At 38.2% G+C, this 61,290-nt stretch overlaps 1 protein-coding gene across 1 annotated transcript; it reads right to left on the minus strand.

Annotated features, from left to right (window-relative positions):
* Positions 1-28,329: 28,329 nt before the first annotated feature.
* Positions 28,330-42,433, minus strand: LOC121384145. Its single transcript, XM_041514394.1, has 8 exons — positions 41,017-42,433; positions 40,604-40,644; positions 38,083-38,145; positions 37,312-37,444; positions 35,427-35,533; positions 32,889-33,034; positions 30,414-30,630; positions 28,330-29,068 (listed from the first exon to the last, which is right to left on the minus strand). The coding sequence occupies exons 1-8, from the start codon at positions 41,156-41,158 to the stop codon at positions 28,925-28,927; spliced, it is 993 nt and encodes a 330-aa protein (XP_041370328.1). The 5' UTR covers positions 41,159-42,433; the 3' UTR covers positions 28,330-28,924.
* Between the last annotated feature and the right edge of the window lie 18,857 nt (positions 42,434-61,290).

The following is a 61,290-nucleotide window of genomic DNA, read 5'->3' on the forward strand; positions in this document are numbered from 1 at the left end:
TGCGTGTGCATGCGTGTAGTGTGTGTGTGTGTGTGTGTGTGCGTTTGTGTGTGTGTGTGTGTGATTATTTATATATTGAATATATATCGGGTTTGACAAGTATATACATATATATTAATGCACTGGCACTTGACTTAAAGATCTCTTCTTTTTTCTTTTTCTTCTATCTGTTTTGTTTTGTTTTGTTTTATTTTTTATCTCATGCTGCTGCTTGGACTCGGCCGTAGTTTCCAAATTACTGCAGTAACCATTCGGCCACATTTAAAGTTTGTTTTGTTTAACGACACTACTAGTGCACATTGATTTATTAATCATCGGCTATTGGATGTCAAACATTTGAGAGGTAAGCCGCTTCATTTTTCCACTAGTAGCAGGGATTTGCACTAGCCCACAGACAGGATAGACCAGTCGTGGTGCCCTGGCTGGGACGAGAAATACCTCAGTGGTTCCACCAACGCCCCGCCCCCTTGGAAACAGTTGACTTAATCGCTAATCGCAGCGTGTATGGTCGATTTACTCCGCGTGAAACAAAGCGTGAAAACTCGACATAAAACGACTAGGTGCAATCAAAAATGTTTTGAGTGCGTCGATAAATAAATCGTGATTCTTTCCTTCTTTTTCTTCTTTGTACAACTCTTTACTGATCCACGTCGGTGAGCCCATTGGGCTATTTCTCGTTCCAGCCAGTGCACCACGACTGGTATATCAAAGGTCCTGTTATGTGCTATCCTGTCTTGTGGGATGGTGCATATAAAAGATATCTTGCTACTAATGAAAAATGTAGCGGGATCCCTCTCTATGGCTGTCATAATTACTATATGTTTGACATCCATTAGCCGATGATTAATGAATCAATGTGCTCTAGTGGTGTCGTTAAACAAAACAAACTTTATTGATTGATAACTTGGACAGTATTTACGCCAGGATGATATTTTGCATCTGAGTTTGATATGAGTATTGACCATTTGAGGTAAGATGGAGATATTTATTCTGTAAGCTACCTTATTAACAAGATAAGATCCTAGTCATCATATTTTCCAAGCCGTGTTAGCGCAACGATATCGAAAAGCTATCGTAAGCTGATATAGCTTCGAAAATGTCTAGCCTGGACCAACGAAAGACTGACATTACATTTTTGACATCCAATTTGTTTCTGTCACTATTCGACCTGTGACCGGCCTCGGTGGCGTCGTGGCAGACCATCGGTCTACAGGCTGGTAGGTACTGGGTTCGGATCCCAGTCGAGGCATGGGATTTTTAATCCAGATACCGACTCCAAACCCTGAGTGAGTGCTCTGAAAGGCTCAATGGGTAGGTGTAAACCACTTGCACCGACCAGTGATCCATAACTGGTTCAATAAAGGCCATGGTTTGTGCTATCCTGCCTGTGGGAAGCGCAAATAAAAGATCCCTTGATGCTAATCGGAAGAGTAGCCCATGTAGTGGCTACAGCGGGTTTCCTCTCAAATCTGTGTGGTTCTTAACCATATGTCTGACGCCATATAACCGTAAATAAAATGTGTTGAGTGCGTCGTTAACCAAAACCATTTCTTTCTTTTTCTTTCTATTCGACCTACATGCATGAACTTTTAACACAAATAAGTAATACACATATAATATCAAGTGGAAAATAATATTATCCCGGAATAAATACTTTCTAAATTATTAATCCGCAAAGAGGGTTTTAGGGTTCTCACTATATTAATTGAAACGTTTTGCAGATTAGCAATCTAAATAAATTGATTTAACATAATATAAAGAAGTGGGTTATTAAAGGTCCTATGTCAAAGTTGAGACTACAATATTTCATTATTTTCACGTTTATTTGTATTAAATAACTACAAATTAATTAATCCCATGCATAATTGTTCCATAATTAACTCTTGAATAATAATCTTTAAAAAGTCTTGCACTGGACAACAAGAGGTGTTTCCCGAATAATTTGTGTCTAAATATAGCATGGCCACCTTCTTTGTTTCTTTTGCTAGTTGACCGCAAACACTTCTGGGTAAACTTAGTGTGTTGAACATGTACGCATAAAACAGTGACGTCACTAGTTAATGCGTGTGATACACTCTCAAGATTCACCCCTAAAATATTTTTGTTCTACTAGTAAATGGAATCATTTGGTTGTAATTTGTATAGGCATATAGCTGAAGATATGAACTTTATGTTTCAAAGCAAACGCTAATAAATATTTTTGGCGGGAATCGCCATTATTGCAACTTTGACATAGGACCTTTAAGACAGAGTGTGACTACTGTAATAACAAATCAACGAGCTTAACTAAGTTCAAGTTCAAGTTCTTTATTGCCTTAAGATTTACATCTTATCAGCTTAGGTGAACGCGTGTCCTATAGCCATGAAACGGACGCACGCCATACACTTAATCAGCGCCTTATCTTAGTGCTTCTGTCTGTGAATAGATCCAAAAACCCGATAGCCTATTATCAGGGAAACCCAGTGAGTATTGTTTTTATTCACAATGCTATTAAAGAATAAAGACCGGACGGTGGTCAAATTAGTCTATATGTATATGAATTGTTTTTCGATTTTCTTTGTGTCGATCTAGTCCTGAAAGCTGGTGCTTTGCTGTTCGTTTGCAATGGAATAGATGGCATTCTATCGATGTGGCTTTGGTTGTGGATTCGTGGTTAATTTTAAACAGTGGTCCCCGTCGGTTGGCCCATTGGGCTATTTCGCATTATAGCCAGTGCATCACAACTGGTATATCAGAGGCCGTGCTATGTGCTAATCTGTCTGTGAGATGGTGCGTATAAAAGAGCCCATGTGTCACGGGGATTCTATAATTCCCGTAACTGAATAAAACACGATTATCAAAATGTCTCTCCTACTTGTATATCTATTAGATCTCTCTGTAACAGGCTGTTAACCCTAGTATGGCTCGTCTCTAGGTATGATCAGAGATACGATCTTATATAAAGTATATATTATTATAGCACGTTAGTTCTCTAGAAAACACAACAAAAACACAATACACTTTGGAATCTGTATTATCCTACGCTGACAAATGTACAGCCGTAGTAGTAAATTAATAACAGCAATAATAACAACCCAGAACTGATCACTTAATATTTAGTTAATCTCTAGGTGTCTAGTTACACAATATGCGAATCACTTCACCGTTACACCACACCCACACGTGTGATAATTGAGAAACGCTTACAGGAGAAGTTAATTAATAAAGGAATTACAACACCATTCCTAACTGGTTAATTTTTAATTAACCCTTACTACTCGTTCAGTAACGTGTGATAATTGAGAAACGCTTCTTGGGGAACTTAATTAATAAAGGAATTACAGCTCTATTCCTAACGGGTTAATTTTTAATTAACCCTAACTACTCATTCAGTAACCTTGTAACACAGAATTAATACTTATCACAATAAAGACAATAACCTACAGTGTACCTAGGTCGGCTAGGATGACTGGCTAAGCTTTATATTACCAAATACTCATATAATGTTAGAACAATAAGTCTACGATTTACTTCGTCAGATGACCGAAGACACTGTCTAAAGAATATTGGTATAATACAGTATTAAAATAATTAAAGTCACATCAATCACATCAAGGTTATACACAGAGCAGAAATGATATTTACCAAGTCCTAACGGACTACGTTCCCAGGAAGCTTCCTAATTCGTTCTCCTAGATATCTCTAAATTCTAGCTATTTATTATAAATTCAGAATTGGCCTGGGAGTACAAGGCGGTACCTCACGTATGATCTCATAGTCTGACTCTACTAGAGTCGGTATTATTTCTCTCTGATCGTCAGACTTACTGACGCCATCGTCGCCAAAATCACGGTTGTAAACCCCGCACTCGCAGAGGTATTACGTAACTACTCGCCACATGGCCTCCGCAGCTGGACTAAGTGCATATTGGAATGTCCGATCGAGGACGGTCGCGCAGAAGTCTTACGTAACAAGTTGCCCATCTGGGCTACGGGCAATAAACTGCACATGGCCCTCTAACACAATTAAAATCGCCACAGGCGAAACAAATTTAAGAGCATGTACCGTGACACCATGCTACTAATGAATTTTTTTTTACCGGGTTTCCTCTCTAAAACTATATGTCAAATTACCAAATGTTGGACATCCAATAGCCAATGATTAATAAAGCAGTGTGCTCTTGTCAGGTTGTTAAACTAAAGAAACAAAATTTTAAAGAGTGGTAACACTTGTAAACAGCTCTCTCTCTCTCTCTCTCTCTCTCTCTCTCTCTCTCTCTCTCTCTCTCTCTCTCTCTCTCTCTCTCTCTCTCTCTCTCTCTCTCTCTGTCTCTGTGTGTGTCTCTATCGGTTTCTCTTTCCGTCTCTCTCTGTCTCTCTGTGCCTCTGTCTTTCTCCATCTCTGTCTGTCTCTGTTTATCTCTCTGTCCCTGTCTCTGTCTGTCTCTCTCTGTTTCTCTCTCCATCTCTCTCTGTCTCTATATGCCTCTCTCTGTCTTTCTCTATCTCTGTCTTTCTCTATCTCTGTCTGACTCTCTCTCTCTCTCTCTCTCTCTCTCTCTCTCTCTCTCTCTCTCTCTCTCTCTCTCTCTCTCTCCGTCTCTCTCTGTTTCTCTCTCCGTCTCTCTCTGTCTCTCTGTGCCTCTCTGTCTTTCTCTATCTCTGTCTCTCTCTCTCTGTCTCTATGTATCTTCCTCTCTCTCTCTCTCTCTCTCTCTCTCTCTCTCTCTCTCTCTCTCTCTCTCTCTCTCTCTCTCTCTATGTCTGTCTCTCTCTGTTTCTCTCTGTCTCTATGTGCCTCTCTCTGTCTTTCTCTATCTCTGTCTCTGTCTGCCTCTGTCTCTGTCTGCCTCTGTCTCTGTCTCTGTCTGTGTGTCTCTCTCTCTCTCTGTCTGTCTCTCTCTCTCTCTCTCTCTCTCTCTCTCTCTCTCTCTCTCTCTCTCTCTCTCTCTCTCTCTCTCTCTGTCTCTGTCTGTCTCTATTTATCTCTCTGTCTCTGTCTCTGTCTCTGTCTGTCTCTATTTATCTCTCTCTCTCTCTCTGTTTCTCTCTCCATCTCTCTCTGTCTCTCTGTGCCTGTCTGTCTTTCTCTGTCTCTGTCTGTCTCTCTCTCTCTCTCTCTCTCTCTCTCTCTCTCTCTCTCTCTCTCTCTCTCTCTCTCTCTCTCTCTCTCTCTCTCTCTCTCTCTCTCTGCGCGTGTGTATATACATTGTATATCATAAAATCCATGTTGATAATTAAAGGTACTCTGCCCTCAAAAGGGAAGGTATTTTTCGAGAAAATTAAAGATAATACCTAATCACCAATAACATATCAAAACAATGTTTTACAAATTTAATAAACAATTTTTAGTCTGCCATAATTAGACTATTTAATACCGTATCTCTGCACAAGACTGATTTCAAAAGAAGTTATAATAGTTATTCAACTCTGACTCACTGACCGGTACTTTGTCTACAGTAGAGGGGCGAGCTGGTCTTGACCACGATATATGGTTCCACCGTCGTCTGTAGGAGGACTGCCACATTCCTAGCGCACTAGCATACTATAGGCGCCATAAACCGTTCTACTGATTCCTTAAAGGGACTATCATCAGTTTGCAACCATTGTAACATATTTCCAAATAATAAATAAATCCTAAATAATAAATAAATATCGAATGTATTTCTGTTCGTCCTAATGTTAGTAGTAGATCGAATTTCATTTTACTTCCTAATATTTTTTTTCCTACGAAATTATTTGGAGGCAAAATTTAGCTTGAGCTACCACAAACATTAGGATAACAAGCAGTACATTGTATATACAGGAAGGAAGGAAATGTTTTATTTAACGACGCACTCAACACATTTTATTTACGGCTGTATGGCATCAGACATATGGTTAAGGACCACACAGATATTGAGAGAGGAAACCCGCTGTCGCCACTTCATGGGCTACTCTTTTCGATTAGCAGCAAGGGATCTTTTATATGCACCATCCCACAGACAGGATAGTACATACCACGGCCTTTGTTACACCAGTTGTGGAGCACTGGATGGGACGAGAAATAGCCCAATGGGTCCACCGACGGGGATCGATTCTAGACCGACCGCGCATCAAGCGAACACTTTATCACTGGGCTACAACCCGCCCCCTGTATATACAGATGCTGACAGTATAAACAAGAAAATGTATTCACTATGTAATTTTAGTTGTTAAAATGTTCTCTTTTTGTTGAAAACGTGTTATAATGGTTACAAACATTCATTATTTCATTCATTTCAACTTATTTTCGTGCTTATATCCAATTAAGGTTCAAGCACGCTGTCCTGGCACACATCTCAGCTATTTGAAATGTCCTTCCAGGACAGTGGGTTAGTTGTTAGCGGTTAGTGAGACAGAAGTCGGTGTAGTGATCTTAGACAGACCCATTGAGTCGTTAAACCTTGCTCAGGTTGGGAGCCGGTAACAGGCAGCGAACCCTGTATCTACCAGCCTTATGTCAAATTGCGGAACCACGACACCACCGAGGCCGGTACGGCTGCAAACAAAGGAGAGTCCGTTCAAAGAAAAGGACGTCTAAATGCGCACTCGCGTTTGCATAGATTAATATTTCAAACAACGAATTGTAAGTATGTCACAAAATATTGCTAAAATTATTTTGAGGAAGAATCCTCATTAAAATTCTAATTTAATCCGTATTAACCAGCCTTTGTAAGATTTAAAACATGCAACACTTTAAATGTCCTATATCCTATGTCAAAGTTGAAAGTACGATATTTCGATATTTTCTCATTTATTTGTAATAAATAATTACAAATGAATCGATCCTACGCATACTCTTTTTATAATTACCTCTATAATAATAATTTTTAAAAGACTAGCACTGGACGACAAGAGGACATTTCCGAATAATTTGTGGCTATATATAGCATGGTCACCATCTTTGTTTCGGCAACAATATGTATACAGATGATCTGCACTACGTGTATGATGAGGATTTATTTCAGCAGTAGAACGCGGTAGTTGTAATGTCAAGAATGTGGGAGGCAGTTTATTTTTTAGTTTGTACATCATGCACAGTTTGTGACGTTTTCTCCTGTCTGATATCGGTAAGAAGCCAGTTTCCTTATATAGTAGCTGATGGATTGTTCCCCGGACAGCACCACAAAGTGTACGGAGGGCATCTCATTGGATATTTTCAAGAGAAAATGCTTGTTGAATGGTACAATTATCATAAATAATATCTGCGTAATCGAATATAAGGAGAATAAATGATATGTACATTTGTTCTAATGACCTTCTGGATAATCTAGTTTTGAAGGAACGGAGACAGTTTATCATTTTACTGGCTTTGGCAACAATACTTTTGATATGGAAATCCCATTTAGCAGATTTCTGGAATGTAAGGCTTAAGTGTTTGTGTACTTCAACCTCTGATACTTGCACATTATCTAAAAATAAATTTGGTTTATTTGTGAACTTAGATTTACGGCTAAACATCATGGTTTCGGTTTTATCGGGACTAAACTTAACAAGCCACTTTTTAGCCCACGTATTAATACGCTGTAAATCAGAATTTAAAACATTACCACGTACGTCAAGATTTTCAACAGTTATATATAACGACGTATCATCGGCAAACAATTGTACATTTGATATAATTCCACTAACAATGTCATTTATATATAATAAAAACAAGACAGGGCCTAAAACAGAACCTTGTGGGGGGGGGGGGGGGGGGGGGGGGGGACACCAGCTGGAACAGTTTTTGTATGAGAAGATTGTTTTTGTTGTGCTACACGTTGTTTTTGATCAGATAAATAATTTTTAAACCACATTAACAATTTGCCTTTTATTTCAACAGTTTCCATTTCATGGACCAGACCCTTGTGCAAGACCCGATGAAATGCTTTACTTATATCACAGAATACTGACCTAACTTCTTTTCCTTCATCAATAAACTGACAAATAAAATTATATAAAACAAGATGCTAGTTAACGGTTGAATCTGCTGGAATAAAACCAGATTGGAATTTTGTTATAATATTGTTAACTTTAAATAAAATTAGTACAAATATGTTTAAAGATGCATTTTTCAAAAAGCTTTGAAAGATTACTTGTTATCAAAATTGGTCTGTAAATTGATAGTTCATGAAATGGGATTTACATTAGCAAGCTTCCAGGCGGACGGGATAAAAATTAGTGTAATGACAGGTTCAACAAGCGAGTTAGGGGATAGGAAAGTTCTTTGGCTAATATTTTAAGTAATCCATAACTAATATAATTTAACCAATCCTCGACTTCAGTTTGTAACAAGTTGATTTCTTTAAGTGAATCGTTAACTCTATTGACTTCTGCCGGAAGCTCTGCTGGTGGACAGTCTAAGATAGACTGTATTATTTTTAAAAAATAATTAAAAGCATTGGCTTCGGGTCTTCGATGACGGTGCCATCAACAAGCAATGGAGTTGTTGTTGAACTAACAGAACGACCATTTTTTAGATAAGTACTGACAAGTTTATACCAGTATTTGGATCCAACATCTTTTGAATTATTAAAATTATTATCAATATTGTCAAAATAATCTGATTTTGGCCTTTCGTACTTCCGATATTACTCAATTTCGTATGTTCCTGAAATTGGCCCAATCGATAGTTGTGTTGTTGGTTTTAGCTTTATGATGTTACTGTGTCTGATTAATCTTCGAATAGTCCCATTCATAAAGGGTTTATCGTTTGGCCGAACTGTGATAACTTTACTAGGAATAAATGTTCTCGCGGAGTTTAATAATAAGTTAGTTATGTTGAGTGTTATTGTATCAATAGACTGTGACTGAAACATGTTATCTCAAATAAAATCGGAAACAAATATTCCTTTGAACCACAAATATTGGCAGAAAGATAATCCCAAATAGTTCTCTGAGATACATGCCGTTTGTTGCCTTTAAGCCTAGGGCAAATGTGTAATACAACTGGGGAATTGTCACTACAAAAAGGAGTAAGAACATTAGAAGTTATAAGGTATAATGGACAAGAAACAAATATCAGATCGAGAGTACTTCTACTATTAAGTGTAATACGTGTGGGTTCTTTAATTAGCTGGGGTAACTGGAAGCAAATGGTCAGTTTTAGGATGGTTACATTAAAATCTCCAATCATAACAACTTTATTAATTTGATCATCTATACCGCAACTAAACGATTCTTCGATTAAATTCCACGATTCTGCAGTACTGGATGGGGCGCGATAAAAAGTACCAAGTAAGAGTTTGCATTTATTGTGATTCAGTACCACCCAGAGAGTTTCGAGACAGACAACATCTTTATTTTCTCTGTGTTTTAGAAATAGTATTGTTTTTAACATAAACAGCCACCGCTCCCCAATTATTACAACTCATGTCCTTACGATATGGTGTCTTGTATATTTGACTAATAATATCTTGATCAGAAACATTGGGATTCAGGTGAGTTTCCGTTATCGCAATTATATCATAATCGCACAATTCCGTTTTGATAAGATCAAACATTTGTTCAGAGACCATTAACGTTCAAATGAGCAACAGATAGGCTAGACGCGATAAATTTTGGTAATTTTCAAATAAGCTGATTTTGTGAAATTTTTTATAATTTATTCCAATTACGGGTTTTGATTAGCAAAGTTTCCATTAAAGGGGGGGGGGGCGTGACGTAGACCAGTGGTAAAGCGCTCGGTTTGGGATCGATCCCCGTCGGTGTGCCCATTGGGCTATTTCTCGCTCCAGCCAGTGCACCACGACTGGTGCATCAAAGGTCGTGGTATGTGCTATCCTGTCTATGGGATGGTGCATATAAAAGATCCCTTGCTGCTAATCGAAAAGAGTAGCCCAAGAAGTGGCGACAGCGGGTTTCCTCCCTCAATATCTGTGTGGTCCTTAACCATATGTCCGACGCCATATAACCGTAAATAAAATGCGTTGAGTGCGTCGTTAAATAAAACATTTCCTTTCCTTTCCTTTCCATTAAAGGGACTTTCCTGAGTTTGCTGCAATTTTTAAGATGATATCTACTAACAGAGACTTTTTAACGACTGTAATTACATATCAAATATATGTTTTCTGCATAAAATATTAGTGGCTGTATATTAAACGTGTTTCTGATTGTTCTAATATTTGTACTAGGTTAAATTTCATTCTATTTCCTCAAATATATTTTTTCGTACGTAACGAAATTATTTGAAGACAAAATCCAGTTTGGTCTACTTACAAATATTATGACGACCAGAAACATAATGAATATACACACAGTGGTATTCTAAACAAGAAAATATATTTAATATGTAAGTTTAATCGTAGAAATATTTTATTAGTCGGAAGCATCTTACAATGCAGCAAACTCAAGAATGTCCCTTTAATATATGTGTGATATCCGCCAACTCCCGCTTGGGTGTAGTTTGTATGGGTGTGAACATTGTCAAAAAGTACAAGAAATCATGCAGTTTGGACACTTTATGATGAAAGTAACACAAACATTTAACTAAAAATATTTAACATGAGACCTTTTTATAATTATGACCCTTTTTGTAATTTCCTTGAGATTACAAATATCTTATTTTCTTTGTTTGTAAACCACAGGTGGGCATTTAGGATGCCAGGGGCTGGCATGCATAAATCTCAATTGAAGATTTACCAATAACTGTGGTCTTCTATCTTTGTCAGTTAACCGCAAAGAATTTTGGGTAAACTTAGTGTTGTATGTATACGCATAAAACAGTGACGTCACTAGTTAATGCGTGTGACACACTCTCAAGATCCCCCCGCCTAAAATAATTATAGTAAATGGAATTATTGGTTGTACTTTTTATAGGCATATAGTTGAAGGTATAAACTTTATGTTTCAAAGCAAAATATTTATAAATATTTTTGGCGGGAATCGCCATTATTGCATCTTTCACATTGCACTTTTAAGCCAAGACATTTCTACCTCATTAAATGATTGACATGAAGGTAAAACGCTTCAGTTATTTCTTCATTACGACTTCTTCGTGTATCAAACCTTTTTTGATAAAACATAATGCGATTCACCATGTTCAAACAAAAACACTGGTTTGAAGTGTCTGGGGAAAAGTAATATCCTGCTACTCTGTTTACATTTGTTGAACTGAAGCTTTAAATAAGACCTTCTGCATTACAACTTTAAATTTGGTTTTTAAAACTATTGTATCGACAGTAAACTGTGACATACCAGGCCTGGGCTCGTAAAAACCGCGGGATGGCGAGAGATAGCTGTGCCCCCCCCCCCCTCCTTACACACACACACACACACACACACACACACACACACACACTCACATACATACACATATACATGCACACACACAACTACTCAAGGGCGAAAATGTAAGTTTTTTGTCTAATTAAATACAGGTAAAATAAATATGGCTTGTGCTCCTCCACTATAGTAGAGATGCTGTGATCTCTCTCTCTCTCTCTCTCTCTCTCTCTCTCTCTCTCTCTCTCTCTCTCTCTCTCTCTCTCTCTCTCTCTCTCTCTCTCTCTCACCACCCACACACACACACACACACACCACATACACACCACACACACCATACACACAAACACACAAGACACACACCATGCACACCAATCTAATTAAAATTAGCTCCACTATTACACATGTAATAGTGGAGCTAATTTTAATTATATTGCACACACACACACACACACACACACACACACACACACACACACACACACACGAGATTGTGCCCTCCACCAGATATCATTCCTACGAGCCTGCATATTCCTCTTCACTCCACCCCCAACTTCTTCCAGCACACACTTATTCCACTTGTGTCGTTCTAGTCATAAGGTGACTACTTAATTGTCTGAGTCGTTAAATAGCAGAATTACATTCTGTACCTAAATTCGACTCTGCCTTTCCGCAGGACAGAAAAACTATTGCTGAACCGGTGTGAGTTATTGTGCTATTAAGTAGAACAATCTATCGCAAAGTGTTATTATCGATTATTGTTAATAACGTGCTACATTTGGCGTGGGACACGCTTAGAATGTAAATACAATAATAGTCTGTCGAGAGATACACTGGTTTCATTGTGAATTTAGGCAGACTGTACAATTTTACAGACATAGGTCGAAAGGAAATGATTGTTTGTTTAACGATACTTCTATTATATTTTGAACTTCAGTTATATTAGGAGCCCCCTCTCCCTCCCCCCCCCCCCCAAAAAAAAAACCCCAAAAACAAACAACAACAACAACAACAACAAACAAACAAAAAACCCACAAAACAACAACAACAACAAACAAACAAACAAAACAAAACAAAACAAAACAACCAACCAACCAAAAAACACCCATCCACCCCTCCCCAAAAAACAAACAAACAAACAAAAACAAAAACAAACTGTAGCTCTCTTTACTGGTTAGTAACTTGGTAAGTATTCATACCAGGGTACTGATATTTTTCACGTGACGTCATTTATGTATTGCCTATATGTTGTGGACAGTTCAAGTATATGGTATAAGTATTTTATTTTATTTTTAATTTATTTTTGTTTAACGACACCACTGGAGCACATTGATTAATTAATCATCGGCTATTGGATGTCAAACATTTGGTGATTCTGACTCGTAGTCATCAGAGGAAACCTGCTACACTTTTCCCAATGCAGCAAGGGATCTTTTACATGCACCATCCCACAGACAGGATAGTACATACCACGGCCCTTGATATACCAGTCGTGGTGCATTGGCTGGAACGAGAAATAGCCCAATTGACCCGCCGACGGGGATCGATCCCAAACAGACCGCACATCCAGCGAGCGCTGTACCACAGAGAAACGTCTCGTCCTATCATCTGTCAAATGCAGGCAGATAATTTTTACTGGAAAGTCTTTAATATTACTGATTATTCTAAGATTTTTTTTAATGATATTCAGTGACGGTGACAAAAGCTATCAGTGAAGATTGTTTTGCTGGAAAAAAAGATGGGGAGTAAATCGAAGATCGAAGCAGTTTTCTAAAAAAGATAGAAAGGTTAGTTTAAAAAAGTTTGTTTTTGTTTAACGCCACCACTAGGGCACATTGATTTGGTAATCATCGGCTATTGGATGTCAAACATATGGTCATTTTTTGACACAGTCATAGAGAGGAAACCCGCTACATGTTTTCATTAGTAGCAAGGGATCTTTTATATGCACCATCCCACAGACAGGATAGCACATACCACGGCCTCTGATATACCAGTCGTGGTGCACTGACTGGAACGAGAAATAGTCCAATGGGCCCACCGACGGGGATCGATCCCAAACCGACCGCGCATCGAGCGAGCGCTTTACCACTGGGCTATGACCCGCCCCGGTTAAAGACAATGGACCAACTGGAGTAGGTGTGTGGATAGATTGGGGGTGGGGGTGGGGGGTGGGGTGTTACACATTCATCATCTCTTTATGTTTGTTTGTTTTGTTTACCAACCACTAGAGCACATTGATTAATTAATCATCGGCTGTTGGATGTTAAACATGTGGTAATTATGACTCTAATGCAGCAAGGGATCTTTTATATGCACATTTCCACAGACAGGAAAGCACATACCACTACCTTTGATTAGTTGTGGTGCACTGATTGGAACGAGAAAAAACCAATCAGTTGAATGTATCCACTGAGGTGGTTCGATCCTGCGACGCAAACACCTCAGGCGATCACTCAACCGACTGAGCTAAATCCTCATCTCTTTATGTAAACTAAGGTACGTCTAACTTGAATCAGCCTACTGGTATTACATTTGGGGGGTTTTAGCATGCAGTTTTAATTATATCACTATTTAAAAGGCATTGGACCTACACACTGGGAATTTTTGGCTCAGATGGCTAATACCCATGTGATATCACGTGCAAAATATTTTATCTCCCCTTCATGTAAAATTCTTTAATCTCATTGGTTGTTTGCCGTTGGACAAATCCCTTATACCCCTGTGGGCGGAGCCAAATTCTCTTATACCCCGTCTGTAATTTCCAAGTTTCCAGCCACCCCAGTTAATGCTAAATCAATAATCAGATTATAAATAGCATTGATAATCAATCAAGTATACATAATTAATTTAATTTTTTACTATAAAATACACTATTTCAATACTTTTAAAAGCTGCAATGTTGAACTCGGCCACCTAATTACGGTCGTGGTGTTATTGTATTAGTGCGCGATTAGCAAACAGTTCGTTTTTTTGTTGTTTTTTTGTTTTTTGTTTTTTTTACTACATACATTTCTGATAAAAAAAAGTTTTATTTATTTTTTATTATTAATATCTGTTTCAGACAATTTCGTATTACAAACATTTGAAGTTAAAAACTCGTTTATCGATGGAACTATTTTTCGTCACTGGCAAGAGGTTTCGTTCGCGTTCGCGTGGTACGGCTCCGTTAATAAATTGTTAACAATTATTGTCTGGCGTTATTTTGATTATTTGGCTATATGGTTTAACATGTCGGCAAGATAAATTCGTTGTAGAAGCGTCTCTCGGGGTATATGGCTTTTGATGTACCCTCTGTGTGCTCTTTTACCCCCTCGCCTTCGGCTCGGGGTAAAAGAACATACAGAGGGTACATAAAAAACCATATACTCCTCGTGATGCTTCTACAACTTATAATAATCCTAGTTGAACTATTTTCCATGTTATTAATCAGTAAAGAGGGATACAGTTTGGGGACGAAAGGGCCATCACAATGTTTATCAGAGCACCGCCAGTTAAGAGAAAAGTTGCCACCCTAATAGTTACTGATCAGAAACACAAACTTAGAAAGTGAAACACAACTTTACTTGAGAAATACAAAAGGAGAAAGAAGAGTGAAAAACAAGGGCGATTACTTTCACCCAATACATCAAGGGAGATAACTCCAACTAAGGTTGCTAACATAATATCTGGCGTAACCACTTTTTTCTTCTTTTTGTTTTTGTACTGTTAATGTTAAGGTTAGAACTTACTGTCTGTGAGTATATAATAAATGTATGGTTACTATTAAACCAACACAAAATCATCAAAATCGACGCTGTAGATGTTCTTGTCATTGGGGTCTGGAATAAAACATGGTAAACGATAGTTAAATGCAAATTCATGACACTGACACAGTATATTTCTATGTCGTGGTTAGAACAAAAACATGGTGAATGTTAGTTCAACACAAAATCCTTAAATCGACCTGGTAGATTTATCCGTCGTCGTGGTCTGGAGGGGAGTAGCGAGTCCTCCGTTGTTGTGTCCAGGATGTTGTCCAGTGATTGGAAAGATATGTCTGGTAGAGGCGAGGCGATCTCAGTTGGAATCGGAGGAAGATCATAACTTGTGTCAACGTCAGGATCTGGGGTGTTTCATCATCATTATCTGTGTCACCGGAAGTACACTGTGGAATTTGACAAGTCTTGTTTGGTACTATGTAACACTCAGTACGTTTAACACGATAACAGTTATTTCTAAGTTGTGATCCAACAAATTTGCGGATGTCGCACCATGGCCCGTCAATGTTCACAACAATATATCGATTACGTGCACATGTCTTATCTCTGTCACAATATAGATACACTAAATCACCAATGTGTACTGAAGGCATGGTTGATTGGATTCCTTTAGGAGTTTTGGATAACTCACTGTGTGGGTGGTTTGATAATCTGGCGGAGTGTTGGTCTGTAATAAGTTGTTGGTCAGAAAGGGGTAATTGGCTGCTTGTGAATTGGTCTCTCTGAGTCCACATTTCACGAGATGATACGCCACGGTTTCGAATGCGGGAATTGAGACTAGCGACTGCTATGGCTAACTCGGTAGGAGTAACAGGACCACGAGTAGGATCTTGATGACGGAGTTCATTTTCCAATTCTTGTATTGCTCTTTCCGCAACTGGGTTTTTGTTTATGTTCTTGACCCTACCGATTTCAAGAGTGATTCTGTGTTTGTGTAGGAAACTGTCATCTGCCAGCGCGAGAAAGCCTGGAGCAGGATCTGTGCGGATGACTGCTGGGGGTCCGTCAAGAGGGCGTAATTCTATGCACAAACGAATCAATGCCTGTCGAATGACATCACTACGTTCATTATCAATCAGACAGGCGACTGTAAAGGATGTAACACATTCCCTCACAACTATGATGACTTGGCGTTCTCGTTTAAGGATATCCGCAGCAAAGAGACTGCCTACAGTCTCAGGTGGATTACTTAAACTTTGTTCGACAATGGTAGATGGAGTCTTGCGCAGAGCAGCACACTGATAGCAGTTGTTGGATACAGAGTCAATGGAACGATCCATGTAAAACGCAAAGAAGTATCTTTGAACTACCTTCTTGAGTTGAAATGCTGATGGGTGATTCAACTGAATATGTAAAGCATTGAGGAGACCTTCTAGAACTTGTCGGGGAACAACAATACATTCTCGTGTGGGGAATAGTGGATCAGTTTGCTTTACGACGAGGAGACCATCTTTGGCAATGGTTACCGTATTGATGTAACGTTTAACATCTTTGATGTTGGTGAGCTTTTTCGAAGGGCGAGTACCTTGAATCAGGTGAGAATGGGTACGTCGTAAATCCTTGCACTTTTCTTGTAGTGAGTGCCAAGTTGATCTTGTGGTGAAGGGTATCCGAGTCTTACCTGATAGTATGTCATCTATGAGAATGTGTCGAACAACAGAATTTTCAGTTTCTTGGATGAAAGTACATATTTGACACGATTCATTGTGACACTCTGGAGCATTTCGGCTAGCAAAGTCTGATGGGATATTTGCATTACCAGCTAGATGACGGACGGAGGCTTGAAATCTGCTGACTGTAGATAGAAAAGTTGAAACCCGAGGACTTGCTGAAAATTCGCCACGGCATAACTTCTCAAAACCAAGGACGCGAGGTTTGTTGTCAGTGAGGATGATAGGTTTCAGACTGGACTGGATGATGTAAGGACTGAAGTGCTTTGTGGCAGCAGCAATCGACAGTGCTTCAATTTCACATGGTAACCATGTGACTTGACGTGGTCGGAGTTTTGCGCTGAAGAATCCTGCAACGCGAGGTTGATTGTGGCGAGTTGCGTACAAAGTTGCTCCTATGCCTGGGTCCTTAACAGCTCCATCTGTAACAATCCAAAGTTGGTCTTTTGGGTTTGGGAGAACGATTGATTTGTTTGACGAGAGCATTGTCTGGGCATGAGAAAAGGCATCATGAAGGTCATTGCTCCAAACTATTTCATCTTTTGACTGGCGACCTGCAACAATATCATCAAAAGGGACAAGGATCTTCGAACAGCCGGGTATAACGTGGGCGAGAATTGTGTATGCACCAATGAATGAGCGCAAACCATAGACTGTGTTGGGAGGTGAACACGATGCTAAAGTAGAGATGCGGTGAGGACTAGCCTGAATACAGCCTTGTTGCCAATTCCATCCTAGGATTGTGGTTGATTGTGGAGTGATTATTGTTTTGTGTGCTGACAGTCTTAAGTTGTTGTGTCGAAGGGCTGTCAACAACCGACGCCAAGTGTTGATTAATTCTTCAGGGGTATTTCCGCCACAATACAAGTCATCAGCGAGTTTAGTGACAACCCCTTCCGTCAATAAATCTCCCAGAACTCTACACATAAGTTCCTCTAGTGCAGTTTCTGAACCTGGCATACCCATTGTCGATCGGGTGTATACACGGATACCGCGAAACGGAGTAGCGACACCACAATACTTCATGGAATGCTTGTCAAGTGGTATTTGGTAGAAAGTGCTGGACAGATCAGTCGTAATAATATATTTCCATTGACCAATTTGTCTCAATGTTGAATCTACATCAGGTAACAGGGACGGCTGAGGTTTGGTGTAACGACCAACATCACCGAATGATGTGACCAGGCGATGGCCGCCTGATGGCTTTCTGATAAGGAAGGAAGGGTTAACGTATTCAACCTTGATACCTGCATCTTCAGGACGTTTGAAAACTCCCTTGTCCTCGAGGTCGTCGAACATCTGTTGAAGTTCTCCGAGTTGGTTTTTGGAGTACTGGGGTACTCTTCCCTTCCTCTGAGGAGGTTGTACTGGACCCATGTTAACTACTGCTTGGAATGGACCATTGGCACCATTATAGCATTCTATGGAAGGGTCAAATACATCATCATATTCCTGAACTAGCGCACTGAATTCCTTTCTGATTTCTGGAGAGAGAATACGGTGAGGGTCTATTTGAATTTGATCTGAGAACTTGCCATATGACTGTGATTTGGTATATGTTCTGGGGAGATATGCTTTGTCACTGACATTGTCAACTTCTGGGATGAATACTGGTCGAATCTGGCAAAAAAATTCATTTTTCCTCAGGAGTTGTGGACTGTCGGTTGTGTTAGGTATGCGAATTCTCCCCGATACACTTTGGAGGAGACTGTGTGGAGGCCATGTTTTGGCTTGTGTAGCATGAATGTTATCGGTTCGTGGTTCTACAGCATACAAATCATCTTGAAGTGCGTAGTCATCAGGCACTGGTATTTCGACATAGTCACCGGGCCACACTGTGGTAGTAGTGGGTAGTGCTCCGAGTACACAAGCTCGGCGAATGGTGTGTTGATCCTTTGTTTCAGATATAGAGCCATAGTGAACAAGTGTACCATCTTTAAGACTTATCTGACGCTTTGCAGGTCGAATGCCGATGTCGTTACTTTCCATAAATGGTGTACCAGCAAGTATGTCTACGTCTAGTTGTTCCACGATCAAGCCTTCAAAATGGAATTCCTTATCTCCCCGAGAGAAAGTGGCAGTAGTTTCTCCAATCACATTCAAGGGAGACGAGCCATCTGCTTGGTGAGCTGATTGTGATGTTTTCTTGATGTGGAATCCCAATGCTTGTGCAGTTGATAACCTGACCATGTTTTCAGTAGCGCCCGTGTCAAGAGTTACTCGAACATTGTTATGTTTGTAAAACACATTTATGTAGGGTGACTGTCTGATCTGCACTCTCAGTGTAGAAGCACTAGAAGACTGGTGAGATTCAGATGGCGATTCGTTTTGTTCGTCGTCATCAGTGTCTGCAGAGTCCTGGTTGTCAGCTATGTTGATTATTTGTCGAGCTTTTAGAAGGAATTTGCGATCACTTTCAGGAAGGTGTTTGCAACGGCTCAGGAAATGATAATAGGAACGGTTTGCTGCTTTGCATATGGGGCATACTTTGGATGGCGTCCGAGAGGTAAAATGCTTAGCCTGTTGGTGTCTGGGTATTTGTTGCAACCGCCATGCTGAGGAGCGCATGACCTTTGCATCTTCAGATGTGCGTAATTCATCGATTAATGACAGCAAAGCTTGTGATATTTCTGGCTTGATTGATGCTAAAGTTCTTGATCTAAGTTCTGTGCCATACCTTTGTTTGACAAGTCTAGGTAGGTCTTTATTGATAAGTCTCAGCCACTGAAGAACAATGAAGTTCTCAAGAGATGGAGACATTTCCTCATCTTCAGCAACCTGGTCACCATGGTGAGTGATGCCACTATCATGTGTGAGTAGATTGTCTTCTACAAATGCAGTTAGGCGCTGAAAGAGATCTTCCGGTCTTTCCTCTGGCTGTAGTTGAATTTCATCAAAATCCAGAAAACGACCCCCGGTGGATTGGAAGCCAAAATGTAGGCGTATTGACTGCCAGATGCAAGTCAGAGATGTGGATGTTTTGATTATGGTGTTGCGAGATATGATGGGGCAATAATTTGCAATTTGTCCCAACATCAAGTCTAAGTAGTTGCTTTTTTGTTGAGCTGTAAGACGTTGTCTTACTGGGATATGTTTACCATCGGCAGCGAAACCTCTTGTGGGTTCTGCACGGGACTTCTTATCCCACGTATATCCATCGGCCAGGAAACGGCTGAAGTTGGGATCGAGTGACAACGTGTACATTATATTTTGACGCCAGTTTTCGAATGAATTTACTGTTTCTACTTCTGTTAGAGACCATTGTTTTGGAGCGCAGTGTGTCTGTGTCATGGTGTGTTTGTGTTGTAGAACTACGATGAAAGAATGTGTGTTACAGGCGAGCTAAACGTCGAACCGATCAGCTACGTGACGTAGTAAAACTATACAGGACAGCTTACGAGAAAGTCTGCTTGTGTTCAGACGCGTGCTTTCGATACCTGCTGCCACCACGCCAGTTAAGAGAAAAGTTGCCACCCTAATAGTTACTGATCAGAAACACAAACGTAGAAAGTAAAACACAACTTTACTTGAGAAATACAAAAGGAGAAAGAAGAGTGAAAAACAAGGGCGATTACTTTCACCCAATACATCAAGGGAGATAACTCCAACTAAGGTTGCTAACATAATATCTGGCGCACCCGTTCCTCGAAGCGATCTTAGCCCTACGATCACCTTACGTGCATGACTACCTTAAGATCGATTCGTAGAACGGGGCCAAGATATCTACCATAGTAATTGCGACACTTGGTCTAGAGAATGAGAGGAGAAACTCGCTGTCGTCACAAACCTCTTGATCTTCTTGCCGATTCGCAGTGTTATGTAATGTCCTGTGATATGCACGCTGCTGTTCGAAGCATCTCAGTGTGACCGGCAACCTGTGTACCACGACTGATATATCAAAGGCGGTGGTATGTGCTGTCATGTCTGTGGGAAGCTGCATATAAAAGATCCCATTCTGCTAATGGTAGTACTAAACCAAATAACTTCCGGCGGGGTCAAAGTTCGAGGCGCACCGAACTTTTTATAGAGTTAACACCACAAGTTCTGTGATTGGTGATAAATGTGAGTGTGTTGGTTGTAAAAAAAAAATATATATAGCTTCATCTGGGCAAAACGCTACCCGTTATCTCTGAAATGAGCAGCGTCACCCCCAATTTTTCTTATTCACTTTAAAGGTGAGGGGTGGTAGTATTTATATCCGTGGTGTTTATGTCGATTGATACGCTGCAGGTAGGAGTATTAGCCATACATGTTACTAGTGTAGTCTATGGGATTTGATTTGGTAGTATACACCCTAATGGGAAAATGTAGCGGGTTTATTACGAGTAATAAAATACCAAATGTTTGACATCCAATAGCTAACAAGTAACAAATCAATGTGCTTTAGTGGTGTCGTTAAACAAAACAAAACGTTTGAAGATACGAGTAATTGTACAATTATTTCTCTACGTTTCGATAGCATCCCGCCGCCTTCATACAGGGATTGTAATTCTCTCCACTATTTATGTCATGTCCAGTTATAACTAGTAGCCGCTTGTTACAATTTAGACTATATTAAACGGCTATTAGTAAAGATGGACATAATATAAATCGTGGAAAGAATTACAATCCCTTGTTGACGGTGGCGGGGTGCATCCGAAAAGTAGGGTTATAATTAAAACAAATTTAAAGTGATTTATGTCTAATCTTTTTCCCAATTTGTGATGTTCGTGTGTGTTTTAAAGTTACATTATCTGGTTACCATATTATAACATCATGTACAAATGTGAAATACAAGCTCAAATGCACTTTTAAAAAACTCGTGTGTGTTCGCTATGAACGGATATCGTCAAACGCATACGCTTGATTCGTCGCCTGGCCGCCATAGTTCGGCAAAGCACAAACGACAGCCTGTTGTCAGTTTCAGTTAACACGTGCGTTTGCTGATTTCAAATTGTAGGGTTCGTCTCAAAAAATTAAAAGAGAAATCTTGCGTTGTAGTTAAAACCGGTTTGATCTTGACAACGTATTATCGATAGTCGAACCTTCCTATTTCAGAATTGATATTTTATAAAGTGTTAGTAGAAGTTTAGTTTGTATACTAGTAACACATTAATCATGTCTATATTTTTAAAATAAAATTTACTAAAGTAGGCAATGAACGTTTTCACTTCTTAATTTTACATGATAAAATCGACAAATTCAAATAAATATTATTTCGTTTGGAAAGGGTAAAGTTGGGGGGGGGGGTTGCTTAACGACATCAAAGATAAAGCATATTGATTTAATAATCATCCGACCCCATACAACCGTAAATAAAATGTGTTGAGTGCGTCGTTAAATAAAACATATCCTATCCTTCCTTCCATCTGCTGTTGGATGTCTAACATTTGGTAATTTTGACATATAATCTTAGAAAGGAATCGGGTGCATGTGCAGGAAGAGGGTATTGGAGGTCGAAACCCGTACTTGCCCAAGCTTAGTACAGTCTATAACCCCAACCCCGCTGAAATCCCTGCACACGCGCCTTGGAAACCCGCTACATTTTTTTGTTTAGCAAGGGATTGTTTATATGTACCATCCCACAGACAAAATATCACATACCATGGTCTTTTTGTATACCCGCCGATGAGGATCGATCCTAGACTGACCGCGCATTTCCAAAAACACCTTTTTAGGTCTAAGTAATGAATAAAAATAACATATAGTCTTGAAAAATGTTACGTAAATCGAACACGGTACCCTCTTCCTCTACCCCTAGAGCGTTACGTAATTAGTAACACCCCCTTACATGTAACGCGTATGCCGACAGCTTGCCATTGTCAAACTTTCAAGGCAAATCCTCCACTCACCGACCCCTGGAAAGGCGTTGTACCATACCTCTATGGATATAATTATGTTTTGGAGATATGAGACGACCCCTCAATCAAGACAGTTAAATTTGTTCAAAAATTGCGAAATCTCACGTGATCTCTTGTTGGAGAATTCCACACTTGTGATAAGCCAATGAAAAAGTCAAAAGTGTCCCACTTTCGAAATACTGGCTTTGTTTTTGACCTGGATAAGCCAGCGTAGTGAAACCAATGCGGAGTGCGGCGTCATATATGCACCAAACGTAATTGGATTTTCTGTTCTATATGCTTAAATAATAAAAAATATTCCGGATACTGCCGCTTTAAGTGCTCTGTGTATCATGTACCGCAGAATGAAAACGGCATCATTATTTGACATCTGGGTTTTTTTATAACCCAAACTGCGCGTCAGTAATGACGTGATTTTTTCTTCTTCTTTGTTTTTGTTGTTGATTCAGATCTATCAGTGTGTTATTTAAGATAGAGGTAAACAGTTTTCCCAAACAGCTAATTAGAGTAAGGCCTCTGTTATTATCGGTAGCTAGCTAGCTAGGCGAAAAACATCAAACACGACAGATATTGAGCGGAGAAAATTGCTTCGGGTGAGTTTTTCTTAGTTGATAGCAGTTGAAAATATACCGGCTTTACAAGGCGTGCCGGAATCCAGGTCAATGGTTGGGTACTCGCCTGACGTGTCATGGGTTGCAGGATTGATCACTCTCGATCGACTCGGGTGTTTTCAAAGGCCGTGGTGTGCATTCTTTTTTATGGAAAAGCGTATATTAAAAACAACTCGCTCCGTTTTCGGTAATAGTAGCCTGGTGGACAGGTTTTACTCGTTCCAGCCATTGCTCCACCACTGGTATATCAAAATCTGTGGTATGTGCAGTCTTGTTTATGGAAAAGCGTATACTAAAAAACACTCGCTCCTTTTTCGATAGTAGTCTGATGGACTCTGGTTTTACTCGTTCCTGCCAGTGCTCCACCACTGGTATATCAAAGGCCGTTGTGTGAGCTGTCTTGTTTGTGAGAAAGCGTATATAGGGATACTATCACTGTATTTCGTTGTTAACTATAAGGATTTATCACAAAATTATATATATATTTTTATTATTATTTTTTTTTTTTAATTGAACCTCGCTCCCTTTTCAGTTGGAATAGCATGATGGACTGGTTTTCCCGATCCAAACAGTACTGCACGACGGGTACATCAAAAGCCGTGGTGTGTGCAGTCTTGTTTATGGAAAAGCGTATGTTAAAAAACCTTACTCCTTTTTTGGTAGGAGTAGCCTGGTGGACTCTTACTTGTTCCAGCCAATGCTGCTTGAGTGGTACATCAAAGGTCAAGGTGTGTGATATCTTGTCTATGGGAAAGCGTGTATAAAATAAACCCATTGCTCTTTTTTCTTCGGTAGGAGTAGCCCGATATATTCCATTTTTCTCGTTCCAACCAGTGCTGCACGACCCGTACATCAAAGGTCGTGCTGTGTGCTGTCTTGTCTATGGGAAAGCATATAGTATTGTTTTTTAAAATCCGTTTCTGTAGTAGTCTATAGGGAAAGTGCATATACAAATATTTTTCGATGCTTTTTTTGATAGGAAAACATCGTGGCAGAAGCGAGTTTCCTCTCTGTCTAGATATATATCCATGCTAAGACAGCAAATTTAAAGTTAGTTTTGTTTAACGACACCACTAGACCACATCGATTTATTTATTATCAGCTGTTGGATGTCAAACATTTGGTACTGTTAGAGAGGAAACCCCCTATATTTTTCCATTTGTAGCAAGGGATCTTTTATATGCACTATCCCACAAACAGGACAGCACATACCACGGCCTTTGATAGATCAGTCATCGTGCACTGGCTGCGACGAGAAATAGCCCAATGGTCCCACTGACGGGGATCGATCCTAAACCGACCGTGCATCAGGCGAGCGTTTTTGCCACTGGGTTACGTCCCGCCCCTGTTAAGACACTGAGAGCTGTAGGTTAAATGTACGAAGTTGCCGCTAAACGAATATTCGTTTTCGTTCTTACTTTTCAACACCCACATGCGCATTATCAAGAGCCGCAGGGGTGCACAAATCGGTTGTCCGCGCGCCCGGGACAACCAAAATATGTTGCGGGCAACCATTCTTTGTCAAACAGTTGCCCGACGGGCAACCAAGAAAATCATAAAACAAGTAAAATGAAAAACAAAACTTCCCGACACTCGGACAGTCACAGGCAATTCAAAAGTATCGAAACTGATAACTTGACTGACAGGCAATATAAATATCCACCCTAACGCTGCCATCCACTCAGCGTCCACCGTGCATGGTTTTGACGAGTTCAATGCAGACATACGTTTCAGAATGGTGGCTATTAGCAAAAGGCACAAGCCATGTGAAAGGCCACAAACTACAACAACAACCATCCAGTTCTGAGCTAAATATTTGGCTAATCCATTTTCTATCTTCCGATGTGAATTATCGGTTACATAATCTATCCGACACCTAACATATAATAATAATACCAAATATTAACAGGGATCTCGCGACTGGTAACGAGAAGGTGTCATCAAGAATTCAGCATAACAATGTTTGCTTATTTTAATAATCACAGTTGTTAATTTTAACGGCAAAATGTATGCAAGAAAAGTATGTAGCGTGTTATTTTAACTCTGTAAAGTCTTTGAGCCAAAGTAAGAAAAACGGACCGAAATTGCGTGTCAGTTTCAATACACATGCTAGTTCAGGGCCAAAGACAAGTAGGCTAGGGCCGACTTCAGCTACACCGAGCAAAATAAAAACGTCCGCTAAACTGGTTGGCCTCAGACCACAATTAATTTCGCTATATGTTTCTATATAGCCTTAGTGGCTATAACATTTTTATTAATATCATCAGGCCCGTGAAGTTTTGTATGTACATTTGCCTGCATGGGGGACACATACCCTGAAAAGGACAACCCCTGTTGTCCAGCTCTTTCTCCCAGCATATTGGTTTAAACAGACACACCCTCTAAACCAGGCCGGAGTACACCCATTTTACACAAAAAGCACTACTTTTGCATGGGCCGGAATTACCACAAACAAGTCTTCAATGTCAACAAGTTACACATGTTTACAAACTACATGCTATCCCCTGTCACTTCAGTCAAACAGTTGCCACTTCATAGCTGTCTGCCATGAAATAATCACAGTCAAACAGCAGACTACTTGCGCGGTGAAACTTCCGGATTTTCGACAACCAAATGGGAAGATAACTGTAATCTGAGGCCGGTTTATGCGCTTCACGTTATACCCAATGTCCACGTCGGTAACCAATCGCATAGTTCGCGAACGTTTGGAAAACGTTCGTTGGCTGTTCTCAGTGTGCATATAGGTCACGCTTGACAGTCAGCCGAGACTGCTGCACGTGTCAAAAGACATTGTTGCAGACATTAAATAATACGATTACACGCAAGTAAATCTTGATGTAACTTTGTGAGAAAAAAAAAGCACCACCAAATAGTTGTTCGCATCAAAGAATACTTAATTGCTGTTTCGTTTGTTTATTTCCGTTGTCTTTGTTAATTTCGCACTCATGCGTTTCGCGATCGTGGGACATGAACATGCAGTATTTATACAAATTGCGGTTAAACGTACACTGAATACAATTAGTTAAAAATAATCATGATATTTGTTAGATAAAATATTATATAAATTTGTTGACTGTGAGGTGACATCTCAAATGTTAGCTAGATTTTAAAAATTTGAATTCATTATCTTTTTAATCAAAACCTTTTGACGTAAATGGATAGTTGTCATAACGTGAAGTCAGCATTCTTAGGCTACGTATTTTACAAGCTGAAATCAACAACAAGAATTTAACACGACGCGGAAATCAACAAAATGGCGCAAATTACGAAATTGTTGGGGTGTGGAATAGATGAGTTATTTTAAAATACAATTAAAATCAGTTCAAACCAAAATAAAGATTGTTATTTTACAGAAATAATGAGCACTGTTTAAAAAAAGAAGAAGAGTATTGGCTCTCAGATTTTTATTAATGCCATAGGCCTTAGAATTTGGGGTGTGTTTGCAGAGGGCATTGGCTTCCAACTCTGCATATCTCCCCTCACCCACTGAAAAATCAAAGTAATATATTAACTGCCCCTACCCCCATTTCTGTCTGATTTTGATCGGGGATAATTTTGTTATTCAGATGTATTCCAGTTTGTACATAATTAGCTGAAAAAGATACATTTTCATATTCATATATAAATACTCCATACAGTACTACACAAAACAATTTGGCGAAAACATTTTCATTATGGCAAATAAAAATCCCATTTTCAATTTTTGTGGCAACAGGTATTTTTAATCTTAGATGAGCCCTGAGTTCATCAAGTATTATGACTGTGACAGCCCAAGCGAGATGGAACCACCTCTGTGGATCCATTCAGCTGATTGTTTTTTTTCTCTCGTTCCAACCAGTGCACAACAACCGGACAAAGGCTGTGGTATGTGCCTTCCTGTCTGTGGGGAAGTGCATATAAAAGATCCCTAGCTGCATTAAAAAAAGTGTAGCGGGTTTCTTCTGATGACTACGAGTCAGAATTACTAAATGCTTGACATCCAATAGCCGATGATTAATTAATCAGTGTGCTCCAGTGGTGTCGTTAAACAAAACAAACTTTTTTTCATTCTAAGCGAAGATGAGCTGTAGATAAATAATGTTAAAAAAGAAATAAAACTAAACTGATAATTAATGATAATAATAAAAACATTTTAAATTTCAGTTTCATTTTAAAGACAGATCAAAATTATATTCATAAAATGTTTTATGAAATATGTGGGCAACCAATAGATGATGTTGGGCAACCAAACTTTAGCTACTGGTTGCCCACCGGGCAACTATTACAATTTCACATTTGTGCACCCCTGAGAGCGGTTCAAGAACAACTTCAAACAGCTTCTGTAGATGTTCTTTCTATAGGTTGCCGATAGATTGTTTATGTGCGGTAGACATTGTGGCATTTCAACACCCACAAACGGGATAATCAAGAAACAGCCACACTATAGAACATTTCTGTTATTTCCACCACCGCTTTCCTTTCCTTTCGCCAAGTCAAATTGCATGTGTGAGAGTATATCATCGATATCTCAGCCTTTCGCTAAAAATGGGTTTTTTCTTCTTATTTCAGTATAGCTTAACAAAAATATTCTATTTAAGGTGCAATTTGTAAATACATTTGTCAAGATATAAATAAAACAGCAATACTCAGCCACGGTGAAGATCGTCTATTCCACGGAGTTTGACATTATATTTTTTTCATTTTGTTTCAAGGGTAAAAGGTTTGAATGCTATTATAAGAACGAGAAATCGACACTATATAATCATCAAACTCAAGTTCCTGTGTCAGTTGCATGACCAGCTATAAACAAATTAATCACATATTAAGTAATAATAAACATCTTTTGCAATAAATAGTTTAATGTTATAAATATCACAGATGATGGACACATTTTCTTTTCTTATGTACGAGTCATCAGAGTAAAATGTGTAAAATATTGCACTTATCGAGTCCAGTGTTTGTGGTATCGGTATTGGGAGGCAAGGTCAAGGACCAGTTGAGGCCGGTGACCAATCAGAGATTTTGGTACAGGTCTTAAGATCAAAAGCATTTCAGATAATTATGGGTGTACATATACATTAATAGGGCATGACTATGTTTTGAAAGTATATATGAAGTATTGGTATATGTAATATGAATGTACATATGTGTGTATGTATGTATGTATGTATGTATGTATGTATGTATGCATGCACTACGTATGTATAACTATATGTAAATATTATGAAATGTAAGACAATGATTCAAGGCACCCCAACCTTGACATTGCCAGTGATCTGGGGACAATAAATAATTAAAAAAAAAAAAAAAAAAAGTTCACAGGTTACCTAAAATTGTAATGTTCTTGTAATTTGTAAAGTTTCGAGATTTGTTGTTGTTATAAACCAGCTTCAAAGTCCGTACATGAACTGGTCTTTCTGAACCTCTAAGATGGACGGGTGTGGTCCATTCCTTGTTGTGTGATATCCCTTGTAGGTTTCTTGTCCGATTCAAATTCGTTACCGGGTCGTGACTGCTGTGAATCATAATGTAATTCATTCACATAGCACTGGCTATACACCGTATACAACTATTTTATACCATACGTTCACAACATGAAAGTGATTTTACACTGTAGTGTCACCAAAACCACTACGTTGGTTGTTTTACACTGTAGTGTCACCAAAACCACTACATGTTAGTGGTTTTACGCTGTCACCAAAACCACTACAATTTAGTGGCAGTGGTTTTATATTGTAGTGCCACTACAACCATCACCCACACACGTGTAATACCAACACCATCATCATCACAAACCACCAAACATTCTGTTACTCTATCTGTCTTTAAAAAGAACGTTGGATTTCATTGGCTTAATCCTAGTTGTTTGTGTAGATGTCGTCGTCTGTGATTGGTTGATATTTTAGCGCCAACCTCGACTTCAGTTCCAGGGCTAGGGCTAATGGATCCGTCTTGTCTGGCGCTGGACCAACACCTCGCTCTTCAAACGTCTTCTTTATCACCTGAAACACAGTTAGGAATCATATATTATTGCAACGAACAAAAATTAAGCAAACCCCTATAACCTTAGTGGAACAGTCTAGTCCAATTCAACTGTTCGATTCAATTCAACTTTATTCCATCAAACCAATCACATTAGTACATAATACATGTATGCATTTGTAAATTGATATGCATACTGTAAATCGGGAAATAACGCGTTTAAACTAAACAAAAATCCAAGCGCATGTGATAAACATTTAAAGTGTGAATATCGCATATATGACAGTAGTATGCTGTAATAAGCCAGTACGAATCGGAAACAAACTAAATGATGTAAACAAAATAACACGGACAAGCTAACATAGTTGTTAAGGGTTTTTTTTATATAATGTGTAGCAAAATATGCACCTTGCAACTATGATATTGCACCTTTAATTTTAACAGACATTGAATCTGTAATTTATGATAATTTGTGTTTTTATCGAGAATAGCTAGTTAATGACGTCGGATATCTTCTTTATCCCGTGAAGGTAAGAATTGGAAATTCTGCGATGGATTGCCGATCGGAATTTCTCATTCGACCTGAACAGGATGCAGCAGATATCCGACATCATTAGCTAGTTATTATCTTTATCCTGCGGACCATAAAAATTAAAGGGGAAAGCTATTATTTCTGTTATTTAGCCACATTGTACGATGACCTGGAGGTAAAATGAGCGATTTTGTAATGTAGCTAGTAGCAGGATATGACTTTGCTTAATCTGTCATCATATTATGTCAATAGAAACGGTGGTTGCAGGATAAATTGTAATTGTGTGTGACAAATTGTTGTCTGTCATCACATAGTAAATATATAACTTGTAATTAATAAATGTGAATATATGTTCTGTTCTTGTGTCTTAATTGTGAATAAAAGGCGAGTCCATATATTGTATACTAGGTAGAAGGTATAGGATTGGCAGTTCACTCAGCCATGACCTATGTTGTTTTTAGGTGTGTAAGAAATGGGACGTGTAACAAATGGCAGGATACCCCTCGGTGGCGCAGTGGTTAAGCCACCGGACTACAGGCTGGTAGGTACATGGTTCGCAGCGCGGTACCGACGCCAACCCAAATCGAGTTCTTAAGGGTCCAATGGGTAGGTGTAAGGTCACTAACCAACTAACAACTAACACACTGCCCTGGACAGACAGCTCAGATAGCTGAGGTGTGTGCCCTGGACAGCGTGCCTGAACCTTAATTGGATATTAAGAATACACCCTAAATTGACGTCGTAACAGTATCAAAATATTTCACACTGCCTAATAGCAAGTGCCTTTAATTTATATTAATGATATACATCCTACATTGCTGCTTTAACCGTACCTGGACCTGGTGATTGATGCTCTCGGTGGCCTCTAGCAGTTCCCTCAGATACAACAGATCGTCCACAACCTTCTCGGCGTCTCTCCGGTCGTCCGTCGCGTCACGAAGTCTCGAGTTGCCACGCTTCGTGTCGTTCCGTAACCCACTCGTCGCACACGGCGTGTCTCGGCAACTCTCCTGACGTAATCGTCGAGCCACTTCGTCGATGCATGCCAGTCTGAAAGCAAACATTTGAGGGTTTAAAAATGGCAGCGGAAAGGAAATACATGGTTCTTCAGTGACGTTTAAATACACTAATGTGGGGTTGTTTTTGTTTTGTTTTTTGCGATATTTGGTTTAAACGATGAGGGAAGGAATACGGCGTTGTGTATTGTTTGAACAATTAACAGACGTTTCAGATAGCAGAAAGTGGTCGTTTATCTGCACTTCTCGCTACCAGGAAGTTATTTGCCTACCACAAGCAGTTGGATGCAAGCAGAAACTTTCAAAAACTGCGTGTTAACGTCTGGGCCGGAAATGTAATCCATTAGCTTTGACATAGTGCACCGTTACTTGATAGGAAGTGTAAGACCATGCATTCATTACCATACGAATGTGTATTTAAAAGTTTATGATCCATGGTGGAAATCTATTCATTCGGAATGAAAAGAAGTATAAATTATAAATTAAAATAATCGATTGTCACATCAGAATGGCAGGCATGTTGTTATTAATATTCATGATACTTGCGATTGCAACTGTAACGAATTATTTGATTGAATCTTACTGGGGGGTTTTAACTGAAAAGAATTACATGTATTGGATTGGATTGGATACATCACAGCAGTGTAAATAATGCTTGGGTCAGGCTGTCAACTGTAACGACGAATTTGGCCTTCGAAGTTGTGCTCAGATTAAAGGAATGCTCGCGCAAGGCTTTTGAACTGGTATGCATATTCAACGATATATAATGCACACTATTGCTTAATATCAACAAGTATATTATTATATTTAATTAATAAAATGGTTAAATGTGACGGCTATTATATATAACGGGCGCAGCCATTTTGTACCATCTCAGTGAATACACCCTCTGGAGAGTCGGTAGTTACGTAATATTTAACAATTCACGTCAGGAATTAGTCTTAGAACTGGAGAAACAAACGTACCTGATTTTTGCGCAATGTTTTGTAATAATATCCATCCCAGTAAGCCAGCAATAAGTATATATTATTTTACAGTACAAAATAAACCACCATTGTCAAAGTGTCGAAATAACTGTCATGTTTTGTCGTTGGAATTGCCTCCACCTGTGATTCCTAATTGGCAGATTTATATTTGGTATGTAAACAAGCCATTAATGATTGCCGTCTAGACACCAAATTACATACAGGCGGTGTTTTTGGGGTGTTTTTTGTAACATCACAGGGTATTGGGATATACCTGCCACCCTTAAAATGTTAATGAACATTATCAGCCGTCATGCTTTATGACTGTAAATCATTCTGTAAAACGTTTGCACAGTAGTTAAGCCATCGGACTATAGGCTGATAGGTATAGGGTTCACAACCCGGTACCAGCTCCAACCCAGAGCGAATTCTTAAGGGCTCAGTGGGTAGGTGTAAGGCCACTACATTATTTTCTCTCTCATTAACCACTAACCAACTAACAACTAACCCACTGTCCTGGACAGACAGCCCAGATAGCTGAGTTGTGTGCCCAGGACAGCGTGCTTCAAGCTTACTTGGATATAAGCACGACAATAAGCTGAAATGAAATGAAATGATTAAGTAGACTTTCCCATCTAAAATCACAGAACTGACCAATTACGTAGTCCTAAAGGAAAGAACATTATCACTTGTGTATGGTGAGTGGTCGTTTTTGCTCCAACGTATCCTACCAATAGGCCTAATACCGGTAGTATGTATTTTTTCTTTGGATTTTTTTTTAGAGAAAAATACTATAACCCCATTTCGTTCTGTTAATGCAAATTGAAATATATTTAGTTAAATAGTTTATTATCTTGTCACGTCATTTATGTTCTTTTACAAGTCAGGTTGATAAAAGCGAAGCGCCTTGTCGTAAATGCGTTTGTTTACACTGTGCATACAGGAGTTGGTAGGAGCTGACGTCAATTCGCCCCAAGCTAGAATACCGGACTCAAAATTATGCGTTTTTCATTTCTTAAAGTGTCAGTATGTGTTGGTGGTCCGGGTGTGCATCTTTCCAACACATAAGGCTCATATTTGAGTTTAGTTGCCCTTTAACAACTAATGGGCTTCAACGACGAGAATCGAGTTGTAAGAGCACTCAGACTAGCAACTGGACAGTTGTAAAGTCGTGACAGCAGAAAGTTGGCCAACTTTGTTCTGGCAGTTGGAAGCATAACGTACAGAGGCGTCGGAAGCGGGCCAGATCGGGTGATGAGGGAGGAGGCTATAAGTTCGTAAACAGAGTTTTTATTTAATGTTTATAACTAGTTACTAGACAATTTACCTGATTTTCTCAGAGCTAAGACAAGACGAGAAATAGTTCTGTTTCTGACTTCTCCCAGTGCGATGACTGATGGGCGTGTCCAGAAGTTCGACGTAATGGTAATCTCTCATTTGGGCCAGGTCCATTCTCACAGGAGGGGCATCTATCTGAAACAACATGGAAATCACGTGCACGTTAGTCGCTTGCGTAATGCATGTAATTGGAGAAGAAAACGGGCTAGGTTAGCTTCCCGTTACCGACCCTCAACTAATCGGTCGTAGGAGTTGTATACGACGAGAATTGAGTTGTAATAGCGCATACTAGCAAGTCGTAGAAGTCGTGAGATCGGCGAGTTGGCAAACTCCGTCGTCGCAGAACTAGTAAGTTGTAAAGGGGCGGGACGTAGCCCAGTGGTAAAGCGCATGCCTAATGCGCGGTCGGTCTAGGGTCAATTCACGTCGGTGGGCCCAATGGATTATGTCTCGTTCCAGCCAGTGCACCACGACTGGTATATCAAATGCCGTGGTTTGGGCTATCCTGTTTGTGGGATGGTGCATATAAAAGATCCCTTGCTACTAATGAAAAAATGTAGCGGGTTTAAAAAATGACCATATGTTTGACATCCAATAGCCGATTATTAATAAATCAATGTGCTCTAGTGGTGTCGTTAAACAAAACAAACTTTTTTTTATCAAGTCGTAGAAGCCGTGAGATCGGCGAGATTGCCAACTCCATCGTGACAGTTGGTAGTCTGAGCCTAGCACAATGCGACGTGCGATGATTTCGGAATTCCAAACTGGAATCGAGTGTTTGATCGCATGATGTATGGCCACCGAACGAGGGTGAGATAGGGAATCTGTCACGCGATTCTAAGTGGAAGACGGCCATTAGTCAGTCGTGTAATGTGGTCCTCGTCGCCTCGCTGATTGATCACTGCAATCAGTGTAATCATGTCAAACACACATATTTCATTCTGGACAATGTGTGTGTGTGTGTGTGTGTGTGTGTGTGTGTGTGTGTGTGTGTGTGTGTGTATAATACGCGAAATCGACACCACTAGAGCACATTGATTTTATTAATCATCGGCTATTGGATGTCAAACATATGGTAATTTTGTCATATAGTCTTAGAGAGAAAACCCGCTACATTTTTTCATTAGAAGCAAGGGATCTTTTAAATGCACCATCCCACCGACAGGATAGCACATACCACGGCCTTTGATATACCAGTCGTGGTGCACTGGCTGTAACGAGAAATAGCCCAATGGGCCCACCGACGGAGGTCGATCCCAGACCGACCGCGCATCAACGAAATAATACTATTACAGAAAGTGACAATACTGCACATCACGAGTTCGACATTAGTGATTACTAATAGCAATGGAAACTGAAAAGTACAATCACTGGTTTAAAAATCCGAAACAATTGCTTGTAACCAAGTTATATATGTTACATATTATATACCCAGTTATATATGTTTTATATTATATATACAGTCATATATGTTATATATTATATACACAGTTATATATGTTATATATTATATACACAGTCATATATGTTATATATTATATACACAGTCATATATGTTATATATTATATACACAGTTATATATGTTTTATATTATATATACAGTTATATATGTCATATATTATATACACATGTTTTATATTATATACACAGTTATATATGTTATATATTATATACACAGTTATATATGTTATATATTATATATACAGTTATATATGTTATATATTATATACACAGTTATATATGTTATATATTATATTTACAGTTATATATGTTATATATTATATATACAGTTATATATGTTTTCGCCGACTGTGAATCAGCGACACTGGTTGTGGACGCATGTACCGTGTGTGTTTAGGTGCAAAATCCATCTGTTCGTAATCACAATTCGTATCAAAAAGTTAAACGCGTGGTTCGTTCAACGACACCACTTGAGCATATTGGTGTATTAATCATCGGCTATTGGATGTCAAACACTTGATAATTCTGAAACTTGAACTTTATTTTTGTTTAACGACACCACTAGAGCACATTAGATTATTAATCATGTCAACCATTTGGCAATTCTGATACATGTATATGGACTTGGAGAAAACCCGCAAAATTGTATCATTAGCAAAAAGGTATCTTTTATATGCACTGTCCAACAGGCATGACAGCATATACCACGGAATTTGATATATCAGTCGTGGGACACGGCAACTGGTATACTAGTCATGGGGCACTAGTTGGGATGGGGAAAAACCCAGTAAGAGCGGGTTCGATCTATGGCCAAGCACCTTGGGCGAGCGCTCTATCGAATGAGCTAGATTACGCCACTCTTAAATGATCGATAATGAACTCACATTTGCTACTTATCATTGTAGTGTCACCCCGTACACATGCATAACAGCCTGTTTATTTGTTGACTGTGACGCATTTTAATTTTCCTGATTAGATTTTTTTCTTTTCATATGTGGAAACTAATTACTTATTTACAAATCATAAATAATTACATTATGACAGTGTATTACGGTCAATACAAACCTCCATTGCTGAAGAGTTGACGGATAAAGGTGCGTTGTTTGATTCTGGGCTCCATTCTTTTGGAAAAGCGTACACTGTTTGATCAGGTTTAGCTGGGTAATGTCTCTCTGCAAGAAATAACAGGCATTGCAGGAAAACTATTATTGTCAGTATTCGTTGGCAGTGTAATGGATAAGTAATTGGTAACATTTTAAAAACATAGTTTCTTAATCCATGAACAAACAAAAAGTAAAGGGAACTGTTCTTCAATAAAGACGTCGTCCAGTTAATTGTATTCAAGTGAATATTAATATCCTAAGATAAAATTATAATAAAAATTAGTAACGATTATAAAACGTAATAGTAAGAAATAAGGTTATTAAGATCAATCCACGTGCACTAGTCCATGACATTTGTCAAACTTTAACAAATTACAGGTTATCAGTACAAATATATTAAATATTGTAAATTTTCTATAAGCGTCTAAACGCAGCCATCTTAATTTCGAATTGGTCGCCATTTTGAAAAAAAATAATTTTAAAAAGTACAAATCAATATAAAGTTCTTTAAAATTGTGATTTGGTTGGTTATATCTACGGTTTGTACATATGTAAGGCATGCATGCCATTTTTACATTAAGTGATAGTGATAATAGTGGTGTTGTTGATGTTGATGATGTGCTGTCGTTGATTTTAATAATCACATTCTAATCATTTATTAATTTGTCTTACTAACGTGGGGTTTGTTATCATGTTGTATAAAAACATATATTAGCACATATATTTATTGACTTTATAAAGTAGCAGCGAATTCAGAAAGAAGACATTGAGCGTTGACTCTTTCCCCAGCGCTGAAAATGCCCTAATTGCCCTAATATTTGACAATAACCGTTGGACTACATGATAGACAAGCAGACAAGCAGGCCAACAGATATGCATATGCTTTGTTTGTATTTTAAAGCTATATGACCTTTGGTGCACATGCATCTAGATAATACTGCATAACACAATTACATCATACAGTTAATTCTTGGCGCATTTCAAACATATCATGCAAATATTTGTCAAATTGAGGAGCTATAATAGGTTTTGGGGGTTCAACATAACGATGTAATACCACAGTGCTCACCATTTACTTTGACAAGATAATTTCGTTTGTCTAATACTGGTAAAAGATTGTAATCGTAGACTGCGTGCAACACCACATTATATACGGATAACAATATGTTTGGTGTGATAATGGTTTCACTGCATGGCAGGATTTGTATTGAGGGAACAATCGTACGATACGGGGGTCAGTTGCCCCCACCCCATTGTTGGATAAAATCTTTTCATTCGTGCAAAACCTGATGGAGACCGATCGTGCAAATGAGCTGGCCTGACACCTTCTCACCATGTATTTCCATCATTCTACTCATAGGTTAATTGTAATCCATGTAAAAATGGATAATGATTCGTTTGCAACCCTATATATAGCTGTTTGATAGTAACGCAAACATGAATAAATGTTGTTGTCCAGATTCGTGAATGTTCGTTTAATTAATACAAAAATTACATACTCCACAAACCTCCCCCAACAAAAAAATAAATAACAAACCCCCCCCCCAAAAAAAAAAAAAAAAAAAAAAACCCAGTGGGATCGTATGCCTATGTAGTAGGTTGGAGTTGCATTGTCAAAACAATGGATCTTTGGCACTATGAAGTAAACAAGTTACACTATGATTATAAAAGCAATTTCGCTCTAAAAACATAGCGAACCAAGGTATTACATCTTCCGCACTAAAACGAACTAAAATTAATTATATATTCATACGTAAAAGACTGGATGATTTCGGTGTCAGGAGAGGAGTGCTCAACCCATACTACCCCCTCCCCCCCCCCCCTTAAACCGCGCCCGGATTGCTTACTTGCTGGGGTTGGGAGAGCCGACTCTTTGATCATGTTGGAACGCTTGTACACACGTCTGGTGACGTCGTCGTGCTCGTTGTGTAAGCAGCATTCTTCCTGGGACGCTTCTTCTTGCTTAATATGGCAGCCACGCTAATAAGAAAATAATATTATATTTTTAAAATTTAATCATTTACATATATATTAATACTGGGGGGGGGGGGGGGTTAATAAAAATTAAAAAATTCAGAGAAACATTGTACCACGTTTCAGAACAATTCCTTCAAAACTGTAGGAGAAAATAGACAAAGGAAAAGTGGACGGACGGACGGACGGACGGACGGACGGACAGATAGACCGACGGACGCCGGACAAATCGGTGTTAGAAAAGCCTCGCTGACGAAAGTCATAGCGGATATAAAAACGAATACGAGTATGTTTGTTTGGATTGCCGATCATCTAGCATGATGTTCCATACATGAATATATATTGTAACTCGGTTGTTGGTTTTAAACGTGAATTAGAAGGTAAAGTTAAATAGTATTTCGTTTCACACCACTAGATCGCATTGATTAATTAACCATCGGCTATTGGATGTCACACATTTGATCATTTCGACACATAGACTTTCCATTTGCAGCAAAGGATTTTTATGCACTTTCTACAGATAAGACAGGACAGCACATACCAATAGCATATTATTTCAGATTCGTAAAATGTCTAAATAAAAGTTAGTATAATAGTAATGAGGAATATGTGTTTTTAACATAATTTAATGTTTGGTGAGTTACCTTTCCTAAAAGAGCTGCATAATTCACTTTGGTCCCTCCTCGAGTTCGCTTTCTGCCAGAAACCTAAAAATATAAATATATGTTTTTGGTTTTTTTCAGACATAGTTCTAAATTGTATTTTCCTATAATTTTGTGTAATACAAATATGCTATTTTATAGTCTACGATTATAGAAACACTATTAAACAAGAAACAGATATCGAACAAAGAAAACAAGGCATATTAAAAACAAAATTGCATTGATATGTTTAAAGCTGCAGCTTCAAGAAAGTTTTTAATATTTAAGCATTTAGAATAGATCATTAACTTGTGTTTTCTTCCAGGCTGCGCCGCTCTTTAGTTTATTATATACCATTTTAATTTTATTATAGTAATAAACACCGTTCTGACCGTGCAATAAAAATAATTTATTGGACATATGTATAATATAAAATCTCGCATGCGTAGTTAAACGGGTCAATCGAAAGATGTTATGTCCCTAGCCAGGATGTTCTGGGAGCGTTCTGTCAATTTCAAAAAAATTAACGTGTTCACTCCAATGATGTCATATCACGACCAGGGCCCCGTTCCACGAAGCGATCTTAGCCCTAAGATTACCTTAAGCGCATAGCTATCCTATGACGCTTAATGTCATAAAATTCATCTAACTTTCCAGATGAAGTAAGTTGTGTTATTAAATTAAAAGTTTGTTAAAAACATTTATTGAACTTATATATAATACAAAATCTCGCATGCGTAGTTAAAAGGGTCACTCGAAAGATGTTATGTCCCTAGCCAGGATGTTCTGGAAGCGTTCTGTCAATTCACACAAAGAAGATTGTGTTATTTAATAAAACTTTTACCCAAGGGGGGCAAAATGAAAAGGTGGACCCGACGTGCTGTAAAATCACATCTAAGAACGCAACGTAGGTGGACAACCTTGCCAACAAGCTGGAAATGTGTATGTTGCTGTTAAATATGATTCTTCTTTGCAATATATTCAGTTTGCCACTTGCCCAGAAGTCTGTCTCTTTAGGGAAAGTGTTCATTTTATGTTTGAAGTTCATTCTAAATAAACCTTTCGGAGTTAATTCTAAATAAACTTTTCTAAAGGAATCCGACGGTGCTAACCATATGACGCTATGTGCATACATCGCTCACTAACACAAACTCTTCCAGTTTTAATTTTAATATAAATCTATAAAAACATTTTCCAAAATCGACCAACATTTACACATGTAAGTGGACTTTCCTGCTTACCCCTTTGCAAATAACTGAGGAGCCGGGGGGTCATGTTGGGCACATCGTATCAAGAATCGGTTAGCAAAATCGGGTATCTTGGGGAAATTGCAAAACTAAAGTGAACACTTTCCCTAAAGAAACCAAATCTGATACCGATTAATTGGTAAGCGGCGAATAAATACATCACGCGTACGATAATCACAGACGGGCGTCATATTTATCGGTGATCTACACATTTCCAGTAGCTTGTTGTCACGGTTGTCCCTATACGTTATGATCCTAGATATACGTTCATATGATTTTAGATGGCAATCCTTTTACAGCACGCCGGAGTTCAGTTTTCAAAAACAAAATTGGATTTTGGCCCTTGGGTATTTTGTTATTCATTATATACAAAGGTGGTATGTAATAAATACCAGTTGTTTTCTCATGCTATTTATTGCACTCGTTTATAGTTCACAAGTTTTATAGCGGTCGAGTGGAATACATTTTTCACGTTATGAACGAGTGCAATAAATTACTTGGAAAACAACTGGTATATAGTTCTATATTTATTACATTCCACCTTTGTATGTTATGATTAATGAAAGTTTAATTAAATAAACACAACTTAGTCTATCTGGAAAGTTAATTGAATTTTGAAGAACTGATCAACGTCTTGTGATATATTACTCGATCAGAATGGTCTTTATTGGTATAGTAATTAGGAATGGGTTTAATGTACTTTTCTTTCACACCCGTTGGTGAGAACACCATTCGTTATTAATGATAACACGCACCTACAACACGCATACGTGTGATATCGATCTACAAACATAAGAATAATTGCTCCTAGGTGACAATTCGGTCACCATAGCCATACCAGCCAGTGTACATGGCACGATCGCAATTGATTGCACTGTAACGTATTTATCATTCACTCGTCAGATGCGTTTCGAAACAACTCGTTGTAATACTAGACACAGACTATCAACTGCCAGGACGAAGTTGGTCAAATCGACGGTAGCGTTGTAATTCCCAAACTCCTGAAATACGACTGGTGCGCTCAGATTAACAACTAATCGGTTGTAGAAGTGAATTGTACACGACGAAAATTGAGTTAAAAGAGCGCCCAGATCCCAATTAAAAAAAATATATATATACCAGTCGTGGAGTACTGGTTTAAAGTATTAATAAAGCTCAAATTAGTTTGTGTTAAGCTAGAAAATGAGACGTACTACTACAACAAGTGTATATAACATAAAATTACCCATAATACTACCGGAACACTACATCGTTAGTATTGTGTATTTAAGACATACCGTAACTCTGGTCGCCTCAGATGGTGTTCCATTTTCTTTGTCTGTCAAATAAATAAAAGTAATTTTATGTTATAGTGGTGAGATCAATAAGTATACAAAGGAACTAACGGACGAAACGACGGACAAACAGGTCGAGAGATGTGCTGATTGAGAATGTGCAAGAATGAAAGAATATATAAATAAAAAATAAAATAAAATAATTAAATAAAAACAAATAGATATCTAAACAAATAAACAAACAAATTATATAAACAAGCAAATTAAATAGTTAAACAAATAAATATAGATAGATAGACAAACAGGCAAACAGACAGATAGGCACTTAGATAGACAGATAGGCAGATAGATAGGTAAATAAATAAATAAATAAATAAATAAATAAATAAAATAAAATAAATCCAACGAGCACTCACTGTTTGAATCTTTGAGAATATTTTGGAAGAAGTTTCGTAAATTTGAAATCCCGTCGCTAATTTTCTGCTCCGGTGAAACTGACATGATAGTAATGAGCATGCTTTCCGGCTCCGTGTTACTATCTCTTTCGGTGACGCTCATTTTCACTAACTGCGATGTTTAAAAAATATACCACTGTTTAGTAGGACCAGGACAGTGTCTAACGTAGTAATATTTAATCTCGGCTCGTCTCAAACATCCAATGTTAGTTACTAAGTAACTGTCATCGCTTGTTATATACAAGAAATATACATCACACTCATCACCACAACAAACAAGGAGCCGACACCGGCGATGGGATTACTAATTATAATGTAATTGCTCATTATTTTGTCAATTTCAAAGTGCCGCCTTTACCTTGTTTTGATTTAGAATAGAATGTATTATCCAGCGAAACTGGTGATGAACACTAATTAACCGAAACACGCTAATTAAGGGGATTAGTTTTTAAACAGCCCTGTTAATTAGCCGAGTAGCCGATGTCTGAATTAGAACAGTACCCGTATATTAAAAGAATAGATTGGTAAATCCCTACTTCTTTCCAGCAGACTGGTTGGAATGATCAACAGAATATTGTGATTAGTACGTTAGCTTAATGATATTGGTGAACGGAGTTTGTGAATTGTTTTGTTTGTCCAACTGAAACGAATATGCTGCGGCAAACAAAGTGTATCTAATAACAGTCCTTCGTTAGAATTGTTTTGTTATTTTAAAGAGATTAACTATATGTATGATAATGACAACAATGATAACTTGTGTGATGCAAATGAGATTGCTGAATCAGTTGATGCAAACAACATTTTAAATATGCCTATATTTGGTGATGAAATTCTCAAAGCCGTAAAACATCTTTAAAATAATAAGACTACAGTTGACAAGTTCTTGTTGGTTTATGTAGTATTATTTTATTTAATTATGAACAGTGGAACTTTCCCAGAAGAATGGATGGTTGGAATTATTACAACGATTTATATAAAAAAATTTTTTAAAAAAAATAAAAACCCACGGAGATACGAGCAGTGCTGAGAACTACAGACCCATAACGTTATTATCGTGTTTTAGTAAACTGTTCACGAACGTTCTTAACAATGGACTTACTGGATATGTCGAGGGCAGTGACATATTATCAGAAGCCCAAGCTGGTTTTAGAAAAGGTTATTCCACTAATGACCACGTATTTTTGTTAAAAGGAAGTTATACTGTGCTCATGTCGATCTCAAAACAGCTTTTGATACCATTTGGAGAATATAACATTGATGGGGTATGTTTCAGAGTGAATATATTAATCATTCATTTATTAATGTTGTTTATATCGGTAAAGCGCTCGCTCGATGCGCGATCGGTCTGGGATCGATCCCCGTTGGTGGGCCCATTGGGCTATTTCTCGTTCCAGCTAGACTGACCTATCAAAGGTTGTGGTATGTACTACCCTGTCTGTGGGATGGTGCATATAAAAGATCTCATGCTGCTAATCGAAAAGCGTAGCCCATTAAGTGGCGACAGCGGGTTTCCTTTCTCAATATCTATGTGGTCCTTAACCATATGTCTGACGCCATATAACCGTAAATAAAATGTGTTGAGTGCGTCGTTAAATAAAACATGTTTTTCCTTCCTTCCTTCCTGATTGGCACACGTGGTTTTATTAACGATAAATTATAAGTTTGTTTTCACCGTGTTGAAATTGCATCGTGGTTGTAACAGAACGGTCCTCGGTTCTACTTGAACTTCTCGCTTTATGATTATGTGACGGATCCAAAACAAACATAATAATAATTATCATATTATACAATTTAATATTTTAATTAAAATACTACTGGATGTTTCAGTAAACAATATGGAGGCAGTTAAACGATGCCAGTGGGGCTCAATTGGCATTGGCTTTTTCACTTTACATTTTCCGTCGAGTTTTTGTAATTGATAATTTTATTTGTTTCAGTGTTTTGTTTTTAAATACTGTAAATCATGAAATTAATGCGTCATATTATTGCGTCCGTACATGAGTGAACAAAAATGCGTATTTTTATTAATGCGTCGGGCAAAAGTCCACATCACATAAAAAAAAACCCAGTTGTGTTCTTATTATATTGTTTGGGCTTCATCTTTCATGTTAAAAGAAGTCAGTAGTTGTTTTGACAGCTACATAATCTGAAGCTAATCGCATGGTAGGTCGACCAGGAAGCCCTAATTACTTAAAGTAGTGTAATTAGTATAACTACACCTTATTGTTAAGGGTATGCCTCGCACTTTTGTGTGGTGATTGCTTCTAATTAATCCACCAGTAGGAATAAAAGGTAAACGAGTCGCTATTGCAGGGCACAATATTTCACGCGAACGCAGACGTATTATTCTAACAAATGTTTTAGACTGATTTTATACACTTGATGCGCAGCACAGGAATAGACGTTAACAAATGCGATATATTGCAACAGTGACAACTTACGACCAGTCTAACTTAAAATGGCATGTATAGAGTCGAGCCAAATGGTTTGAAGAAATATGCACGGATTGTTGGTTGCGGTTATATAATTTTCTACTGTTTCATTTTTAAAGGAATATATTTAGTAATAAAATTTGTTGATGATAATTTTACAAATGTTCAAAACAGTTTAAATGTATACAGTAATCCAGAAGTGTAAGAAAATTTGAAAAATACTCACATCGCAAAATGAACTTTTTAAAAACAAAACATTTGGAACATCACTGTATTATATAACCGCTATGATATTCCAGGAAAGTGAAAATAGAATGGCAACATCGAAACGAAAGAAAGATTCTTGAAGTATTCACAAAACGACATTTAACAAAAATTGTTTTTGTATTTTGTTTCATCTTTATATTATAAAAGTTTTAATTTATTTAGAAGTATTATAGTAAAATCCTGCACATTTTTTGTATTGGGAATGAGACTAAACAAAATGCGTCAAGTTATTATTGCGTCGATGTCTTCGCCGCATTTTTCGCATTAATTACTTGCTCGCATTAATTTCATGATTTACAGTATAGCCCATGTTGATGGGTATACATGGGTTGTCTGCAGTTTGAGTAAACTCACTGATATATAGTATGATACATATACACTAAGTGTGCGGGAAATTAAACTTCTTGATGAATATGTAATGCCGATTTAACTAAAAACAGCAACAAAAGAAAACAAACCCTGAAACATTCTAAAATCGTAATTAAAAGGTGACAGAAACTGCGTTTGTTGTCTATAGGTTTAATTTAGTTACCTTAGCTGCTCCCATCCCCATCCCCTCCCACCACGTATAAAATCTATCCAGGGAGTCTCATAAATGAAACACTATTAATTACTAGATAGTTATTTTTGGAAACTGAACTTAAATAGAAGGGACAATCCTAAGTTTTCAGTCCTAGCAAGACATTTGTGCCCCCCCCCCCCCCCCGAAAAATGAACACACATCCTGCTTTTTCCTGGGTTTTTATAAAAACTATCTTGCCTTAGCATATTTTAAATCTAAAATATTATACATATATATATATATATATATATATATATATATATATATATATATATATATATATATATATATATATGTATGTATGTATGTATGTATGTATGTATGTATGTATGTATGTATGTATCTATATCTATATCTATTTATGTATATATATCTATATATATATATATATATATATATATATATATATATATATATATATATATATATATATATATATATATATATATATTGGAATGTCCTTCGAATAATAAAGTTTTGAAATACTTCAAAGTTCGTTTGGCCATTGGAAGAAATAATACATTCGTAGGCCTACGTATGACATTATATATAGAGATTGAAATAGACATTTAAAATTGATATTGATATGCTACATAGAAAATAATACATGAGTGGCCGTTATATACCATTTATCTCACAACGAGTTGTTTTAAAATGTATCTAACGAGCGAAAGCGAGTTTGATACGTTTTTAAACAATGAGTTGTACGATAAATTGTATTTAACGGACACGAATGTATTATTCTATTTCTTACATATCCTCAAAAACCAGGCTTTAAGCAAACTTTACCATCGTTTTCGACTAAACGTTATTTACAGCCGTTGCACTTGTAGCTGACTTACGCGTCACAGACACATGATTGTCAGGTTAACTATACGTCACAGTGTAATCGATTTCCATCGCGCTATTGTTTATTGAACGTATGGCATTTGTGACCTGGTCATCAGCTAGGAGCAGTCAGTCGTATGTCTTGAAATTGTTAACACACGTACATGTGTAAACACCTATGTGTTATCAAAAATAATGCATGATGTTCTCACTAACGGGTGTGTAAGAAAACAAACATTACGTTGTCCAGAAGTGCTTTGGTTATAGAGATATTCATATTCTCAGCTTGTAAATGTAAGTAAATTGTAAATTTAATAATATAAAAATATTTTATATTTGCCGAAAACCTTCTGAAATGGCTACAAAACCTCAGAATAGTCCATTTAATTATTAACCACAGGTGTGCAGCGTGTAGAATGTATTAGTTGTGTAACATACCGACGTTTCAAATCCAGGTGCCGTATCGATTTGTCATTCAAAGTAATTATTTGTAGACATACTGCATATACGTTAGATACGTGTCGTAGACTGTTGTACTGTAGTCAGTCATTGCCATAAATCTTTGTAATAATGAAATATTGTGTTACGAAATTTTGTGTCATATGTAATGGAAAATATTATTAACTAATATCACATATAGAAGCAGCTCATTTCTCCAAAGAGCTAAATGCAATATCCTGTTGGCACTGGCGTAATTATGATTTTATATCAAATACTTTTTATGAAACTCGGCGTTCCATGAAAAACATTATAGGCTATACGACCGTCACACGAAAATACGGGAAATAACTCTCATGTCTTATGCATTTGGCAATTTTCGCTTAGTACATAACCTGACAAAGGTATTTCATAGATGTCCGATACCAATGAATACATCGAAGATGTTCCGAAAAGTCGGTAACCAATTTATTATTTGACTAATTCGCACTTCTTTGCAAAGAATATATTAATCATTAAAGGGGCACTTACGACTATCGTAAGGTTGCTGTGTGGAGCGGCTGTAAAGTTTACGGTGCCAGCTGTAAAACGTACCTTAAGTCACTACAATTAACCTTAGCTACAATTCTTTCGTGGAACGGGGCCCTGGGCGCCACTTGAAAGAGGTGCCACTGAGCACTTTCTATTAAAGTCAGACAAGCCATCCACGGGTAGTAAAGTTATCTATAGGTAGTACTAAACCAAATAACTCCCGGCTGGGTCAAAGTTCGAGGTGCACCCTTTTGATAGAGAAGTTAACGCCACAAGGCCTGTGATTGGTGATAAATGTGAGTGTGTTGGTTGTAAAATGAAATAGTTTCATCTGGGCAAAAAATGTGTACAATTTTATTTCAACTAGTACCACTGTGTCAAGTACCCTTGTGCTTGAAACATGTAAAAAAACATCAAAAAAAAACAACATTTGTGCGGAACTAGGGTAGTCCTAGACGTTACCCGTTATTTATGAAATGAGCAGCTTCACTCCCAATTTCTTCTGATGCACTTTAAGGGTGAGGGGTGGTAGTATTTATATTCGTGGTGTTTATATCGATTGATACGCTGCAGGTAGGAGTTTTAGCCACATATGTTATTATTGTCGTCTATGGGATTTGATTTGGTAGTATACACCCTAAACGATGGGTGTCAGCTGTTTGGACAGGGACGCAATTTCAGTGCTTGCCATTGGCGCTATTTTACGTAGATACGCTACTGATTATACCGTATTCGACGGTATATTGTATATACAAATTATGTAATTAAGATAATAATGTATGTCGCTATAATGTGAACAAAGTAAATCACTGCAATCGAAGGCATGCATCCGTGCGTGAAGGTCATCATCTTCATGTTTGGGTTTTCTTTGTTTTCGTTTTTTTATTTTTTTATATTTGGTTAATTTTTTTTAATTTTTTTTTTTTTGGGGGGGGGGGGGGGTTGTGGGTTGTTGTTTGTTGTTATTTTTGTTGGTGGTTTTGTTGTTGTTGGGTTGGGTGTTGGTGGTGGTGTGGTGGGGTTTTGTTGTTTGTTTGTTTCTTATTTTGTTTTGTTGGGGTTTTTTTGTTAGTTTTTTTCTTCCCCATTGTAATATCCCTAAATATAGTCTAATACAGTAATTGAAATAAATATATCTGTGCTACAGATGACAGAAAATTATGATTAATGGTGTTTGCTAAAGTTTTAAGTTAATCACCATATTTCTGTAAAATCAACGTCTGCACACGTTAAACACCATTCCTCCGGGTGTCGTTACTCAAAGGCAATTAACCAGACCATAATACAAGTAGATGTTAATGTTACTTTCTGTCTTTATTATAACTCCCAGGGTTAAAACGTATTAATGATGTATTGCTCTTTTTAATCCAGGGGGGGGGGGGGGATACCTTTCTTTGAAAACAATTGTCTACAGTGGTGATATACAGAAACCTATTTTTCAACGGTGCCACGGGTTGAAGGGTCGATAATTATAATCATAAATCATTGTAATAATAATAATATAATATGTTAATAAAATATGATGGGGTTTTGTTTATGTTGAGTGTACTGACTACGAGTGTTCTTTAGAGACTCTTTGCACAGACATCCGGCCTCACCGAGCAACTTAATTAAACTCCGTTTTCTTCCATTCATTAAGCGCAAACTGATTATATATTTACAATTATTATATATTGGGGACGGGACGTAGTCCAGTGGTACAGTGCTCGCCTGGTGCGCGGTCGGTCTGGGATCGATACTCGCTGGTTCTTCCATTAGGCTATTTCTCGTTCCAGCCAGTGCATCATGATTGGTATAGTACAGGACGTGGTATGTGCTATCCTGACTGGAATGGTGCATATAAAAGATCGCTTGCTACTAATGGAAAAATGTAGCGTGTTTCCTCTCTAAGACTATGTCAGAATTACCAAATGTTTGACATGCAATAGCCGACGATTAATAAATCAATGTGCTCTAGTTGTGTTGTTAAACAAAACAAACTTTAATTTGAATTATATATTTATATATTAAATTTTGTTTATTAAAAGGTTGGCGTTAGCACCTATAACCACATATCATATGTCAACCTTGTTGTCTACCGTTTTGAATGTCTAACAGACAAATTCAGTAAAATCATTGAACATTTGTGTACAGAATATTCTTATAAATCACTTGCATAATCATTTTTAAAAACATGAAGTTGATGAGGATAAAATAGTTTGAAGGTGTAAATTTCAAATTGTTTTCATCATAAATGGAACTAAACAAAACTAATCCGTAACAGGACTAAAATGATTATTAAATTCCATATGGGTTATGGTTAGGGATATGGGGTTAGGGGTATAGGGTTAGGGATATAGGGTTAGGGATATGGGGTTAGGGATATAGGGTTAGGGGTATATGGGGTTAGGGATATGGGGTTAGGGATATGGGGTTAGGGATATGGGGTTAGGGATATGGGGTTAGGGATATAGGGGTTAGGGGTATAGGGGTTAGGGGTATAGGGTTAGGGGTATAGGGTTAGGGATATAGGGGTTATGGTTAGGGGTATAGGGTTAGGGGTATAGGGTTAGGGATATAGGGTTAGGGATATGGGGTTAGGGATATAGGGGTTATGGTTAGGGGTATAGGGTTAGGGGTATAGGGTTAGGGATATAGGGGTTATGGTTAGGGGTATAGGGTTAGGGATATGGGGTTAGGGATATAGGGGTTATGGTTAGGGGTATAGGGTTAGGGGTATAGGGTTAGGGATATAGGGTTAGGGGTATGGGGTTAGGGGTATAGGGTTAGGGATATAGGGTTAGGGGTATAGGGGTTACGGTATAGGGTTACGGGTTAGGAATATAGGGGTTAGGGTATAGGGGTTACGGGTTAGGAGTATAGGGGTTAGGGTATAGGGATTAGGGGTTAGGGCTAGGAGTTAGGGGTATAGAGGTATGGGGTTATGCGTTATGGGTATAGGGGTATAGGGTATGGGTTAGAGTTAGGGCTAGGGCATAGTATAGGTGGCAAAATTAAAGAAACAAAGAATGTTTTACTTTAGCGACGCACTCAGTACATTTATTTACGGTTAAATGGCGTGGAACAGTCCAGGCAAAGTAATATAGTATATCTGTAGCCAAACAGAAGACGTCAGTGTGTCCATTTAGGGAGACAGTTAACTATTCATTCACTTACTGATTCATTCGTTCATTCACTCACTCATTCATTCGTTCATTCGTTCTCTTTCTCGTCCCAGCCAATGCACCACGACTGGTATATCAAAGGTCGTGATATGTGCAATCCTGTCTGGGACGGTGCATATAAAAAAATCCCTTGGAACGAAAGGAAAAAATGTAGCAGGTTTCCTCTCTTAAGACTATATATCAAAATTACCAAATGTTTGATATCCAATAACAAATTATTCATAAAATTAATATGCTCTAGTAGTGTCGTTAAACAAAACTAACAAACTTTAACTTTTCATTCGAACGTGTGTTCGTGCATGCGTGCGAGTCTCGGTCCGTCTGTCCATTTATTAATTTATTCATTCGATTATTCGTTCATTCATTCTTCATCCATTGCATCCCAGAAGAGCGATCTACCTCATACATTCATGAGGTCAAGTATTTCAGTTAAATGTACACATGGGACATTTGATAAATATTTAGAAAGATGTTTCCTGGGAGTCACGATTGATCTATAATATCTACACTGAAAACGTAAAACCAACCCCAAGACAATTAAATGGCAATATATATATATATATATATATATATATATATATATATATATATATATATATATATATATATATATATATATATATATATATACAGGGCTCGAACGTAAGAATTTATCTCTCACGGCAATTTTCAAAAGAATTGCAATGGGTGAAACAGTCCACCGACGGCAATTTTGAGCCTACCTATGGCAATTGTTTTTAAAATGACATTTGCAGCAAATAAACTAACTGAAAGGCTATCTTCTTATATGTAGACCTCTTTTAAATGTGCAAATGTTAAATATTGGCAGATAATGTACACCAGGTGTATACATTTCGCCATTGTTGAGGAGCTGTACCGACGGCACAAAAGTGCCATCGGTGATGCTCTCTACCTACGGCAATTTATATGTCAATGACGGCAATTGCCGTCGGTGCCGCCGTTAAGTTCGAGCCTGTGTATATGTATATATATATATATATATATATATATATATATATATATATATATATATATATATATATATATATATATATTTGTTTGTTGTTGTTTTGTTTGTTGTTTTTTGAAAACGTTAATCCCTTAAGTGTCATTTGTCGTGATATGTTAGTAACACAAAAATCATTAAAATATATCTATAATGTTCTATTGAATATCGTATGCTCAAGGCACACCATATTTAATTTGTTGCCTGTGGGAATGGCTATGTATGTTAATGTGTTAAGGCAGGCGCACACGAACAATCCCAAATGCATACGGACACGTTTAGAATCACTGTCCGACTGGAAACAAAAGCCACAGTTCCAGAATTGATCATACATCCAGCGCTCATGTAATCACGTGATCCATTCAAATTCACACACACACACACACACACACACACACACGCGCGCACACGCACTCGCACACACGCACGACCCGTCGACTGAACCTTTCCTTTTAACTTATTTTCGTGCTTATATCCAATTGAGGTTCAAGCACGCTGTCCTGGGCACACATTACGGGTATATGGGCTATTTGTCCATGTCAGTGAGTTAGTGGTTAATTGTTAGTGGTTAGTGAGAGGGAACAGGATGTAGTGGTCTTACACCTACCAATTGAGTCGTTAAAACTTGTTATGAGTGAGAGCCAGTACCGGGCTTAGAACCCTGTACCTACCAGCCTCATGTCCGATGGCTTAACCACGACACCACCGAGGCCTGTTCGAATGAACGGGTGCTCCACAATCGGTGCCAGTGTCCTACGAACCGGGGGATGATGTGTGTGTGTGTGGGGGGGGGGGGGGGGGGTCAGTACCCATCATATTTACTTTGTCTTACTATATATCATAGTATGTATATATGTTACAGGAAATATGTATTATCAGGAAATATGTATAATTCCTGAAAATTTCAGGAAATATGTGTAATGTCTGATTCACTAAGGAAATATGTGTAATTCCTGAAATTTCCAGTAATTATACATATTTCCTGAAATCTGATGGTGAAAATTATACATATTTCCTGAAATCGTTCTGATGAGAAAACCAATAGTATTTAAAGAATAGTTTGTATCATGTTTGGCATGAAATAACAACAGCAATATGTTTCTAAATTGAAATACATTTTTATTGAAACATCATTTTAAAACGGAAACATAGCACATTATTTCAACATAATACATATCGGAATGTCTAGAGTCTTTTTTAGTGTTCACATTAAGGTAGGAGTGAATTGCACTTGGGAGAGTTTATTTGTACACGGCAGTGTTAAGTGACACCTAGAGTTGCACTGCATCTTGGCATTGAAATACCGGCAACGATTAGTTTGACAACGCTTGGAACCAGCACAGTTGCACTTGGTAAAACCCTGCCCACCACAGTTAGATTCAAGTTGAACAGCTTGGCGGAGAGAAACGGTATTCTCTGTGTTGAAATCATCTGCAGAATACAACTTAGTAGCACACACATCAATTTGGTTGCGTGAATATTTACCACTGAGAGTGCCACCTTTCACAGCAATACTGTACATGTCATTGTCACTGCATTCAGTTACAACACCAATGATATTCCGTGGATCAGTGCTACCTCTGTCAACATGGGGGATAGATATAGTCACATTGTCGCCGACTTGTACGGGTGCAAAGATACGCTTACTTTTTTTCACCATGCGTTCAGCTTGCATAGTTTGGGCTTCATTAGCTCTCTTTCGCTGTATCTGAATTGCTTCTTGGCGAGAGGAAACAAGTTCTACTTGAGCATTCACAGTAACTTCATCGGATGTAGTTGGAGCGTTGGGAAGAGTTGATGGGTCAGATACAGAGGAGTCAGTTGCAGTGGTCACGTGATCAACATCTTCACCAGGAACTGGCATTGCAATGGCTGCAAGTAGATCATCTTCTGACTGCAATCGATGGAGAATTTCAGGAGGGAGGTTAGATGATGAACCATTGTCACTTTGCAGCACGCAAGGAGCACCAAGTAGGAGAAATATGTCTAGCAGTTGAAATGCAACCTCAGCGGCACGTTTCGATGTCAAGGGGCGCAAAACACAGAACTTCGTGAGGTGATCTTGATAGACCATGATCCATTTAAACTGTCCTTGGCTCATTGACTGCATGTCGATTAGATTGACCTGGGCTCTGGAGTTGAAGTCTTTGGAGATTATCGGCTTGACGACTATTCCTTTTGTAGTCGGTCTCTTTCTCTTTCTCTGGTACTCCAGACACAGGGACTTGAAGAGGTTCAGTGCTTCTATTGTGATGTTAGCGTATTTCTTGGTCAACTCGTACACCATCTTGTCTCGACCACCATGACCAGTTGCAATGTGGGCACGTTTAACCACATCAAACGTCTCTTCAATTGACACAAAGTACAGAGGAGCTTCATCTGCGTGCTCACGTCGTCTTATCAGCCTTTCACTGTCACCACACTGAAGAACTTCATACTTCTTAAGAAGGTAGTATTGATGCGAAGTCTTCTTGGAGACACTAGCAGCTTGCAGCAGTTCACTGATAATTTTGCCGGATTGCTTAAAAGTAATTAACACTTATTGTCACTTAATTATATTTGCAAATATAAATATATATGTATGCTACAGCACATCATTAAATTCAGTCTTTCAAAATCAACAGTTGATTATTTTTTTAAATATATATATAAAATGTTCACGACATTCACGGTGTATTTTAAATTTGAATGTTTTAAGCTTTATAGCTGTCACAATTTCACTCTGAATCCAAACTAATCATCCAACGGCTTGATGACTGCAAAGTCACTGATCCGTTTCACTATTCCACCAAATAACTTGAGTTCATCCCGAACTCAAAATCCCATCTCAAGGCTGTGACATCATTTGCACCTTTGAACTGTCAACTCAAGACACCAAAGACATCATTCTTGAGCCCATTAAACCTATAACAAAAATAGGTCAACATACGAATGTGTCCATTGACACGACCCCTAAATTATCTGTCATCGACGTTCTCCAAATGTGCACGCACCTGAAATATTTTATTTAGTCACCCTTTAATTATTTATCGTGCATCTCTAAATGCTAGACAATTTCTCGCTCCAGCCAGTGCACCATGACTGGTACATCAAAGGCCGTGGTATGTGCTATCCTGTCTGGGATGGTGCATATAAAAGATCCCTTGCTGCTAATCGAAAAGAGTAGCCCATGAAGTGGCAACAGCGGGTTTCCTCCCTCGATATCTGTGTGGTCATTAACCATATTATGTCCGACGCCATATAACCGTAAATATCAAATTATTTTTATTTTTGTGGTCATTGCTGCGCCAAGGCTTCCGGCTCTGCGATTCGTGGCGCCGATCAAAAACCGTATCCCGCAAGGGCAGTGTGCGGCCAGCTTTAGTTGGCCGTCTCAGACCGTCACAGGAGCGTACGTCCGCACGTTACGTTGCCACGTCAAGATAAGCGGCGTTCTCATTATATATGCGATTTGTCTCACCGACTTGTCGCATGCGATTTGTCGTAGCGACTCGAATCATGTGTGTGGGAAGACGTTACGTCATAAGATTCCATGACGTCAAACAAATCTCATCAGTTTAAACATATTTTACGGGAAATGTAAGTGCATAAATATTTTCTCTGAAATAAAGAAAACATGAATGTAGACAATTTACTGATGGTATTATGTAACAAAAGAATTATTGACCACATCTGAACAATAATATGTTTTATGGACCCATGGAATCCGGAAATTTTAGGACATGTTCTAATCGGTACGATTTCGACACGTCTTGTCGTATAAGACTAAAATCGTTCCGATTTGGGTGTTCTCACAGTGCGATTCTGTCGCAAAGAAAGGAAGGAAATGTTTTATTTAATGACGCACTCAACACATTTTTTTTACGGTTATATAATAGCGTCTTGGGATTCCGTCGCATGTAATAAGTCGGTACAACTATTTAAACGGCGTTCTCATGATGCGATTAGTCGCGTCGACTTGTCGCATGCGATTTGTCGTAGCGACTCGAATCGTGTGTGGGGAAGACTTTACATCATAAGATTTGTTGACGTCAAACAAAGCTCGTCAGTTTAAAAATATTTTGCGGGAAATGTAAGTGCCTACAAATTTCCACTGAAATAAAGAAAACATGAATGTAGATAATGTACTGATGGCATTATGTAACAAAACAATTATTAACCCAAGAAATCCGGACATTTTGAAAAAATACGGAAGTAAAAATAATTAAACTGTTGTACTTCAATGTGATTTGATTGGCTTTTATGTGATTTGATTGGCTTTTATGTGATTTGATTGGCTTTTATGTGATTTGTTGTGAGAAATAGAACATGTTCTAATCGGTACGATTCCGACACGACTTGTCGTATAAGACTAAAGTCGTTCCGATTTAGGTGTTCTCACTGTACGATTCCACTGCATGCGATAAATCGGTACGACTAATCGCATCATGAGAACGCCCGTTAATCGCATAATAAGAACGCTCCTAGGCATACGTCTCACACACCTCCGTGGTATTTTATTTATTACCCTCCTTTAAATCACGCAAATTATGAAAAATCAATCAATCAATCAATCAATTTTGCATTTCAAGACCGGATGTCGATTTGCATAACTAGCCAGTGCGTGACTACGTGCCGCCGCATTGAGAAATAGTTCGTTGTATTTCCGCTACTTCTCAGTGACGTTTTCAGGGAAGTGGTGTTGACGTACTTCCCCTTAAATTTCCATCGGGTTTTTAGTTTTAATTTAAAGAAAGCTGTAAAGTACATGCATAAATATATGTTTATTTTTATATTGGGTGAAAAATGGGTAAAACTAATGCCTAATTCCATATTTTAACAAAACGCCCGCAAGAAACAAATGTTCCCGTTACGACACTGGTTATGCTAATAATGATGAATTCACAAATCAAAACTGACAATAATAATTTGTTGACCAAAAATCCAATCAATAAGAGAATAACAAGTGTTTTTGCAGTTAAAAACGTGTAGCTTGCAAAAGCAGCTGAGTTCACGGGAAAACTAAAGTTATAACTTTAAGTAATAATGATGAATTCACAAATCACAACTGGCAATAACAATAACAATTTATTGATTAAAAATCCACATAACAAATAAAATAAATATGTTTAATTATTGTTCTGTTCATTATTTTATTTTTATTTTTTATTTTAAAATATTTCTCGCGCGGTCCAGTTTACATCAACTTTTAATTAATGACATTGCTGAATCGGTGAATGACATTTTGTAGTAAAAGTTGTGGGTTTGGGTTTGTTTTGGTTTGTTTTGTTTTTTGTTTTGTTTTGTTTTTTTTGTTTTGTTTTGTTTTTTTGCAAATGACGTTTGCCTTGACGGATCACGTCAGTTGGTGAAATCGTAGGCCTATACCGTAGGAGTGTCTTGAGGTGTCTGTGTCTGTTTATATCTATTTCTCGTTTCAACCAGTGCTCTACAACTGGTGTAACAAAGGCCGTGGTACTATCCTGTCTGTGGGATAGTGCATATAAAAGATCCCTTTGAAAAGAGTAGTGCATGAAGTGGCGATAGCGGGTTTCCTCTGACTCAATATTTGTGTGGTCCTTAACCATATGTCTGACGCCATATAACCGTAAAAAAAATGTGCTGAGTGCGTCGTTAAATAAAACATTTCCTTCCTTCTGACCTCACCGTGGTGCAGGGGGGGGGGGGGGGGGGGTAACATTCTCTTTGATAATGGCCAATACAGCACAAATCCCCTTGCTTTCTTCGAGATACAATTGAAATTTTGAGTAAAAGTCAGTATCTATCTGTGATATTTGTATTTTTGCACAGTTCTTTACACTGTTTTTATTTAAATCTTGAATTTTTATATTGATGTTGATCATCACTTTATTTGTTTGCATTACCATAGTTTGACACCCAATAGCCGATGTATTTTTTGTGCTGGGGTGTCGTTAAACATACATACATTCATTCATTCATTCATTCTGTTTATATTAACAGATTGGACTGATAAACAGGCATAGCCTATATAAAGACATTTCCCTACATTATACAATTGAAATATTAGCTGGTCAACATGGACATTTTCGAAAGTACAAGATGTGCATTTAGTGTTGAAAAAAGTAAAACTATTGTATATTTAACCTGTTAAAATATAAATATTTGTATATAGATTAGAACAGAGATACAAAAAAAGAAAATAATAATGTTTTATTTAACGACGCACTCAACACATTTTATTTGTGGTTATATGGCGTCAGACATATAGTTAAGGACCACACAGATTTTGAGAGGAAACCCGCTGTCGCCACTACATGGGCTACTCTTTCCGATTAGCAGCAAGGGATCTTTTATTTGCGCTTCCCACAGGCAGGATAGCACAAACTACGGCCTTTGTTGAACCGGTTATGGATCACTGGTCGGTGCAAGTGGTTTACACCTACCCATTGAGCCTTGCGGAGCACTCACTCAGGGTTTGGAGTCAGTATCTGGATTAAAAATCCCATGCCTCGACTGTGATCCGAACCCAGTACCTACCAGCCTGTAGACCGATGGCCTCACCATGACGCCACCGAGGCCGGTCTGAGATACAAGAAGAATAAAGGAGAAGGTGAACGGTTTTATCATTCAAAACATTTGCTTTCAGCAATGAAATTATGAATTGCTTGTAGCTTAGTGTTAAGTTGGGATCGCCATATATTAAAGTGTTGATATTTAAATTTAAATGATTTAACATGGATAAGTAGGACTGGCGCTCTCTATTATATAGAGGGCAGAATAACAGGAAATGTTCCGAGTCTTCAACGTGATGACCACAGGTACAATGTGGATTTTCTCCAACGAAGCGTGCAAATTTGTGGTCGTTTAGGTTATATACTACCAAATCAATTCCCATAGACGACAATAGTAACATATGTGGCTAAAACACCTACCTGCAGCGTATCAATCGACATAAATGCCACGGATATAAATGCTACCACCCCTCACCCTTAAAGTGAATCAGAGAAAATTGGGGGTGAAGCTGCTCATTTCTGAGATAACGGGTACCCTAGTTCTGCACAAATTTTGAGTACTTTTTTACAGGTACCCCATACATGTTTCAAGCACAAGGCTACAGTGGTACTAGATGAAATAAAATTGCATGCATTTTTTGCCCAGATGAAACTATTATTTTTTTTACAACCAACACACTCACATTTATCACTAATCACAGGACTGGTGGCGTTAACTTCTCTATCAAAAGGGTACACCTCGAACTTTGACCCAGCCAGAAGTTATTTGGTTTAGTACTACCTTTAGATCACTTATTCCTAATCGAAGTCTACAGTGCAGTATTTGTAGTTTTCTTTCGCCCTCTTAAAAATGTGCAGGGACTGCCAAATCTTTTGTTTTTAACTTTTTCTTGAAAGAACTGATAGATAATCATTAAATCATTAAATAATCATTGATAAATTGTTCCATAAATTAATGCTAGATGGGAAGAAAGATTCAGAATGTAATTGTGAACGATATCGATATGATTGAAAGTGGTCGGTATTCCGCAAGGGATATCTGTCTGATCTTACTTCTTTACCTTGATCTATAGCTTGACATATAAAGTTGAAAAATCAATTACATGTAATTGGTTTACTGTAGAATCACCAGGGATAAAACCGGACTGAAAGCGAGTGATTACATTATTAGCAGTAAACAGAAATGAACACGTGTTTAAAGACACATTTTTCAAATACCTTCGATATGTTACTTAACAGAGATATCGGTCTATAATTGGTTATATCATGAATACTGCCCTTTTTATGGATTGGTGTAACACTAGCTTTTTTCCAAAGGTTTGGGAAGTACGAAGTTGATAATGATAAATTGAAAAGAAGAAAAAAGGGCCGGCAAAGTTCTTTAGACAATGTCTTAAGCAGTTTGTTACTAATAAGATCAGGGCTATTTGATTTTGAGACGTCAAGGGAATTTAAAATGTCTTCGATTACTTTACTTCGACTTTTTAAACACTAAGGCATATTTTTCACTGTTGGAGCCGTTTTTTTATAACTGAAACCATTCTTTACTTAGATTTTATTATTTAGATTATCCATTGCCATACAACCGAAATGTCTCTGGTGATCCTGGTGTTTTTTAATATCACAGAATGCCTTTTCATATTTCAAAAACGCACGTGCGTCTGAGAAATAACAGCTATGGATCGAAAGAAGTTTTTTATTTGACGACGCACTCAACACATTTTATTTACGGTTATATGGCGTCAGACATATGGTTAAGGACCACACAGATATTGAGAGAGGAAACCCGCTGTTATCATTTCATGGGCTACTCTTTTCGATTAGCAGCAAGGGGTCTTTTATATGTATCGTCCCATAGACAGGGTAGTACACACTACGGCCTTTGATTTACCAGTCGTGGTGCACTGGTTGGAACGAGAAATAACCTAATGGGCCCACCGACGGGGATCGATCCCACACCGATCGCGCATCGAGCTACGTCCCACTCCTTAACAGTTATGGAGTCGAGTTTTTGTCTATTTTTAAAGGTATATCACCGTTTCAACGCCACAGCTCTTGAATCACTCTATTGTATCTTTATCCAAATGTGTTATAGGATTATAGATTAACTAAACTTAGTATCCATTTTTACAGATTGAAACTAGGGTCTGCGCCTTTAAAGGTACCGTCATTCGCACTGAAATGTAACACTATATCGGTATTTAAAGGTACCGTCATTCGCACTGAAATGTAACACTATATCGGTATTTAAAGGTCATTATACTTATACGTAGTTGTAAATAAAATAGCAGTAAAGCATTCGTTATAATGCACCTTTTAATTCGTCTTTTTGTCTTCTTCTTCTTCTTCTTCTTTTTTTTTTTTGGGGGGGGGTGTGTTTATGTTGTTATTGTTGGCTTTTTCTAGGGGGGGGGGTGTTTCTGTTTGTTTCTTTCTTTCTTTTGCTGGGGTTTTTGTTAATTTGTTTTGGTTTGGTTTGATATGAGATGTTTGGCGGAACTACGCCCTAGTCTAACCCTGTCCTCTCATATAAACAGGGTAGGACTAAAGGACACTACACTTGGTCGTGGTATGTGCTGTCCTGAGTGTGGGATAGTGCACATAAAAGATACCTTGCTACTGATTCGAAAATGTAGCACGTCTCCTCTCTAAGACTGTGTCAGAATGACCATATGTTTGACATCCAATAACCGATGATTTATATACCAGTACCCGAATCGATTATCACACCAAAACTGGCTGGAATATAATTTTGTACAGCAGCTATATATTACCGCGGGGGGGGGGGGGGGGGGGGGGGGGGGGGGTCAGATTACTTGTTAATTTTATGTCAGAGTTTTAATATAATATATGACAACTTACATGTCGAATGCGTCTCTGAACAAATTGTACCATAAATAATATAACAAAGCCACCACAAAGAACACGAGAAGTCATTATTGCTGGGGCATCGGTAACGTGTGTGATCTGAACTATTATCATGGTTTAGATTGCTCTAATGCCAGATAAATGGCCAATTTCTACATACGTAGTAAATATCAGTCGCTTATAACAATTAAGAGATTTTTGTGTTAAGCAAATGATAAAGCTGTTTATATAAATTTTCCGTGTTAATTAAATTGTAACAGTGATGCATGGGTGCATGTCATCACAGATACATATATACAGGTATATATATATATATATATGTGTGTGTGTGTGTGTGTGTGTGTGTGTGTGTGTGTGTGTGTGTGTATTGTATTTATGTATGTATGTATGTATACTCTTCAAAAAAAAAAACTTGACATTGATTTTCAAAGTTTAATAAAAAAAAATATAAATAATAATAAATAAAAATAAAAAAACAACCCTGGTAGACATGATAACAAGGATCCAAAGATCAAGATGCCGTGGGAAGGGGTTTACTCTGTACATGTCCGAAACACTATCTCTGGGAATCCACCTGAAACATATACACTGGCATATGTGTGGCATAGGGGTGGGCAAATTGTCAGTATCGGTTATGACCACCACGAGCCCTGATGACAACTTGACAACGGCGACGCATGTAAGCAATCATACGTTGCACCACTCGTTGTGGAATGTTCTGCCACTCATGCTGCAGTGCCGTAAGAAGTTGCAGAAGTGTCTGGGGTGGTGAATTCCTCCGGCTCATACGCTGATCCAGTGCATCCTATAGAAGTTCTATTGGGTTTAAATCCGGCGAACGGGCAAGCCACGGTAATGTCTGGACGTTGTGGCACTGCAGAAACTCCTGACTAACACGCGCAACATGTGGCCTGGCATTGTCATACTGAAACATTCCACCGTTGATGTTCATGTTTGGAATGAACAAAACAGTCCTCCACCTGGTACGTGTCCATCTCACCTCCTGATGGCACCACTGCCGACGCTCCGCTAAGTGACGTGGGGTCAAAACGTTACGTCGCACTGGTCTTCTAGGGAACATTCCTGCCTCTCTCAGCCGATTATGAACTGTCTGGTCAGAAATTCTGCGTTGTCCAGGGATATGTGTCGGTCTGGTTGTTGTTGTTGTGGTTCGATTTCGAAGATGACACACCCGGATGTATTGATCTTGAGCGGCGGTGGTTACTTTGGGACCTTCGCTTGTCATTAACACTTTGAGTGGTGTTGTACCGTGCCCATAAAGCAGAGATGGTCTGTTTGGAGCTCTTGCTTGTAATCTTCCAATGGCATTATTGCGTTGAGCTGACGTCAATCTTGGCATTATTGCGTTACCTACAGTGTCGTTATGCAGTCTGTTTGAATCACTGCTGATGTGGCCTTTTATGCCCCACCAACGGAGGGTTCGGCATTCAAAGTTACAGAACTTCATGATGCACATGCTTCTCTGAGGATATATAACAGTGATGATATCAGGCGAAATGCGTATTCGGTTAGTGTATTCGTCACACATTGTTTCGTGACGACAGCTGTCAGTTTGTTTTCTCTAAAATGTTGTTTAAATCATAAAGTTTAAGAATATCCCATAACGTCGACTCCTCACCAACACAGCTGTATTTTTACAACCATA

Source organism: Gigantopelta aegis, chromosome 10 (assembly GCF_016097555.1).
Source record: "Gigantopelta aegis isolate Gae_Host chromosome 10, Gae_host_genome, whole genome shotgun sequence".
Lineage (NCBI taxonomy): Eukaryota > Metazoa > Mollusca > Gastropoda > Neomphalida > Peltospiridae > Gigantopelta > Gigantopelta aegis.

Coding starts and splice junctions, on each gene's coding strand:
- LOC121384145 (XM_041514394.1), bottom strand. CDS start 41,158: ATGAGCGTCACCGAAAGAGATAGTAACACGGAGCCGGAAAGCATGCTC. Junction 35,534..37,311: donor GGCTCTCCCAACCCCAGCAA/GTAAGCAATCCG, acceptor TATTTCTTGCAG/AGAGACATTACCCAGCTAAA. Junction 30,631..32,888: donor CTTAGCTCTGAGAAAATCAG/GTAAATTGTCTA, acceptor GTTTGCTTTCAG/ACTGGCATGCATCGACGAAG.